At 33.2% G+C, this 72,089-nt stretch overlaps 1 protein-coding gene across 1 annotated transcript; it reads right to left on the bottom strand.

Moving 5' to 3' along the window:
• Window positions 1–25,299: 25,299 nt before the first annotated feature.
• Window positions 25,300–65,992, bottom strand: LOC148791698 (serine/threonine-protein phosphatase PP1-like). The gene is made up of 9 exons (XM_088888294.1): window positions 65,958–65,992; window positions 37,305–37,443; window positions 37,058–37,204; window positions 36,666–36,813; window positions 31,338–31,897; window positions 27,785–27,952; window positions 27,157–27,185; window positions 26,873–26,941; window positions 25,300–26,766 (listed from the first exon to the last, which is right to left on the bottom strand). The coding sequence occupies exons 1-6, from the start codon at window positions 65,990–65,992 to the stop codon at window positions 27,950–27,952; spliced, it is 1,032 nt and encodes a 343-aa protein (XP_088744420.1). The 3' UTR covers window positions 25,300–26,766; window positions 26,873–26,941; window positions 27,157–27,185; window positions 27,785–27,949.
• Window positions 65,993–72,089: the final 6,097 nt, after the last annotated feature.

The following is a 72,089-nucleotide window of genomic DNA, read 5'->3' as shown; positions in this document are numbered from 1 at the left end:
TATATTTGTGGGTTAAATTGATTAAGTCAAGTTTCTTCTTTTGTTTATTTTACATTGTGTTGACGGGACGGTTTGGATCGATGAACGTTTATTTGTTTTACTTTCCTACGAGTTGGTCTATTTATTTTGTTGAGGAGTTGACCTGATTCCCTACTTTATTTAGGTATGTCCGATTCTTTTCTGTTAGTAAGGGGATTTTGTTTTGCTAATATGCTTTGTTAGTGGGTATTGATTTGATTGATGTTTGAATGGTTTTCCACGGCTTGTTTAGTATTGGAAAATCTGTATTTGCTCCTACCTAGGTTTGGTCCAGGATTAGGAAGAATGGGTTTGATTAAGTTTAACTATATTTGATATCTACCAGATGGTTTTCTCTATGTTGAGTTTGATTCATTTGCATCAGGGTTGGTTGGTTAGTAAGGGAATAATCCAAAATTGTCTGCATCTTGTTTCGTGTGGGTTGACTCTAGTTTAGTTTCTCAATTGATAGTTTAGGACGGTTTTGATAGTCTTGGATTGTTTGGATTGATTTCAGCTACGGTTTTCTTTGATGGCTTCATTCTGGGAATCTATCGATTAGCTTTGGTTGGACTTTTTAAATAAAGTGAATTATTCCTTCCTATGCTTCTGTTTTATCGGTTGCGGAATGATAGTTTTGGCCGACATGAAATTGTTGTGTTGGTTCCAATTTGGGATGGTCATGTTGGATTTTTTTAGTGCTCTGTTCTAACAGAATATATTGGGTGGATTGTTTAAATATGCTAGGAGTGGTTGTTGTTTGTAGTTTGGCAATAATAGCTTAACGTGTTATTCGTTTGGGATTTTGAAGATTTTTCTGGTTATTAAATTGTTAGTGTTTTGAAATATATCTCTATGAAATACAAAAACATGTTTTTTGATCCTTAAAATTTTAGGTTAGTTGGTTTGGCACATGCACGTTTGCATCGCCAGAGTGAATTAGCTTGAATCGGTTCCGATTGGCTCTGTTTGACACTTATAAGTCTGAGTGAGTGGATTTAGCATATTTTGAGAGATTTAAGTGGTTCGTCTAAATGTAAATGGAAATTTTAGGGGGGTGATGTGATTTATGTCCAGTTTGGTCTCTATGATTTTCTATGTTGTTTAAATGGGTTTGTTTGGATTGGTCGTTGTTTATTTGTTTTTTTTTTATTTGAGTAGGAAAGGTTTCACTTTTTCATAGAGTTGAGTTGATTTCCCAACTTCTCTAAATATGTTTGTTTTGTTTAACTTAGAATTGGGAGATTATCCGTTCTGTGGTATAAATTATAGCGTGTTTGTTTAATTAAGAATAGTGTGATTAGAGTTGTAATAGGCTCTATTCTTGTGGGATAAATTGATTAAGTCAAGTTTCTTCTTTGTTTTGTTTTAGATTGTTTAGACGGGACTGTTTGGATTGATCAATGTTTATTTGTTTTTTTTTCCTACGGCTAGGTCTAGTTATATTTTCTAGAGGAGTGGACTTGATTTCCTACTTTATTTACGTATGTCGGGTTCGTTTCTTCTGTTAGTGAGGGAGTTTGTTTCGCTAATATGCTTTGTTAGTGGGTATTGATTTGATTGATATTTGATTGGTTTGCCACAATTTGGTTAGTTTTGGATAATCTGTTGTTGCTTCTACCTAGGTTTGGTTAGACTCTGTTTCTCAGGATTTGGAAGAATGGGTTTGATTAATCTCAGCTATATTCGATCTCTACCAAATGACTTTCTCTATGTTGAGTTTGATTCATTTGAATCGGGGTTGGTTGGTAAAAAGGGAATAATCTCAAATTGTCCTCATCTTGGTTCATGTGGATTGACTCTTGTTTTGTTTTTGAATTGATAGATTAGGACGGTTTGGATAGTTTTGGATTGTTTGGATTGATTTCAGCTATAGTCTTCTTTGATGTCATCGTTATGGGAAGCTAATCTATAGCTCTATTTGGATTTTTTAAATAAAGTGGATAATTTTTCCTATGCTTCTGTTTTATTGGTTACGGAATTATGGTTTCGGCCGACATGAAATGGTTGTGTTGATTCCAATTTGGGTTGGCTATGTTGGCTTTTGTTAATGCTCTGTTGTAACAGACTATATTTGGTGGATTGTTTTTAGATGCTGAGAGTGATCGCTGTTTGTATTTTGGCACTAATAGTTTAATGTGTTTTTCGTTAGGATTTTTGATGACTTTTCTCATTATGAAATTGCCAGTGCTTTGAAATATTTCGATATGAAATATGGAAACTTCTTTTTTGATCATTAAAAGGTTAGGTAGTTGGTTTGGCACAAGCACGTTTACATCGCCGGAAATGGATTAGTTGGAATCGGTTCCTATAGATTCTGTTTGGCACTTACAAGTCTGAGTGAGTGGATTTAGATTATTTAGAGAGATTTAAAAGGTTCGATTAAGTGAAAGTGGTGATTTTAGTGGGCTAATATGCTCTGTATTTGTTGGTTGGTGTGATTTATATCAAGTTATGTCTCAATTATTCTGTATGTGTTTTAAATGGGATTGTTTGGATTGGTCATTTTTTATTTGCTTTGTTTTGATTTGAGTAGGAAAGGTTTCACTTTTTGATGGAGTTGAGTTGATTTCCCAAATTCCCTAAGTATGTTGGTTTTGTTTAACTTAGAATTGGGAGAATATTCGGCTAGTGGTATAAGTTATAGGTTTGTTTAATTAACAATAGTGTGATTAGAATTTTAATAAGCTCTATATTTGTTGGTTAAATTGATTAACTTAGGATTGGATCGATGAACGTTTATTTGTTTTATTTTCCTACGAGTTGGTCTATTTTATTTTGTTGAGGAGTTGACCTGATTTCCTACTTTATTTAGGTATGCCGGGTTATTTTCTGTTAGTAAGGGGATTTTGTTTTGCTAATATGCTTTGTTAGTGGGTATTGATTTGATTGATGTTTGAATGGTTTGCCATGGCTTGGTTAGTTTTGGAAAATCTGTATTTGCTCCTACCTAGGTTTGGCCCAGGATTAGGAAGAATGGGCTTGATTAAGTTTAACTATATTCAATATCTACCAGATGGTTTTCTCTATGTTGAGTTTGATTCATTTGCATCAGGGTTGGTTGGTTAGTAAGGGAATAATCCAAAATTGTCTGCATCTTGTTTCGTGTGGGTTGACTCTAGTTTAGTTTCTCAATTGATAGTTTAGGACGGTTTTGATAGTCTTGGATTGTTTGGATTGATTTCAGCTATGGTTTTCTTTGATGGCATCATTCTGGAAATGTATCGATTAGCCTGGTTGGACTTTTTAAATAAAGTGAATTATTCCTTCCTATGCTTTTGTTTTATCGGTTGCGGAATGATAGTTTCGGCCGAAATGAAATGGTTGTGTTGGTTCCAATTTGGGATGGTCATGTTGGATTTTGTTAGTGCTCTGTTCTAACAGAATATATTGGGTGGATTGTTCAAAGATGCTGGGAGTGATCGTTGTTTGTAGTTTGGCAGTAATAGCTTAACGTGTTATTCGGTTGGGTTTTTTAAGACTTTTCTGGTTATCAAATTGTTAGTGCTTTGAAATATTTCTCTGTGAAATACAAAAACATCTTTTTTGATCCTTAAAATTTTAGGTTAGTTGGTTTGGCACATGCACGTTTGCATCGCCAGAGTGGATTAGCTTGAATCGTTTCCTATTGGTTCTGTTTGGCACTTATAAGTCTGAGTGAGTGGATTTAGCATATTTTGAGAGATTTAATTGGTTCGTCTAAATGTAAATGGAGACTTTAGGGAGGTGATGTGATTTATGTCCAGTTTGGTCTCTATGATTTTCTACGTTGTTTAAATGGGTTTGTTTGGATTGGTCGTTGTTTATTTGTTTTATTTTGATTTGACTAGGAAAGGTTCCACTTTTTCATGGAGTTGAGTTGATTTCCCAGTTTCTCTAAATATGTTTGTTTTGTTTAACTTAGAATTAGGAGATTATCCGTCCTGTGGTATAAATTATAGCGGGTTTGTTTAATTAAGATTAGTGTGATTAGAGTTGTAATAGGCTCTATTCTTGTGGGATAAATTGATTAAGTCAAGTTTCTTCTTTGTTTTGTTTTAGATTGTTTAGACGGGACTGTTTGGATTGATCAATGTTTATTTGCTTTTTTCCCTATGAGTAGGTCTATTTATATTTTCTAGCGGAGTGGACTTGATTTCCTACTTTTTTTGCATATGCCGGATTCGTTTCTGTTAGTGAGGGGAGTTTGTTTCACTAATATGCTTTGTTAGTGGGTATTGATTTGATTGATATTTGATTGGTTTGCCACAGTTTGTTTGGTTTTGGATAATTTGTTGTTGCTTCTACCTAGGTTTGGTTAGACACAGTTTCTCAGGATTTGGAAGAATGTGTTTGATTAATCTCAGCTATATTCGATCTATACCAGATGACTTTCTCTAAGTTGAGTTTGACTCATTTGCATCAGGGTTGGTTTGTAAGAAAGGGAATAATCTCAAATTGTCCTCATCTTGGTTCATGTGGATTGACTCTTGTTTTGTTTTTGAATTGATAGATTATGACGGTTAGGATAGTTTTGGATTGTTTGGATTGATTTCAGCTACGGTCTTCTTTGATGGCATCGTTATGGGAAGCTAATCTATAGCTCTGTTTGGATTTTTTAAATAAAGTGGACAATTTTTCCTATGCTTCTGTTTTATCAGTTATGGAATGATGGTTTCGGCCGACATGAAATGGTTGTGTTGATTCCAATTTGGGTTGGTTATGTTGGCTTTTGTTAATGCTCTGTTGTAACAGACTATATTTGGTGGATTGTTTTAAGATGCTGAGGTTGATCGCGGTTTGTATTTTGGCACTAATAGTTTAATGTGTTTTTTGTTAGGATTTTTGATGACTTTTCTCATTATGAAATTGCCAGTGCTTTGAAATATTTCGATATGAAATATGGAAACTTCTTTTTTGATCATTAAAAGTTTAGGTAGTAGGTTTGGCACATGCACGTTTACATCGCTGGAAATGGATTAGTTGGAATCGGTTCCTATAGATTCTGTTTGGCACTTACAAGCCTGAGTGAGTGAATTGATTTCCCAAATTCTCTAAATATGTTGGTTTTGTTTAACTTAGATTTGGGAGAATATCCGGCCCGTGGTATAAGTTATAGTAGGTTTGTTTAATTAACAAAAGTGTGATTAGAATTTTAATAAACTCTATTCTTGTGGGTTAAATTGATTAAGTAAAATTTTTCTTTTGTTTATTTTAGATTGTGTTGTCGGGACGGTTTGGATCGATGAACGTTTATTTGTTTTATTTTCCTTCGAGTTGGTCTTTTTTATTTTGTTGAGGAGTTGACCTGATTACTACTTTATTTAGGTATGCCGGGTTCTTTTCTATTAGTAAGGGGATTTTGTTTTGCTAATATGCTTTGTTAGTGGGTATTGATTTGATTGATGTTTGAATGGTTTGCCATGGCTTGGTTAGTTTTGGAAATTCTTTATTTGCTCCTACCTAGGTTTGGCCCAGGATTAGGTAGAATGGGTTTGATTAAGTTTATCTATATTCGATATCTACCAGATGGTTTTCTCTATGTTGTGTTTGATTCATTTGCATCAGGGTTGGTTGGTTAGAAAGGGAATAATCTCAAATTGTCCTCATCTTGTTTCGTGTGGATTGACTTTTGTTTAGTTTTTGAATTGATAGATTTGGACGGTTTGGATAGCATTGGATTGTTTGGATTGATTTCAGCTACGGTCTTTTTTGATGGCATCGTTATGGGAAGCTAATCTATAGCCCTGGTTGGATTTTTTAAATAAAGTGGATAATTTTTTCCTTTGCTTTTGTTTTATCGGTTACGGATTGATGGCCTGGGCCGGCATGAAATGGTTGTGTTGATTCCAATTTGGGTTGGCCATGTTCGCTTTTGTTAGTGCTCTGTTGTAACAGACTATATTGGGTGGATTGTTTTAAGATGGTGAGAGTGATCGCTGTTTGTAGTTTGGCACTAATAGTTTAATGTGTTTTTCAGTAGGATTTTGATGACTTTTCTCATTATGAAATTGCCAGTGCTTTGAAATAATTCCATATGAAATACGGAAACTTTTTTTTGATCATTAAATGTTTAGGTTAGTTGGTTTGTCACATGCACGTTTACATCGCCGGAAATGCATTAGTTGGAATCGTTTCGTATCGGTTCTGTTTGGCACTTACAAGTCTGAGTGAGTGGATTTAGCTTATTTAGGGAGATTTAAAAAGTTCGACTAAGTGAAAGTGGTGATTTTAGTGGGGTAATATGCTTAGTATTTGTTGGTTGATGTGATTTATATCAAGTTATGTCTCAATTATTCTGTAGGTTGTTTAAATGGGATTGTCTGGATTGGTCATTTTTTATTTGCTTTGTTCTGATTTGAGTAGGAAAGGTTTCACTTTTTGATGGAGTTGAATTGATTTCACAAATTCTCTAAATATGTTGATTTTGTTTAACTTAGATTTGGGAGAATATCCGGCCCGTGGTATAAGTTATAGTGGGTTTGTTTAATTAACAAAAGTGTGATTAGAATTTTAATAAGCTCTATTCTTGAGGGTTAAATTGATTAAGTAAATATTTTCTTTTGTTTATTTTAGATTGTGTTGTCGGGACGGTTTGGATCGATTAACTTTTATTTCTTTTATTTTCCTTCGAGTTGGTCTATTTTATTTTGTTGAGGAGTTGACCTGATTACTACTTTATTTAGGTATGTCGGGTTCTTTTCTGTTAGTAAGGGGATTATGTTTTGCTAATATGCTTTGTTAGTGGGTGTTGATTTGATTGGGAAGCTAATCTATAGCTCTAGTTGGATATTTTAAATAAAGTGGATAATTTTTTCCTATGCTTCTATTTTATCGGTAACAGAATGATGGTTTGGGCAGACATGAAATGGTTGTATTGATTCCAATTTGGGTTGGCCATGTTGGATTTTGTTAGTGTTCTATTGTAACAGACTATATTGGGTGGATTGTTTTAAGATGCTGAGAGTGATCGCTGTTTGTCGTTTGGCACTAATAGTTTAATGTGTTTTTTGTTAGGATTTTTGATTATTTTTCTGATTATTAAATTGCCAGTGCTTTGAAAGGTTAATTGGTTTGGCACATGCACGTTTACATCGCCGGAAATAGATTAGTTGGATTTGGTTCCTATAGGTTCTGTTGGGCACTTATAAGTCTGAGTGAGTGGATTAAGCTTATTTAGAGAGATTTAAAAGGTTCGTCTAAGTGAAAATGGTGATTTTATTGGGGTAATATGCTCAGTATTTGTTGGTTGATGTGATTTATATCTAGTTATGTCTCAATTATTCTGTAGGTTGTTTAAATGGGATTGTCTGGATTGGTCGTTATTTATTTGCTTTGTTTTGATTTGAGTAGGAAAGCTTTCATTTTTTATGGAAAGTTGATTTCCCTAATTCTCTAAATATATTGGTTTTGTTTAACTTAGATTTGAGAGAATATCTGGCCCGTGGTATAAGTTATAGTGGGTTTGTTTAATTAACAAAAGTGTAATTAGAATTTTAATTAGCTCTATTCTTGTGGGTTAAATTGATTAAGTAAAATTTATCTTTTGTTTATTTTAGATTGTGTTGTCGAGACAGTTTGGATCGATGAACGCTTATTTGTTTTATTTTCCTTCGAGTTGGTCTATTTTAATTTGTTGACGAGTTGACCTGATTACTACATTATTTAGGTATGCCGGGTTCTTTTCTGTTAGTAAGGGGATTTTGTATTGATAATATGCTTTGCTAGTGGGTATTGATTTGATTAATGTTTGAATGGTTTGCCATGGCTTGGTAAGTTTTGGAAATTCTTTATTTGCTCCTACCTAAGTTTGGCCCAGGATTAGGAAGAATGGGTTTGATTAAGTTTATCTATATTCGATATCTACCAAATGGTTTTCTCTATGTTGAGTTTGATTCATTTGCATCAGGGTTGGTTGGTTAGAAAGGGAATAATCTCAAATTGTCCTCATCTTGTTTCGTGTGGATTGACTCTTGTTTTGTTTTTGAATTGATAGATTATAACGGTTTGGATAGTTTGGATTTATTTCAGCTACGGTCTTCTTTGATGGCATCGTTATGGGAAGCTAATCTGTAGCTCTGGTTAGATTTTTTAAATAAAGTGGATAATTTTTTCCTATGCTTCTGTATTATCGGTTAATGCAATGATGGTTTAGGCCGGCATGAAATGGTTGTCTTGATTCCAATTTTGGGTTGGCCATGTTTGCTTTTGTTAGTGCTTTGTTGTAACAGACTATATTGGGTGGATTGTTTTAAGATGCTGAGAGTTAATGCTGTTTGTAGTTTGGCACTAATAGTTTAATGTGTTTTTTCTGAGGATTTTTGATGATTTTTCTCATTATGAAATTGCCAGTGCTTTGAATTATTTCGATATGAAATACGGAAATTTCTTTTTTGATCATTAAAAGTTTAGGTTAGTTGGTTTGGCACATGCACGTTTACATCACCAGAAATGGATTAGTTGGAATCGGTTCCTATAAGTTCTGTTTGGCACTTACAAGTCTGAGTGAGTGGATTTAGTTTATTTAGGGTGATTTAAAAGGTTCGTCTAAGTGAAAGTGGTGATTTTAGTGGGGTAATATTCTCAGTATTTGTTGGTTGATGTGATTTATATCAAGTTATGTCTCAATTATTCTGTAGGTTGTTTAAATGGGATTGTCTGGATTGGTCGTTTTTTATTTGCTTTGTTTTGATTTGAGTAGGAAAGGTTTCACTTTTTGATGGAGTTGAATTGATTTCCCAAATTCTCTAAATAGGTTGGTTTTGTTTAACTATGAAATTGCCAGTGCTTTGAAATATTTCGATATGAAATACGGAAACTTCTTTTTTATCATTAAATGTTTAGGTTAGTTGGTTTGGCACATGCACGTTTACATTGCCGGAAATGCATTAGTTGGAATCGGTTCCTATAGATTCTGTTTGGCACTTACTAGTCTGAGTGAGTGGATTTAGCTTATTTTGGGAGATTTAAAAAGTTCATCTAAGTGAAAATGGTGATTTTAGTGGGATAATATGCTCAGTATTTGTTGGTTGATGTGATTTATATCAAATCATGTCTCAATTATTCTGTAGGTTGTTTAAATGGGATTGTCTGGATTGGTCATTTTTTATTTGAGAAGGAATGGTTTGATTAAGTTTAGCTATATTCGATATCTACCGGATGGTTTTCTCTTTATTGAGTTTGATTCATTTGCATGAGAATTGGTAGGTTAAAAACGGAATAATTTCAAATTGTCATCATCTTGTTTTGTGTGGATTGACTCTTGTTTAGTTTTTGAATTGATATATTAGGACGGTTTGGATAGTTTTGGATTGTTTGGATTGATTTCAGGTACGATCTTTTTTTATGGCATCGTTATGGGAAGTTAATCTATAGCCCGGGTTGGATTTTTTAAATAAAGTGGATAATTTTTTCCTATGCTTCTGTTTTATCATTTACGGAATGATGGTTTGGGCCGGCATGAAATGGTTGTGTTGATTCCAATTTGGGTTGGCCATGTTCGCTTTTGTTAGTGCTCTGTTGTAACAGACTATATTTGGTGGATTGTTTTAAGATGCTGAGAGTGATCGCTGTATGTAGTTTGGCACTAATAGTTTAATGTGTTTTTCGTTAGGATTTTGATGACTTTTCTCATTATGAAATTGACAGTGCCTTGAAATATTTCGATATAAAATACGGAAATTTGTTTTTTGATCATTAAATGTTTATGTTAGTACGTTTGACACATGCACGTTTACATCGCCGGAAATGCATTAGTTGGAATCGGTTTTTATAGGTTCAGTTTGGCACTTACAAGTCTGAGTGAGTGGATTTAGCTTATTTAGGGAGATTTAAAAGGTTCGTCTAAGTGAAAGTGGTGATTTTAGTGGGGTAATATGCTCAGTATTTGTTGGTTGATGTGATTTATATCAAGTTATGTCTCAATTATTATGTTGGTTGTTTAAATGAGATTGTCTGGATTGGTCATTTTTCATTTGCTTTGTTTTGATTTGAGTAGGAAAGGTTTCACTTTTTGATGGAGTTGAATGATTTCCCAAATTTTCTAAATATGTTGATTTTGTTTAACTTAGATTTGGGAGAATATCCGGCCCGTGGTATAAGTTATAGTGGATTTGTTTAATTTACACAAGTGTGATTAGAATTTTAATTTTGTTTTGCTAATATGCTTTGTTAGTGGGTATTGATTTGATTGATGTTTGAATGGTTTGCCACAGCTTGGTTAGTTTTGGATAATCTGTATTTCTTCTTATCTAGTTTTGGCCCAGGATTAAGAACAATGGGTTTGATTAAGTTTAGCTATATTCGATATCTACCAGATGGTTTTTCTCTATGTTGAGTTTGATTCATTTGCACCAAGGTTGGTTGGTTAGAAAGGGAATAATCTCAAATTGTCCTCATCTTGTTTCGTGTGGATTGACTCTTGTTTAGTTTTTGAATTGATAGATTAGGACGGTTTGGATAGTTTTGGATTGTTTGTGTTGATTTCAGCTACGGTTTTCTTTGATGGCATCGTTATGGGAAGCTAATCTATAGCTTTGGTTGGATTTTATTTAAATAAACTGGATAATTTCTTACTAAGCTTCTGTATTATTGGTTACGCAATGATGGTTTGGGCCGCCAAGAAATGGTTGTCTTGATTCCAATTTTGGGTTGGCCATATTGTCTTTTGTTTGTGCTCTGTTGTAACAGACTATATTGGGTGGATTGTTTTAATATGCTGTGAGTGATCGCAGTTTGTAGTTTGGCACTAATATTTTAATGTGTTTTTTGTTAGGTTTTGTGATGATTTTTCTCATTATGAAATTGCTAGTGCTTTGAAATATTTCGTTATGAAATACGGAAATTTCTTTTTTGATCATTAAAAGTTTAGGTTAGTTGGTTTGGCACATGCACGTTTACATCACCGGGATTGGATTAGTTGGAATCGGTTCCTATAAGTTCTATTTGGCACTTACAAGTCTAAGTGAGTGGATTTAGTTTATTTAGGGAGATTTAAAAGGTTCGTCTAAGTGAAAGTAGTAATTTTAGTGGGTTAATATGCTTAGTATTTGTTGGTTGATGTGATTTATATCAAGTTATGTCTCAATTATTCTGTAGGTTGTTTAAATGAGATTGTCTGGATTGGTCATTTTTTATTTGCTTTGTTTTGATTTGAGTAGAAAAGGTTTCACTTTTTGATGGAGTTGAATTGATTTCCCAAATTCTCTATATATGTTGGTTTTGTTTAACTTAGATTTGGGAGAATATCCGGCCCGTGGTATAAGTTATAGTGGGTTTGTTTAATTAACAAAAGTGTGATTAAAATTTTAATAAGCTATATTCTTGTGGGTTAAATTGATTTAGTAAAATTTCTTCTTTTGTTTTTCTTTGATTGATGTTTGAATGGTTTGCCACGGCTTGGTTAGTTTTGGATAATCGGTATTTCCTCCTATCTAGGTTTGGCCGAGGAGTAGGAAAAATGGGTTTGATTAAGTTTAGCTATATTCGATATCTACCAGATGGTTTTCTCTATGTTCAGTTTGATTCATTTGCATCAGGGTTGGTTGGTTAGAAAGGGAACAATCTCAAATTGTCCTCATCTTGTTTCGTGTGGATTGACACTTGTTTAGTTTTTGAATTGATATATTAGGATGGTTTTGATAGTTTTGAATTGTTTGGATTGATTTTAGCTATGGTCTTTTTTGAAGGCATCGTTATGGGAAGCTAAAATCTATATCTCTGGTTGGATTTTTTAAACAAAGTGGATAATTTCTTCCTATGCTTTTGTTTTATCGGTTACGGAATGATGGTTTGGGCCGGCATGAAATGGTTGTGTTGATTCCAATTTGGGTTAGCCATGTTCACTTTTGTTAGTGCTCTGTTGTAACAGACTATATTGGGTGGATTGTTTTAAGATGCTGAGAGTGATCGCTGTTTGTAGTTTGGCACTAATAGTTTAATGTGTTTTTTGTTAGGATTTTTGATGATTTTTCTCATTATGAAATTACCAGTGCTTTGAAATATTTCGATATGAAATACGGAAATTTCTTTTTTGATCATTAAAAGTTTAGGTTAGTTGGTTTGGCACATGCACGTTTATATCGCCGGAAATGGATTAGTTGGAATCGGTTCCTATAAGTTCTGTTTGGCACTTACAAGTTTGAGTGAGTGGATTTATTTTATTTGAGGACAATTCGAGATTATTCCATTTCTAACCTACCAATCCTGATGCAAATGAATCAGACTTAACATAGAGAAAACAATCTGGTAGATATCGAATATAGCTAAACTTAATTAAACCCATTCTTCCTAATCTTGGGCCAAACTTATGTAGGAGGAAATACAGATTTTCCAAAACTAACCAAGCCGTGGCAAACCATTCAAACATCAATCAAATCAATACCCACTAACAAAGCATATTAGCAAAACAAAATCCCCATACTAACAGAAAAGAACCCGGCAAACCTAAATAAAGTAGTAATCAGGCCAACTCCTCAACAAAATAAAATAGACCAACTCGAAAGAAAATAAAATAATTAAACGTTCATCGATCCATACCGTCCCATCAACACAATCTAAAATAAACAAAAGAAGAAATTTTACTTAATCAAATTAACCCACAAGAATAGAGCTTATTAAAATTCTAATCACACTTTTGTTAATTAAACAAACCCACTATAACTTATACCACGGGCCGGATATTCTCCCAAATCTAAGTTAAACAAAACCAACATATTTAGAGAATTTGGAAAATCAACTCAACTCCATAAAAAAGTAAAACCTTTCCTACTCAAATCAAAACAAAGCAAAAAAAAAATGACCAATCCAAACAATCCCATTTAAACAACGTACAAAATAATTGAGACATGACCAATCCAAACAATCCCAACAAATTCTGAGCATATTACCCCACTAAAATCACCACTTTCACTTAGACGAACCTTTTAAATCTCTCTAAATAAATTAAATCCACTCACTCAGACTTGTAAGTGCCAAACAGAACTTATAGGAACCGATTCCAACTAATCCATTTTCGGCGATGTAAACGTGCATGTGCCAAACCAACTGACCTAAACTTTTAATGATTAAAAAAGAAATTTCCGTATTTCATATCAAAATATTTCAAAGCACTGACAATTTCATAATGAGAAAAATCATCAAAAATCCTAACAAAAAACGCATTAAACTATTAGTGCCAAACTACAAACAGCGATCACTCTCAGCATAATAAAACAATCCACCCAATATAGTCTGTTACAACAGAGCACTAATTAAAGCGAACATGGCCAACCCAAATTGGAATCAACACAACCATTTCATGCCGGCCCATACCATCATTCCGTAACCGATAAAACAAAAGCATAGGAAAAAATTATCCACTTTATTTAAAAAACCCAACCCGGGCTATAGATTAGCTTCGCATAACAATGCAATCAAATAAGACCGTAACCGAAATCAATCCAAACAATCCAAAACTATCCAAACCGTCCTAATCTATCAATTCAAAAACTAAACAAGAGTCAATCCACACGAAACAAGATGAGGACAATTTGAGATTATTCCCTTTCTAACCAACCAACCTTGATGCAAATGAATCAAACTCAACATAGAGAAAACCATCTGGTAGATATCGAATATCGATAAACTTAATCAAACCCATTCTTACTAATCCTAGGCCACACCTAGGTAGGAGCAAAAAAAGAATTTCCAAAACTAACCAAGTCGTGGCAAACCATTCAAACATCAATCAAATCAACACCCACTAACAAAGCATATTAGCAAAACAAAATCTTCTTACTAATAGAAAAAAACCCGTTATACCTAAATAAAGTAGTAAATCAGGTCAACTCTTCAACAAAATAAAATAGACCAACTAGTAGGAAAACAAAACAAAAAAACGTTCATCGATCCAAACCGTCCCATCAACACAAGCTAAAATAAACAAAAGAAGAAATTTTACTTAATCAATTTAACCCACAAGAATAGAGCTTATTAAAATTCTAATCACACTATTATTAATAAAACAAACCCACTATAACTTGTACCACGGGCCGGATATTCTCCCAAATCTAATTTAAACAAAACCAACATATTTAGAGAATTTGGGAAATCAATACAACTCCATCAAAAAGTGAAAACTTTCCTACTCAAATCAAAACAAAACAAATAAAAAACGACCAATCCAGACAATCCCATTTAAACAACTTACAGAATAATTGAGACATAACTTGATATAAATCACATCAACCAATAAATACTGAGCATATTACCCCACTAAAATCACCACTTTCACTTAGACAAACTTTTTAAATCTCCCTAAATAAGCTAAATCCACTCACTCAGACTTGTAAGTGCCAAACAGAACCTATAGGAACCGATTCCAACTAATGCATTTCCGGCGATGTAAACGTGCATGTGCCAAAGCAACTAACCTAAACATTTAATGATCAAAAAAGAAGTTTTTGTATTTCATATCAAAATATTTCAAAGCACTGGCAATTTCATAATGAGAAAAGTCATCAAAATCTTAACGAAAAACATATTAAACTATTAGTGTCAAACTACAAACAACAATCACTCTCAGCATCTTAAAACAATCCACCCAATATAGTCTGTTACAACAGAGCACTAACAAAAGCGAACATGGCCAACCCAAATTGGAATCAACACAACCATTCCATGCCGGCCCATACCATCATTCCGTAATCGATCAAACAGAAGCATAGGAAAAAATTATCAACTTTATTTAAAAAACCCAACCCGAGCTATAGATTAGCTTCCCATAACAATGCCATCAAAGAAGACCGTACCTGAAATCAATCCAAACAATCCAAAACTATCTAAACCATCTTAATCTATCAATTCAAAAACTAAACAAGAGTCAATCCACACGAAACAAGATGTGGACAATTTGAAATTATTCCCTTTTTAACCAATCAACCTTGATGCAAATGAATCAAACTCAACATAGAGAAAACCATCTGGTAGATATCGAATATAGATAAACTTAATCAAACCCATTATTCCTAATCCTAGGCCAAACCTAGGTAGGAGCAAATAAAGAATTTTCAAAACTAACCAAGCCGTGGCAAACCATTCAAACATCAATCAAATCAACACCCACTAACAAAGCATATTAGCAAAACAAAATCTCCTTACTAATAGAAAAAAAAAAAACCCGTCATACCTAAATAAAGTAGTAAATCAGGTCAACTCCTCAATAAAATAAAATAGACCAACTCGTAGGAAAACAAAACAAATAAACGTTCATTGATCCAAACCGTCCCGTCAACACAATTTAAAATAAACAAAAGAAGAAATTTTACTTAATCAATTTAACCCACAAGAATAGAGCTTATTAAAATTCTAATCACACTATTGTTAATAAAACAAACCCACTATAACTACCACGGGCCAGATATTCCCCCAAATCTAAATTAAACAAAACCAACATATTTAGAGAATTTGGGAAATCAATACAACTCCATCAAAAAGTGAAAATTTTACTGTTCAAATCAAAACAAAGCAAATAAAAAACGACCAATCCAGACAATCCCATTTAAACAACCTACAGAATAATTGAGACAAAACTTGATATAAATCACATCAACCAACAAATGCTGAGTATAGTACCCCACTAAAATCACCACTTTCACTTAGACGAACTTTTTAAATCTCCCTAAATAAGCTAAATCCATTCACTCAGACTTGTAAGTGCCAAACAGAACCTATAGGAACCAATTCCAAATAATGCATTTCCGGCGATGTAAACGTGCATGTGCCAAACCAACTAACCTAAACATTTAATGATCAAAAAAGAAGTTCCGTATTTCATATCGAAATATTTCAAATCACATCACCCCTCTAAATGGAGACTTTAGAGGGGTGATGTGATTTATGTCCTTTTTGGTCTCTATGATTTTCTATGTTGTTTAAATGGATTTGTTTGGATTGGTCATTGTTTATTTGCTTTGTTTTGGTTTGTGTAAAAAATGTTTCACTTTTTCAGGGAGTTGAGTTGATTTCCCAACTTCACTAAATATGTTTGTCTTGTTTAACTTATAATTGGGAGATTATGCGTCCTGTGGTATATAAGTTATAGTGGGTTTGTTTAATTAAGAATAGTGTGATTAGAGTTGTAATAGGCTCTATTCTTGTGGGATAAATTGATTAAGTCAAGTTTTTCTTTGTTTTGTTTTAGATTGTTTAGACGGGACTGTTTGGATTGATCAATGTTTATTTGTTTTATTTTCTTACAAGTGAGTCTAGTTATATTCTCTAGAGGAGTTGACTTGATTTCCTACTTTATTTACATATGTCGGGTTCGTTTCTGTTAGTAAGGGGAGTTTGTTTCGCTAATATTCTTTGTTAGTGGGTATTGATTTGATTGATGTTTGATTGGTTTGCCACAACTTGGTTAGTTTTGGATAATCTGTTGTTGCTTCTACCTAGGTTTTGTTAGACTCAGTTTCTCAGGATTTGGAAGAATGGGTTTAATTAATCTCGGCTATATTCGATCTCTACTAGATGATTTTCTCTATGTTGAGTTTGATTCATTTGCATCGGGGTTGGTTGGTTAGAAAGGGAATAATCTCAAATTGTCCTCATCTTGTTTCGTGGGGATAGACTCTTGTTTAGTTTTTGAATTGATAGATTAGGACGATTTGGATAGTTTTGGATTGTTTGGATTGATTTCAGCTACGGTATTCTTTGGTGGCATCATTATGGGAAACTAATTTGTAATTCTGGTTGGATTTTTAAATACAGTGGATAATTTCTTCCTATGCTTCTGTTTTTTCGGTTACAGAATGATGGTTTGGGCCGACATGAAATGGTTGTGTTGATTCCAATTTGGGTTGGCCATGTTGGCTTTTGTTAGTGCTCTGTTGTAACAGACTATATTGGGTAGATTGTTTTAAAATGCTGAGAGTGATTGCTGTTTGTAGTTTGGCACTAATAGTTTAACGTCTTTTTCGTTAGGATTTTTGATGACTTTTCTCATTATGAAATTGCCAATGCTTTGAAAGATTTCAATATGAAATACGAAAACTTCCTTTTTGATCATTAAAACTTTAGGTTAGTTGGTTTGGCACATGCCCGTTTACATCGTCGGAAATGGATTAGTTGGAATCGGTTCCTATAGGTTCTGTTTGGCATATACAAGTCTGAGTGAGTGGATTTAGCTTATTTAGAGAGATTTAAAAGTTTCGTCTAAGTGAAAGTGGTGATTTTAGTGGGGTAATATGCTCGGTATTTGTTGGTTGATGTGATTTATATCAAGTCAGGTCTCAATTATTCTGTATGTTGTTTAAATGGGATTGTTTGGATTGATTCTTTTTTATTTGCTTTGTTTTGATTTGACTCGAGTTGATTTCCCAAATTCTGTAAGTATGTTGGTTTTGTTTAATTTAGATTTGGGAGAATATCCGGTCTGTGGTATAAGTTATAGTGGGTTTGTTTAATTAACAATAGTGTGATTAGAATTTTAATAAGGTCTATTCTTGTGGGTTAAATTGATTAAGTCAAGTTTCTTCTTTTGTTTATTTTAGATTGTGTTGACGGGACGGTTTGGATCGATGAATGTTTATTTGTTTTATTTTCCTACGAGTTGGTCTATTTTATTTTGTTGAGGAGTTGACCTGATTTCCTACTTTATTTAGGTATGCCGGGTTCTTTTCTGTTAGTAAGGGGATTTTGTTTTGCCAATATGCTTTGTTAGTGGGTATTGATTTGATTGACGTTTGAATGGAAATGTGTTTTTTGTTAGGATTTTTGATGACTTTTCTCATTATGAAATTGCCAATGCTTTGAAATATTTCGATAAGAAATACGAAAACTTCTTTTCTCATCATTAAAAGTTTAGGTTAGTTGGTTTGGCACATACACGTTTACATCGCCGGAAATGGATTAGTTGGAATCGGTTCCTATAGGTTCTGTTTGGCACTTACAAGTCTGAGTTAGTGGATTTATCTTATTTAGAGAGATTTAAAAGGTTCGTCTAAGTGAAAATGGTGATTTTAGTGGGGTAATATACTCGGTATTTGTTGGTTGATGTGATTTATATCAAGTCATGTCTCAATTATTCTTTATATTGTTTAAATGGGATTGTTTGGATTGGTCGTTTTTTATTTGCTTTGTTTTGATTTGAGTAGGAAAGTTTTCACTTTTTGATAGAGTTGAGTTCATTTCCCAAATTCTCAAAATATGTTGGTTTTGTTAAACTTAGCTATGGGAGAATATCCGGCCCGTGGTATAAGTTAAGGGAGAGAGGTTCAAATAACTAAATAGTTAAATAAATTATTAATTACTTGAATAATTTAGTAAATTAAAAAATAGAAATCTATGGATAATATTTTACTTAATTATGTAAAATAAACAAATCAACAATTTAATTTAATACAATAACTAAATACTCATAAATGAATAATTAGTAAAACAAAAGAATAAAATAAAATTCATTAATTATTGGGACGGGACAGGTACATGCTATACCACAATAGACCTAACTCGTAGATAACCCAAAAAATAAGGATCCAGTAAATGAGAAAAATAAATGAATAATTAATTTATTAAACTAAATAATAAAATCTATATATAATGACTCAATTCATTTAGTAAAATAATAAATAAATATCCAATCTATCTAAAACCAAGCTCGGCCCATTGATAACCAAAAATATTAGACTCAGGGAGGGAGAGATATAGTGAAATAATTTTTTGATAAAATTAAATCATTTAGCAAATTAAATAAATAATTTTTTTAACTTACTATATTAAATATATAAATAAATTGGTGAGGAAATAAGAGAGTAATAAACAATAACACTTTCCTAGCTGGGCTCGACTCAAGAGAAAGGTCTAATGGTTGGGTCGGGCTTAAAGTTGGCTTCAAAATATTCTATTGAATAAAGACAAAGTACAACCCAAACTTGGCACTACCTGTGAACAAGTTTAATCCCAACCTCCTTAACTTGTTAATAAATTATTAATTAATGAAGTCAATTAGTTAATTAAATAAATAAAAATCTATGGATAATAATTTTCTTAATTTTGTAAAATATATAATTGAATAATTTAATTTAATAAAATAAATAAATATCCAAACTACCTAGACCAATCCCCACCTGTTGACAACCCTTAAATATTGTACACCGAGCAGTAAGATAGAGAGGGATATAATTAAATAATCTAGTAAATTAAATCAATAAAATCTATTAACTTTTTAAAATAAGTATATAAATAATTAGGCATGAAAAAGAGAGTAGTTAGCTCTTTCTTAATGGCATCATTGTAAATAGTTACATGTTAGCAACAAATATGGAAGAGAGATTTCTAGAAAATGAGAAAGAGACAAGGAACAAAAATTTCCTTATTGCAATCCGAGCTTTATATGATGGTCGGGCATAGTCTCAAAATCTAGGATTGATGGTTGGCCTAGGCTTCGACTTGGGCCTTAATAAGTTCTGTTGATATAAAGGCAAAGCCCAAACCAAACATGGCCCAACCAATGAAAAGGTTTTTTAACACCCAACCGATACCTATCCAATTTATAAACCTAAAATTTAGCTCGGGTTGGGGGGAAATCTATGGATTATTAACTACTTGATTAATTTAATAAATTAAATAAATAGGAGCCTACGGATACCAATTTAGTTAAATAATTAATGATTAATTTGGTTTAGTAAAATAGTAAAATAAAATTACATTTACTATTGGGACGGGACAGGTACATCCTATCCCCCACCTCACTAAACATATTAATTACCCTAGAAATAGTCTCTGGGATAGAGAGAGAAAAACAATTTGTTAGGAAAATAATTAATTAATTAGTTAATTAAAAAATTCAATAAATTAAGTAAATAAAAATCTATGGATAATAATTTACTTAATTTTATAAAATAGATAAATCAATAATTAACTTTAACAATAAAATATAAAGAAATACACTTGTGATTGGTGCAAGACTAGTCCAAGTTGTCCCCAACCAAACTTGCATCATTGACAATCGTTTATTATTGGGTGTCGGGTTGTATCAAATAAATAAAAATTTATACATAATAGTTTATCGAATGTATTTAAATATATAAACGAATAATTTAGTTTAGTAAAACAGAAGAATAAAAAAAATTCATTAATTATTGGGACGGGACAGGTAAATGTATACCACACTAGACCTAACTCGTTGATAAACCAAAAAATAAGGATCCAGAGAAAGAGAAAAATAAATTATTAATTAATTTATTAAACTAAATAAAATCTATATATAATGACTCAATTCATTTAGTAAAATAATAAATAAATATCCAATCTATCTAAAACCAAGCCTGACCCATTGATAACCCAAAATATTAGACTCGGGGAGGGAGAGATATAGTGAAATAATTTTTTGATAAAATTAAATCGTTTAGCAAATTAAATAAATAAAATTTTTTAACTTTTCCTCGCCGGGCTCGACTCAAGAGATAGGTCTAGTTGGGTCGGGCTTAAAGTTGGGCTTAAATATATTCTATTGAATAAAGACAAAGTCCAACCCAAATTGGCACTACCTGTGAACAAGTTTAATCCCAACCTCCTTAACTTGTTAATACATTATTAATTAATGAAGTCAATTAGTTAATTAAATAAATAGAAATCTATGGATAATAATTTTCTTAATTTTGTAAAATATATTATTGAATAATTTAATTTAATAAAATAAATAAATATCCAAGCTACCTAGACCAATCCCCACCTGTTGACAACCCTTAAATATTGGACACCGAGCAGTAAGATAGAGAGGGATATAATTAAATAATCTAGTAAATTAAATCAATAAAATCTTTTAACTTTTTAAAATAAGTATATAAATAATTAGGCAAGAAAAAGAGAGTAGTTAGTTCTTTATTAATGGCATCATTATAAATAATTACATGTTAGCAACAAATATGGAAGAGAGATTTCTAGAAAATGAGAAAGAGAAAAAGAACAAAAGACTTCTATGGATTATTAACTATTTGAATAATTTAATAAATTAAATAAATAGAAACCTATGGATACTAATTTAGTTAATTTTGTAAAATAATTAATGATTAATTTGGTTTGGTAAAATAAATAAATAAAATTACATTTATTATTGGGACGAGACAGGTACATCATATCCCACACCTCACTAAACATATTAATTACCCTAAAAATAGTCTCCAGGAGTGAGAGAGAGAAAAATAATTTGTTAGGAAAATAATTAATTAATTAGTTAATTAAAGAATTCAATAAATTAAGTAAATAGAAATCTATGGATAATAATTTACTTAATTTTATAAAATAGATAAATCAATAATTAACTTTAACAAAAAATAAATAAATATTCACTTGTGATTGGTGCAAGACACCAGAACTTGCATCATTGACAACCGTAAATATTGGTCACAGATCGAATTAAATAAATAAAACTTTATGGAGAATAATTTATTTAATATATTAAAACAAATAAATGAATAATTTAATTTAGTAAAATAAATAAATAAATTTTTAGTTATTATTGGGACAAGACATGTACAGCCTATTCGACACCAGAACTAATCCGTTGTTCATAAATTAAATCATTAATTAGATGAATAATTTAGTTAAGTAAATAAATAAAACCTATGAATAATAATTTACTAACTTTTGGAAAAATAAATAAATATCCAAACTATCTAGATCTAAACCCAATCCATTGACAACCCTAAATATGTAACTCAGGAGGGGGAGAGAGAGAGAGAGAGAGAGAGAGAGAGAGAGAGAAATAATTTGTTTATAAACAAAAATAATTTAGTAAGTTCAGTAATTATTTTTTAACTTAAAAGCATAACTATATAAGTAATTAGGTGAGCAAATGAGTGAAACAAAGACTTTCCTCACCATGATTAGGGCTCTAATATGAACTTCAGGCTCATGCTCAAGATGTAGGCCCGAAGTTCAACCTGGACTCACACTTGCGCATAAATTAAATATATAAAGATTATTAATTTCTTGGCTGGGCTCATTTACAAAATCTAGGCTTGGTGGTTGAGTTGGGCTGAACCTGGAGAGCCTACAAATAGGATTAATCCCAACCTTGACCTTAACCTATTAATAAATAATTGATTAATTGAATAAATTAGTAAATTTTGTTAACAAAACATAAGGAATAAATATATAAATAATTTGGCAAGAAAATGACAGAGAAATGAGGAATAAAAATTTCCTAATTGCAATCTAGGCTTTATATGATGTTCAGACACAATATCAAGATCTAGGCCTGATGGTCGGCCTAGGCTTTGGATTGGGCTTGAATTAGTTCTGTTGATGATCTGAACATGGTCCAACCCGTAAAAAGGTTTAATCCCAACCAAGACCTATTCTATAGATAGTCCTAAATATTAGGCGAGAAAGAGAGAGAGAGAGAGAGAGAGAGAAATAACTTATTAGTTAAATAAATTATTAATTACTTGAATAATTTAGTAAATAAATAAATAAAAAATAATAAATAAATCAACAACATATTTTAATAAAAGAATTAAACATTAATTTATTATTGGGTGTGGGTTGAATTAAATAAATAAATTTTATGGATAATAAATTATTTAATTTTTTAAAATAAATAAGTCATTATTTTGGTTTAGTAAATAAGTACTCAGCGCTTTCTTACTTTGTCCCTCCCATTATAAAACACCCCAGGTTGGCTCGAACTCAAACTTGGGCTTAATATATGTTCTATTGATGTAAAGGCAAATCCCAATCCAAACCTAGCCCAACCCGTTAATAGTTTTAATCCCAACTGAGACCTAACCTACTGATAGCCCTAAATATTGGCTCAGGGAGAGTGATTGAAATAACTCAATTGTTAAATAAATTATTAATTATTGAATAATTTAATAATATAACTATTGAGTTATTTCAATCACTCTCCCTGAGCCAATATTTAGGGCTATCAGTAGGTTAGGTCTCAGTTAGGAGGTTGAATCAAATAAATAAAAATTTATACATAATATTTTATATAATGTATTAAAATATATAAATGAATAATTTACTTTGGAAAATAAATAAATAAATTTTCATTTATTATTGGGATGGGATAGGTACATGCTATCCCACACTAGACCTATTGATAACCCAAAAATAAGGATCTAAAGAGAGAAAAATAATTTGTTACTAAAATAAATTATTAATTAATTGAATAATTTATTAAACTAAATAATAAAATCAATCCCAACTCGTTGACAACCCAAAATATTGGACTTGGGGAGTGAGAGATAGAGGGAAATAATTTGTTAATAAAAGTAAATAGCATTGTAAATTAAATATATAAATAAATTGGTGAGAAAATGAAAGAGTAATATAGAATGATAATTTCCTTGACAAGCTTGACTCAAGAGATAAGCCTAATGGTTGGGTCAAGATATAAAGACAGCTCAACCCAAACTTGGCGGTTTAATCCCAACCTAGACCTTAACTTGCAATAAATTAATAATTAATTGAATAAACCAGTAAATAAAATAAATAGAAGTTTATGGATAAAAAATTACTTAATTTTGAAAAAGATATAAATGAATAATTTAATTTAACAAGATAAACAAATATCCAAGATTCCTAGAACCAAACTCAACCCATTGACAACCATAAATATTGGACTCGGGACTATAAGGGAGAGAGGGAAATAATTTGTAAATAAAAATAAATAATTTAGTAAATTAGATAAATATAATCTTTTAACTTAATAAAACAAATATATAAATAATTAAGCAAGGAAATGAGAGAGAAGCAACAAATAAAAATTTCTTGATCGCGCTTTGGGCTTTATATGAGGGTCGGGTTCAGGCCCAATATCATGGCCTAATGTTCAGTCGAGGCCTGGACTTGTGCTTGAATATGCTCTATTGATGTAAAGGTAAAGCCCGACCCGAACTTGGCTCGGCCCGTGAACAGGGTTAACCCCAACTAAGGCCCTAACCTATTGATAGCCATTAATATTAGCATGGGGGGGAGGAGAGAAAGAGAAATAACTTATTAGTTACATAAATTATTAATTACTTGAATAATTTAGTAAATTAAATAAATAGAAATCTATAGATAATAACTTACTTAAGTTTGTAAAATAAATAAATCAACAAGTTAATTAAATAAAAATAAATACTCATTTATTATTGGGTGCGGGTTGAATCAAATAAATATATAATTGCTTAATTTATTAAAATAAATAAATGAATAATTTGGTTTAATAAAATAAATAAATAAAATTTTAGTTGTTATTGGGACGGGCAGTTACAGCTATCCCTCACCTGACCTAACCCGTTCATAGCCCTAAAACTTGGGCTCCGGAAAAATCTCCAATTAATAAGTAATTGCAATTTCTTTTTTTTTCGTGGGGTGAATAGAAATGAAATTGAAATAGAGAAGGCTCATGTAAGAAAAAGAGTTAGGATATAGGCCGTTATTCTTTCATCTGATTTAGAAAATCAGAACCGGAAGAAATATGAGCTTTCTGTATCCATCAGATCGACCGAACAATTGTCACTGGAAGTAGTTGCAGATATTTTTCTTTTTTAAGGGATATACAGGTCTATATAACATAGAAAAGTAGGATGTCCATGACGTGTACGTGTGGGATGAACCAAATCCTCATTGAATTTTATTTTTCCATTAGAAGGGGCTCGTACCGGTTCTGCAATACCTCCTATGAATACTCCGCCGGTATGAAAAGTTCTTAATGTTAGTTAAGTCCCTGGTTCTCCAATAGTACCTACGGCTTCCCCCAATTCGACCCGCAATAATACCTACGGCTTCCCCCAATTCGACCAAGTCGCCACAAACCTTTTCCTTCTAAACAATTAAATGTTTGGTTACCACCAATCAACATCAAGAAAAACCGATGAGAAAATTCAACATACTGATTTGAACTCAAAAGGGAGCTAGAATGCTAAAAAGATGCCCAGAGAGAGAGAGAGAGAGAAATCCAAGATTAAATCCAAGCATCTAACAAATCTCAAACCTCTATAATTATGTGACAAGTTATCACACAACACAAGACCTACTTGTCCTATTTAACTTATTAAAATAAATAAATGAATCATTTAATTTAGTAAAATAAATTTCTTAAGATGCAAATAAGTAAAAGCATGTGGTTTACTTTCAAATTTTAAATAACTCATTGCTAGTGTTAGTATGGATTAAAATTCTAGTACTTCGACAACACCAACATGTGGGCACAAATTCATGACGGATTGCATTTTCTTGGTCTTTACAGGCTAACAACCAAGCTGAGCATATCTCCAATTAATAAGTAATTGCATTCAACCTCATCCAAAAATTCAATAGAAAAGTGTCTTTATAGCTAAAAATTCACGACTATTGGCAAACCTTTTCCTTCTAAACATTTAAATGAACAATGAAAATAAGAAGAACCGATGAGAAAAAAATCCAAGCATCTAACAAGTCCTTAAACTATCTCAAACTCTATTAATTATTGCAAAATACAAGCAACAACTGTTCTTTGTCTAACTAGGACAAAAAAAGACTTGGGAAAAGCACATCAATGTGAACCAGCACAGACTAAAATCACTAATCTCTAAAACAATTGAAGCATTACCTGGTTACCTGATTCCATCATCACCAACAATATAGGTTGTCATTCCCGCAGAAAGCCCAGCATTGTAAGATTAAAACTGTACATAATCATCAAAAAGGTATGGACCCAATACTGGCTCACTGTTGTTATATACACATTTGGGGTATTTTGGGGAATTTGGAGTATCAGTAGAGGATGTGGGGCACCACCATTAGCCAAGCATAATTAGCCAATGCAGAGTGTCTTCCATAAAGTGATGGTGCCCTTGTATGATGAGATGAAGCTAGGCATTGCAACCTTCAGTGAAACATTGGCAGGGATTGGGCATAGGGGAAATGTACCCTTTTCACAAGTGGATTAAGTTCTGGTACTCAAAAAGGAAAAATAACAAGCACTTCACTCGGGGAGAGAGAGGAGAGAGATTGCACGATTGAACCACAACTCTAAAGGAAAATAGAATAAAAACCACAAAATCCAAGCATTTAACAAGTCCCTAAAACTATCTTAAACCTCTATAATTTATTGCAAACTACCACAAACAATTGTTCTTAGTGTAACTAGGAAAAAACACTAAAAATTGTATTATAACTAAGTTAGAAAACTTAGGCAAAGCACATCATTCTGAACCAACTCAGACTAAAATCACTAATCTCTAGAACAACCGAAAAACAAAGAAAGAGAGTACTTGCCTATCAAAATAAAATTGAAACCAAAATCGTTAACTAGTTACCTGATTCCATCATCACCAACAATATAGGTTGCCATTCTGGCAAAAAGCCAAGCATTATAAGATTAAAGGTGCACATAATCATCAAAAAGGTGTGGACCCATTATTGGGTCATTGCTGTTATACACAATGAAACATTCAGCCTGGTTTCTGGTTTTTGGGATTCAAGCACCAAGTGGGATGAAATAAAATTGAGTTATAAAGCATCTTTTAGTTCTAACTACCAAATATAACTAAATGGGATTTCAAGTTTCGATGAACCACTTGTTTCAGATATCTCATATCCACTTTGAGATAGTACACTACCATATTAAGTTTTCAAGCTACTAAGAAAGTCAAAGGTAGGTTATAGTGATTATGAACACAAACGAAATAAAGAAAAGAGGAATCTATTAACCCAATTTTAACTTGCCTTCACATCTGCTGAAAAAGTCAGTTGAAAGTTCATCCATCTCAATAAGATCTTCTCAGGTGGTTGATTCATCAGCTCCTCCACATCCTAACGATTTATGAACAAAATACAACATATGAACTAAAAAGTAGCAAATAACATTTCATAAAAAATCACAAATAAGCAAAAAACTTCTATAAAAAGGCTATTTCACCTTACTATCATCAACTAACTCCACCAATTGAGGTGTTTTCCTCAAATTGAGGTCCGCCCATAGTTGTATCTAAGGTTAAAACATCAAAGTAATTGTTTCAATTATAGAAAATATTACTTATATAATATTCAGTTTGTATCATTCACCATGTGCTCAAAAGTCAAAATAGAAAAATGGCTTTCAAACAATTACAGTCCAGAATCAAGACTTGACACTCTAAAGTCTAAAGAAAGCTCAAACTTCATTCATATAATAGTGATTTTTAGATGACAACCAGAGCATACCTTAATGATTTGAGATATCAACCGAAGCACTAGATGACAGAGAAAATGAAAAACAAAGAGAATATTAATATTCGTACTGACCAGAAACTGCTAACACTTAGAAGCACCCTACCAACTTCCATAACTTAGTAGAGGGAAAAATAAATTTAATCAAAATCAACATGATGCAACAAAAATCCATCTCAAAATATACATTTGTTCATAGATTGCAATATGCCAACGTAATTATAGAGGAAGAAAATAACAAAAATCCAACCAAAGTCGTCAGAAGGACCAAATAAAGAAAAAAGAATGTGTAGTGCAACAGCACAAAACATGTGACTTAGCATTGTACTTACCGAGCATATGGTATCGACTATTGTACAAGCAAGGGCAGAATAATGAAATAAACATAGATAGCAAACTCCAATCTTGTTTGAAGTTTACAGGCTTTCTATCATGCACTTTTTAGATAATCTTCAGGGTTCATATGAAAAGAACCTAATAGAATATTAGGTTAATAAGTTTTACTTCTTTGTACTTTGGCATGGAATAGAATATTCAGAAAACTATCAAAAAACTAGTGACAGGACCAAAATATTCTTGAAAATAGAAAAGAACTAACGACTGAAACAGCATGTATACTTACCCTTCAATGAAGTCCTGCGTGCCAATATTAACTATTGTACATCCAATAGCCTTTAGCAGAATCGAGGCATAGTGTAAGATTTTCATTCCTTTCCCAAGGGTTCAGCAACCTCTTTGTATTGATTGCTCGTTCATCAGTGTCCCAGGGACTGCCACATTGATAAGTTTACTACATCAAAGAATATGACTTCAGATTACAAAGCCCCAAAACCAAGAAAGAAAACCATCTCCAAACTCAAATTAAAGCAAAGGGCTTAACAGGGAAATCACCATAGAAGAAGGCCATCTTTTACAATCTCGAAGAGATCATTAGTGGAAGGATCTAGCGAATGATCTTTCTATGATATGTGTAAAGGTGTACTATGTGTAACTCTATTTTATGTTGGCCAGTAGATGCTTTGATTCCAAGACAGAGCGAGTAATGGGCATATAATCGTATTAGTATGTAATGCAGCAACTATCACCAATTATCACCCATAAATGATAGAATGTAATATAAAGTGGTGGTCTTTAGGATGTTTAGGATGTAGGACTGAATTGAAGGAAAATATTTCTGTTATGGGGGAGGGGGGAGGGCTATATAGTGCGGTCAGAAGAGGTAAAAGGCCCTGTTTCTTTCACTGTTCAAAGTAACATGATAAACAATTTTTTTTTTTTTTTGTTTTTTTTATCAGCAACAGAAAAATTGAAATATTAATTTAGAATAGAAAGATACAACTAGAGGTTGTAAAAAAAACAGCAAACCCAAAAAGCCAGCCCAAATTTTCACATGAGCCCAAAACATGGGTTGTCTCTGAATTCCTTGTTTAGCTAGGCCATCTGCCATGCTGTTTGCAGATCTTCTAATCCATCTTATTTGGATGAGCATATCTCTAGAAAGCTGTTTGAAGTGCCTGAATTCATTCCTTAGCTGCCAAATTACCCCTTCCTCAGTTTTGATCAGCAACATGTCCAGTTCAGATTTGCCGCACCACTGCGGCTAACCCTACTTCCTGCAGCGTTGGTTGTGAATTGCTCGAGGGAGACGATGATAGACCATCGTTTTGGTACATCATCTCCCCATCTCCTTTGGTCACGTGCCTACTTAAAAGGGCACGTGGATTTTTAAGGTCTGGGTCCACCCGATTTAAAAAAGTCGGCCCATTCACTTGCCTAGACCCATTAGATCTTGATGGGCCTTGGACCAACCCTCTATCCCTTTGCCAGTCACGTGTTTACTTAAAACATGTGACTGGTTGACTAGCCTCGGTTCATTGGACCAAACTGAACCAGCTCACAGGACTGGCTTGAACCCTGAAACCTTGCTGACCTTTGTTCATTTTGTTTTGAAATTTGAACTTGAACAAGCCCGTCTCCATTTAATTCCCCTGTCACTGACTGAACATAGGACCTGCCATCCCTCAGCCCACCTTGCCATGCAGACTTTCCCCAAGTGTTTAAATCATCCTCTTTTTTCTCTTTTTTTCTTGGGAACCTCAGTTGCCTTAACTTCTCTTGTAGAGACTACACTGCCTTGCAAACCACACAACCAAGCCTGTTTTGTCTCTTCATCTTCCTCTCTTCTTCCCTCCTTCCATAGTTGGGCTTCAATGGAGGTAGCAAGCCAAACGGGGTAAACTAAACCATCTGAAACAACCTCTATCTTCTTTGGAATATCACTGGGTTTAATACCACCTAACATCACTACAACTGAATGGAGATTACAATCAAACACACAATCTAATATTGCATCACAGACTACAACTATTGACTGTAATACTTCCTCCTTCCAGAGGTTGAAAAGTAACCCAACCAATCTGACTATTACATTGTCCTCAATCACAAAACTTTTGGTATTGAAGAGAGGACACCATTTCGAGACTGTGGCAAAACCAGCCTCTGAGTGAATAATTAAAGCTGAAATCTCTACTTCATCTTCACCCAGATCTAACAAAGCTTTACAAGAGGCATAAGGAGTAATCACCATCGGCTTTTGCAGGTTTAATTCTCTGAGTATCACCTACGCAATACCTCCTTTGGTGAACTTGAGGTTTCCACCACAAATTTCTTCCCCCAGTTCTCCTTTTCTACTGATGCTACTAGTTTAGAACTTCTTTTTCCTTTTTCTGCAATCAACTAGTTTCTGTCACTGGGTTCTTCCATTCTCTTTTGTATACCCCCTTTCTTTCCTTTGCTACAGCCTCTACTTGTTTTGTTTTCAGCTGCTGAATAAAGTCACTCAGTACCTGTGCCACTACCTTCCAACCATTACCCCTTCTACTTTCTGGGAAGCAGACCACCTGCTTCTTTCTTCCTCCAAAGAATTCCTGCAGAGTTATGTAACACCTTTTGCATTCTTTTTGCATTCCAACTGATACCTCTTTCTTCCATCAAGGTTGAGCTTCGTAAAGTTCATTTGTTTACCTTTAGAACTTGCTTCTAAACAAACTTCTGCATCCATTCGATCACTTCAAGACCTTCCTCCCTAATCTTCAAGCTCTGCTGGCCTCTGATCCTTACCTCTTCAAGAATGAAAACTAATCTTTATCTCTTTCCTCCATTTTGCAACTTCTACAAACCTGTTCTCCATCTATCTTCTCTCACTCATTGGAATCGGCTGATTGAGAATATGGATACTATGTTGGCGGATTGAAAGTCAGAACAATAACTTCCTTGACTCCACCCCTTCTTTTCTTCTTCATACTCTTCTTTTATATTAGTATTTTTTCACCAGCTTTTCTGGGTCTAGAACAGGGCTTCACCCCTTCTTTTCTTCTTCATATTTCTTCTATTATTTTAATATTTTTTCACCAGTTTTTTTGAGTCTAGAACAGGGGCTCTGCCACCTACTTTTCACATTCATTTTCTTTTATTTTAGTATTTGTTCCCTATGTTTTGTTGATCTCAAATAGGGGCTCCACCACCTTCAGTTCTTTTAAGTTCCAACTCCTAAGTTATAAGTTGTAACTCTAATAAATTGTTTTGCCTACTTGAAGCAGCACACACAAGCACAAAAGTGCAGAATACATAAATCCAAAGAAATTAGTTCAGAATGGGTAGAAATCCATCAACTTATTATTTTTAAATTCCATCGCCTAGGTGAGGGCTAGGTGCCTAGGTGCCCGGGCGCCCCGCCATGGTCACATAGCCTTGCCTTGGCACCTTGAAAACTATGAGCAATAGTTCTTTTTCTTTACTTCTGTAAGTGCTTCCATGATGAAATCTAGTTCCTACTCAAACTTTGGTGGACAGCAAGCTGTATCTTTGTTTATTCATATCTATTTTTCATCATTAGTCACCCAAATTACTTTCTGTCACACTGGAAAGTCCACTACTAGATATGGAAGTTGTAGCACCCCTACTTGCCTGCCATAACTTTTAGTGAGGATTATGAATTATGCCATTCTGATGGGACCCTATGATTTCATGAAACATGCACTAATCTAGACCATGATTTGATGTAACTGAAATCTATAGGCCTAGACATAAGCCGATAGATGCATATGTTAATGAAGTAACAAAAGTTGATTAAGCAAGCCAAAAGAGCCAGGCTATGGCATTTGAATCATATCTACCTGATGAGCACGGCAAATGATATCTAGATCATGTTTTTGAAGGAATTCAGTGACCTTGTCAGCTCCAAATGTATATGATACACCTCTGTCATTTTCTCCCGATCCTTGTATATCTTTATCAGGATCAGCCCATAGCAAATCACAGAGAAGTCCCTGATCGGGCACATCAACAGGGCGAGCAATATTCCGTATCTGATCCAAGTTCTTCAAGTCAGGGGACAATCCTCCATGCATGCAAAGGATCTTGTCATCAATAAGAGCAGCCACTGGCAGGCAATTGAAGCAATCTGTAAATGTCTTCCAAAGGCGGACATTAAACCTTCTCTTGCACTCGTCATAAAACCCATATATTCGGTTGATGGAAGCACACTCATGGTTGCCCCGAAGAAGGAAAAAGTTCTTCGGGTATTTAATTTTGTATGCAAGGAGAAGGCAAATGGTCTCTATGCTCTGCTTATCACAGTCCACATAATCCCCAAGGAAGAGATAATTTGCTGCAGGTGGGAGTCCACCATATTCAAAAAGCCGAAGAAGATCAGAATACTGACCATGGATATCTCCTGCCAAAGAGTCAAGTAGTTCAGCAATGGAGATTTCATTATTAAAGCAAATGAATGGAGCTACACTTTTACTCCACACACAATATTTGCAGTTTAACAGAAAATGTGGTAATTGAATTAGAGAACTTGGTAAATATGATAATTATCTTTATGCATTTGCATTAGCTGTGTAGACACATGGGTAGATGCCCAACAAAACAAACAACTTGCTCCTTCCGGTACTTAATAAAATTCAAAATATGGCTGCCTTTGCTCTGAGATACTCATTACTCAATCGAAATCCACAATCATTTTTCTCAAATATCAATCAAAACAATCATAAAAGCATGTAGATAATGGGAGTTGTCATTTTTGTATCTAAGATAACAGGCTTTGGAAAGGCAAACATATGCTGTTACCATGTGTTAGACAATGTCTGTTATAAAATCTGATTAATCTTAACACCTATGATGTGACACATAGGATGAAGTCAACAAAAAGATAAATGCTTAGATATGAATATTTGTCCTCTATTAGTTCTTTATTGGGTAAAAACCAACCTGGTGGAGTCTGTGGATGAGACACTGATCCTGAACATTACAGGAGTTGGTCCATGAGGGTCCCCATGTTTCATTGATCTCGACTTGTTCAACACTTGATTGTTCTAAACATGTTCACCACATAGTTTGGCTAAGGAAAACAACATCAAGGAAAGAAAGTTGGATGCGAGCGTGAATTCACATCCAGTTAGTCTTCTTGGCTCTATGTTCCCTGCTCTCCCAGGCCATTTGAACGACCATCACCAATCTTGTAGTTCTTTCCATTGGCCCTTTACTCCCAATCTTTTCTTCTCTCTTTTGCCCTTCCATCTCCCTTTATTCTCCTTTACTTTCTTCTAAAGTTCATCATGGATCTTTCCATGCTACAAAATGGAGAAAATCTCATTTCAATTGAAACTAAAACCTTTCCCTCCATCATATCTCTGACCCTAGTGACTCAATCTTTCAATGAGGGAGAGTAGTAGAGAAAAGTGTGAAAAAGACGTAATTACATGACATTCAGATTTTCTGCTCACAGACATCTGATCTAATACATCTCCAAAACTATGGGATAAGTTCCTTGGAATCTTGGACAAAATAAGCATTTTTTATGGTAAAGAAAAATTCATTAAATCAAAATGAAGACACAAAAATAGGTTGTAAGGAATTACCCACAAAGGACAAGATAACCAACAAGCATCCTAAACTCCCCATCATGACCAATCAAATAAGAACTTACATAGACTAATGGCGGTATGGCAAACATAACGGGTATGGCACACTTTGAAAACTATGACCCAAATATAAGAATCATTTCAAACAAGAAAAAACAAGGATTCTCTCAGACCTCTATCCAAAAATCATACTCCAACCATCAGAATCGCCCTCATCAGGTATCAAAAATGTCTCCAAATATGGTTACCGGTGCCAACTAAACTCCTACCCCATTCTTTTTTTTTTTTTTTTTGATAATTAACTCCCACCCCATTCTTTTCAATTGTCCCTCACATAGTGTTCTGTTTCTAAAACTTCCCCCGATTTCTGCTCTCTTATTTCCCCATCTTCCAACTGTTCAGAAAACTCCCCTCCTAAATATAACACTCCCAACACTTCCCTCATTTCAACTTGAGTTTCTTTACCAATGACTTTCTTCAGAATAAGCATTTTTTTAAGTGGTATATTTATATTGCTGTAAAGCAGGGAAACTCCTACTTCATTTATAATGGAGTATTGAGATATATACTCAGATGAACAAAACAAAGAACAGAATGTACACAAGACAGCTTGCATCAAAGAGAGAGAGAGAGATGGAATCCCAGTAACACTGGATTGCTTAGCTGTAACCCCAGGAATTGCTGAGTCCCTCTTTGCCAGCAGATCAGGTATCACTCAGTCCTATGCATAACAACCTCTATGATGGAAGCTTTTGAGTCAAAGATCTGGCTGTAGCACTCTTTCCAGATAGCTTAAAAAAGAGCAAATGGTGTTACTTTATTTTAATTTTTGAGAAAGGATAACAAAAATGTGATTAAATAAAAGAGGTAGTATATTCCGATAGGTAGAAGGTTAGAAGGGTGGGATGTTCTCTGAAAATCTTGATGAGCTTCCCAACTCTGCTAGGTAAGATATAAGGGCTAAGGAGAGTTCCTATGGCGTCTAGGAGTCAGCATGGATTATCTCTTACATAGAAAGTATTGAAATGGGCTATAGTGGCCACTGCCATTAAGATAGTTGATGCTCACTGCAGAGATCATCTGAGACCATTTGAAGCAAACAAAACTTTTTTCTTTCCAAATCCTGGTTTTAGCCTTCTAGAAGGGAAGTGCTAGTCATGGAGCTGAGAAATGCATTCTTTACCAAATAAATGCCTGGAAGTAACACGATTTTAAAGCCTTTCTTTCCAGATGCAATCGAGATGTAAATTGTTTGCTTCCCTTTCGACCAGAGGTTGCTAGAGATTTTCACTTGAATCAGGGAACTATATATAGGTATTGTAGGTGTTGGATAGAGCACATTGATGCTCTGTGACCTCAAGATGGATATGATCAGGGTGTCTGGCAACAAAGCTATATCAATTCCTCAGTCAACTAGCTCAGTTCTGTTAAAAATTGTTATCACAAAATGCAATGCCCAATCATCTCTACTGAGACCAAAATTTTTTTTTATACGACTGCTTAGAAATGATCAAATTTAATCATGCCTCAACATATAATATATAAGCAAATGAGTCTAATCTCTTTGGTAAGATTATGCATGTTATAGATGACATAGTAAGACAGAAGGCATTTATACTAATGAGTTCTATTTGCAAATTTCAGGTGCAAATATAATTATCATTTCCATTTTCAGGATTTGACATTGGAGAAAGTAATTTTGCTTTGTTATGGAGAACAGAAAAAGGAACCTCCTTCTAAAACCATTTCCAATAAGTTTCAGATTTATCTTGACACGATGCATTGCAATGTTTTGAAAAATTGGTGCAAAACTGCATCAAATTACTTGCAGAAAATAATGGATTTTTAGCTCCTCTAAAGTGCTACAAGAAATGGTAAAGTGCAAAAGGCATCATCAGGCTGGCATAGAGATACAAATGTGGACAACCAGAAGCAACACCAAAAAAACTTTAAAATTATTTTCATTTGAGTCATAAATCACAGCCATAAAATCTAATAGACCATTCAGGTATTGAATGGTCTTTATATTTATTTATTTTAAAAGCCAATAGACCATTACTACTAATATAAACAGCAATAAAAGTACTTGAGAAGTTGACAAACCATTACAAAGGCATATAACACAAAAGAATCTACCAAACAAAATATAAACAAAGGAAGGCATTTTTAAAATAGGTGCATGCCTTTTGAAAAGGGCAATGCCATGTACCCTATGATTCAAATCCAGAACAATCATCCAACAAGCCAAATTCTCTGAAAACTGGACTCAACTTGATTCAGTTCAACAGAGACATATACCAATTATACTGGGTCAGCTACATTTATCATATCATAATTCCAGCCCATCCTAGGTCCCTCTGCCAAACCACGAGTCATCAGGTCATTTCTCAGTTTTCACAACCTCAACCCATAGCTTTTGGCATTCTCCTAGTACCTAGATGACCATCAGCTCGCATCAAATAACTCCTTATTGGTGCTCTAGATGGTTTTCGAGAACATCTCCAAGCCACTTAGTCCACTTCTCATATTTTTTGTAGAAGATGCTTTAGTTCAAGTTATTTTTATTAGCACTTGAATGTACAATGCCCTCATCTGAAATGGAATCATTTATGGTCATTAGGGAAAAAAGTTCATTGCTTGATATCTTGAAGCGATCACATCCCCATCTTGACTTAGAATCCAAAACAATAAAGAATGCAATGAAATCATTTTATTGCAGATGCCAAGCACACCAAGGTTCAAAGTGGTTTTCAGGGTCACTGATACTTTAAATAATAAGGGTTATGTGATTTTAATTGTTTTAAATATTAATAACTGATTAGACATGTCCACTGTCAAATTGTCAAACCAACAGACTTAAAAAAAAAAAAAAGAGTATTAATAGAAATAAACTCTCTAGAAAATTTAAGTAGCATGTTGCTGATCAAACTGAGGAAGGGGTAATTTGGCAGCTAAGGAATGAATTCAGGCACTTCAAACAGCTTTCTAGAGATATGCTCATCCAAATAAGATGAATTAGAAGATCTGCATACAGCATGGCAGATGGCCTAGCTAAACAAGGAATTCAGAGACAACCCATGTTTTGGGCTCATGTGAAAATTTGGGCTGGCTTTTTGGGTTTGCTGTTTTTTTTACAACCTCTAGTTGTATCTTTCTATTCTAAATTAATATTTCAATTTTTCTATTACTGATCAAAACAAACAAAAAAAAAATTGCTTATCAAGTTACTTTGAATAGTGAAAGAAACAGGGCCTTTTACCTCTTCTGACCGCACTATATAACCCTCCCCTTCCCCCATAACAGAAATATTTTCTTTCAATTCAGTTCTACATCCTAAAGACCACCACCCATTACTCGCTGTCTCGGAATCAAAGCATTTACTGGCCAACATAAAATAGAGTTACACATAGTACACCTTTACACATATCATAGAAAGATCATTCGCTATGATCTTTTACAATCTCAACCCAAAACCATAAACTGCATAAAAAAATGAATTCAAATTCAACGTTTACGCATTCAAGCTGCAGATCCTATAATAGTACTCACCCGAAGGAAGACTTCAAAATCCTATACCCTCCTCGTCCATGTCCCGATATGGTTCGATCAAACACGCAGCCCTCTCTTCCTCAGTCAAAGACTCTCCAACGGTTTTCAGCTCCGACGTCCTGGAAAGCAAGTTTCTGATTGTCACTCGCCCGATCTCCCTCCTCATTGAGAGGAACTGCAGAAACCAGCCGCCAAATCAAGAAAATAGACAAAACATCGAAGTAACCCACAAACAAGAAAGCTACTTGGGTTTTAGGGTTTTGAGGATTACTCACATAGGAATTCAAGCTGCGAAAATCCACCTGAGTGAACTGGCTCTGGAGCCATGGATCGCCATTCGCAGGTAAGTCTGAGGAAATCGAGTGGTTTTGTTCTCTGTTTTCTATTTTCACCCGAAGGAAGACTTCAAAATCCTATACCTCCTCGTCCGTGTCCCGATACGATTCGATCAAACACGCAGCCCTCTCTTCCTCAGTCAAAGACTCTCCAACGGTTTTCAGCTCCGACGTCCTGGAAAGCAAGTTTCTGATTGTCACTCGCCCGATCTCCCTCCTCATTGAGAGGAACTGCAGAAACCAGCCGCCAAATCAAGAAAATAGACAAAACATCGAAGTAACCCACAAACAAGAAAGCTACTTGGGTTTTAGGGTTTTGAGGATTACTCACATAGGAATTCAAGCTGCGAAGCTCCACCTGAGTGAACTGGCTCTGGAGCCATGGATCGCCATTCACAGGTAAGTCTGAGGAAATCGAGTGGTTTTGTTCTCTGTTCTCTTTTCTAAGAAGCACGATATCGAACTCTTGTCTGAATGGACCAACTCTTATATAGAAATTAATCGATGATCTCTTGCTCTCAGGTCGATTGATAAGGATTTAGACCGTTACAAAATCAATTTAAATGACAGGGTAAAGCGTATCAAAGATTGCAGAATAAATACCACGATTCTTACAACGGTATATTTAAAATTCTAACAGAATTAGTCATCGAGCGGTGGTGGCCTTCGGGAATTACCGTGTCCTTCACCTCCATCCAAAGTAGCCAGACAGAAATACTTATCAAAAAGGGAATAAGCAGCCAGACAGAAAAAGAGAACGGAGTGGGGAGAGGGAATTTTCAGAACGTCCGAAGCCCGTTCATTGGCCGGGCTCGGGCTTGCGTTTTGTCAAAATTCTAATGGGCCTAGACAGAAGCCCGAGTCCGAGATAGTGTAAAGTTGGGACCGAAGTCCGGATTGTGAGAGTCTACGTTTTATGCACTCGTGGGTTTATTGGATACGTGATCCCACCATTCCGAAGTGACCACATTGGCATTTCGACAAAAACACTAATATTAACGAGTGTTCAGCCGTTAGCTGAACAAACCCGATTTAACCACCCGCAAAAGGACAAAATTCAAAAACAGGGCTTCTTTCAAAAGTGTCCCTTACATAACTGTTTAATTTCTATGACAAGTAGGGGTGTACATTCGGTTTGGTTCGGTTCAAACCGATGACCTAACCCACTACTTAGTTTGGTCATATCCCTCAATTGAACCGAATGAAACAGGGTTTAAACTGAACCAATCCATACCGTATTTAAAAAATAAAAGGACTGAGTTAGTAGAAAAAGGGAAAAATCAAACAAGAGTTAGTAATTAGTAAATACTAATTAGCAATTACTCTTTGATAGTTTGACTCCTAACCCAACTCGGGCACTCCAATGTGGTTGTCTTTTGTGTTTCCCACTTACTAGTTACTAGTAATTACTAAATACTAATTAGTAAAGTAGTAATTAATTTAAATTTGTGTTCTTATTTAGTATTGATACTAACAAAAATTCCGATTGGGCTCAATGCCTAAAGGGAGATTTAAGGAAAAGAGTAATATATAAAACAATAATTAAATTAAGGGAAATTTTCTAATTAGTACCGTATACTTTGGGCCTAGTGTCACTTTGGTCCCCAAACTTTAAAATATGACAAATCAATACTTGAACTTTCAAAATGTGCCAATCCAATACCTGTCGTTAACCAGCCCATTAAACAGTCATTAAGTGGCATTTAAAAAGACATAAACACCATTTGAGTGTCATCTAATTGTCTTTAGCAACCATCCAAACGTTGACCAAAAATGAATAGTCTCAAATCATTGTCTCTTCTATTCATGAAAGTTGGGGTCATGTCTTAGTGGGCATTATAGTGACTCCAACTTTCTTGAATAGAAGAGGCAAGGATTTGACACTGTTCATTATTTTATCAACATTTGGATGGTTGATAAAGAGAATTAGATGACACACGAAAGGCATTTGTGTCTTTTTAAATGCCACTTAACGCATGGTTAATGGTAGCTACTGGATTGGCACGTTTTGAAAGTTCGGGTACCGAATTATCATGTTTTAATGTTTGGGGAGTAAAATGACACTAGGACTAAAGTACAAGGTAGTAATCGAGAATTTTTTCCTTAAATTAGTGAAACATAATACAATTAATATAAATAATTAATTATATAATATACAATTTTATATAGTATAGTAGTTTGGTTTTCTATTCGATTTTATTAAATTTATAACACATCAAAAACCAAACCAAACCAATACCTGAATTAGCTTATTCAGCTTGGTTCAGTTCATTTTTCGGTTTTTTATCCAAATTTGAACAACCCACTTTCCAAGGGAGAGGATTAGAAGTGTAAATCGAGCTGTTCTGGGCCGTAACAAGATTTTGGACCAGACCTGCACACGGGTCGTGCTGGGCACAACACAATCATGTGGATCATGCTGGGTTGGGGGTTTCAAGTCCATAGGCCTGCACGACACAGCCCAACAAGTAGCACAACCTACAAGCCCGCAATGGATCGAGAGTAGCCCATTCGAGAAACTAGCCCTTGGGGCCCTTAGGGGACCCCCCCCCCAAACATCTAGTTTCAACTTTTTTTCAAGGGGCTTTTACAGACATACCACCTCGATCAACAACTATAAGCCTATAAATAGCTAGTTTGGGACAATAATGCCCCTTCAATAACTATATCCTATAATTATATATCAACTAGTTTGAGACATTTGGGGCATTTGGGTAAAGTGATAGATACTTTACAATAACCAAAATACCCCTTTCAACAACTAAAAAACTGCTAGTATTTAGGGTATTTTAGGCAATTGAATTATTTTCAATTCCTATAAATAACCCTATCCTCCACTATTCTCACCACACCAATTTAGCAATTCTTTTCTCAATTCTCATACTCTCAGTCTCATCTCATACAATCGCATACTGTCATACACTTAGCAATTTAGGAGGTTTTGAGGCTTCAACCATTAAAATCAAGTTGAGATTCTAAATTGGTAATCCGATCATGCAAAAATTGCAAGGGTAGCGTTAGGCACTTGGATAGACATTTGCTCTTCAATGAGAAACAAGAAAAATACATCTACTTCAAAGATTATTTGTTAGATGTTAAGGATAAATTACAAGACAAAGGAGGTCATGACACTACTACACTTCATGAAGCGATGATTAAAGTCATGGAGATGGAGTAATTTTTTTCAATTTTATTTAAATTATTTGCTATTTTTTTCAACAATGTAATTTTTTATTTTCAATTTATAATTTTTATATTTTAAATGAAATAGAATTCCTATTTTTTTACAATTTGTTATCCATTTTGTATTTTGGTAATTTTTTTTTTCATTTCTTTGTTAGATTTCTTGTTTTTTCAAAATAAAATGCCAAAATGACAACAAAAAAAAATCAGTATGGGCCTTTCTGGCCCGATTCGGCCCAGGCGCAAAGCCCGACCCATATTCCCAATCGGTACGACTTGTAGCTCGCTTGTCCCAAACTTGCACGGGCTCGAGTTGTGGGTCGTGTCTGGCTAACCCCACAAATTATCCCACGGGAGGGAAGAACGGTCCGGCTCGGCCCACAGGCCAACATGACACAATCTGCTCTTTGTACGGTCTACATGTGGGTAGTGCCATGCTGGCCTAACATGACCCGATTTACACCTCTAGTTAGAAATTAGTGTTGACGTGGCACTGTTTGACCCGTTGGACCTAGACGCTCGAAACCAGTGACCTATGACCCAAAGGCAAAAATGTTTTAGCCTTTGGGTCGGTTTTTAAAACATTACCTTTTTTCCTATTTTGAAACACTGGTAGATTTTTTTTCTCCGGTCCTCAATCATGACGAATCCACATTTGAGGTTGATGGAACAAAAAAATCAAGGTATAGTGTCACACTCTCAACTCAGATGGATTCTGAGATTAAAACCTTTTGCAAACCTTTTCCATAAAATAATATATACTACTTTAAAATAATAAAATTACATTTATTATTGGGACGGGATAGGTACATCCTATCCCACACCTCACTAAACATATTAGTTACCCTAAAAATAGTCTCCGATAGAGAGAGAGAGAGAGAGAAATAATTTGTTAGGAAAATAATTAATTAATTAATTAGTTAATTAAAGAATTCAATAAATTAAGTAAATAGAAATCTATGGATAATAATTTACTTAATTTTATAAAATAGATAAATCAATAATTAACTTTAACAAAAAAATATAAATAAATATTCACTTGTGATTGGTGCAAGACTAGTCCAAGCTATCCCCAACCAAACTTGCATCATTGACAACCGTAAATATTGGTCACAGGTTGAATTAAATAAATAAAACTTTGTGGAGAATAATTTATTTAATATATTAAAACAAATAAATGAATAAATTAATTTAGTAAAATAAATAAATAATTTTTCAGTTATTATTGGGACAAGACATGTACAGCCCATTCCACACCAGAACTAATCCGTTGTTCATAAATTAAATCATTAATTAGATGAACAATTAAGTTACGTAAATAAATAAAACCTATGGATAATAATTTACTAACTTTTGGAAAAATAAATAAATATCCAAACTATCTAGATCTAAACCCAATCCATTGACAACCCTAAATATGTAACTCAGGAGGGAGGGAGAGAGAGAGAGAGAGAAATAGTTTGTTTATAAACTAAAATAATTTAGTAAGTTCAGTAAATATTTTTTAACTTAATAGCATAACTATATTAGTAATTAGGTGAGAAAATGAGAGGAACAATGAATTTCCTCACCATGATTCGGGCTCTATATGAACTTCAGGCTCATGCTCAAGATGTAGGCCCGAAGTTCAACCTGGACTCAGACTTGCGTATAAATATGTTCTATTGATCCCGTTAATAATTTTAAACTAAGTTGAGACCTAACCTACTAATAGCCCTAAATATTAGGCTTAGGGAGAGAGATTGAAATAACTAAATAGTTAAATAAATTATTAATTACTTGAATACTTTAGTAAATTAAAAAATAGAAATCTATGGATAATATTTTACTTAATTTTGTAAAATAAACAAATCAACAATTTACTTTAATAAAATAACTAAATACGCATTTATTATTATGTGTCGGGTTGAATCAAATAAATAAAAATTTATACATAATAGTTTATCTAATGTATTTAAATATATAAATGAATAATTTAGTTTAATAAAATAAATAAATAAATAAGTTTTCATTTATTATTGGGACGGGATAGGTACATGCCATCCCACTCTAGACCTAACTTGTTGATAGCCCAAAATAATTTGTTAGTAAACTAAATTATTAATTAATTGAATAATTTATTAAACTAAATGAATAAAATTTGTAGATAGTAATTTAGTTAATTTAGTAAAATAAAAAATAAAGAAATATCCATGGTATCTATGACGTCCATATAATTGGTTATTACAAATCTATTCATTAGTAAAATCATCTAGTGAGTACAGACAACCATAAGTTGTTGAATCAAATTTTTATAATAAAGATACACCACATTCTTGCAATCTGGAAATATGCTTGCAGATCATATGGTTAAAGTATATGAACTGCTTTCAAAATTCACACTTGCAGCAGATTGGGCACCCATATTGACAAGAAAAGCAATACATACCCCTACCCCTAATGTTTCATTATAAAGATGAGTCTTAAACGAAATAAATCCATTTAAAGTAATCAAATAATAACAGCATTAGAAGATATTTACACTTGCAACAACAGATTGAGTGCCCATATTGACAAGAAAAGCAACCCATATTGACAAGAAGATATTCACACAACATTAAACAAGAATAAATCCATTTCAAAGCATGTGGTTAACTTTCAAATGTTTCTTTGCTAGTGTTGGTATGGATTAAAATTCTAGTACTTCGTCAACACCAGCATGTGGGCACAAATTCATGATAGATTGCATTTTCTTGGTCTTTTACAAGCCAACAACCAAGCTGAGCTTATCTCCAATTAATAACTAATTGCATTCAATCTCATCCAAAAACCCAATGGAAAAGATTTTTGTTTCAATTGGTAATTTTTTGAGGAGTTAGAGTAATGTGTCCAACATTGATTTGTCAGAAAGATGTGAATAAAGTTTTGGATAGGGTCATTATTGCTAAAAATTCATGACTATTAGCAATCCGCAAACCTTTTCCTTCTGAACAATTAAATGACCAATGAAAATTAAGAAGCACCGGTGAGAAAATTGGACATACTGATTTGTACTCAAAAGGGAGCTAGAAAGTTAAAAATCTGCCCAGGGAGAGGAAGAGAGAGAGATTTTAGATTGTGTTGACGGGATGGTTTGGATCGATGAACGTTTATTTGTTTTATTTTCCTTCGAATTGGTCTATTTTATTTTGTTGAGGAGTTGACCTGATTTTCCTACTTTATTTAGGTATGCCGGGTTCTTTTCTGTTTGTAAGGGGATTTTGTTTTGCTAATATGTTTTGTTAGTGGGTATTGATTTGATTGATGTTTGTATGGTTTGCCACGGCTTGGTTAGTTTTGGAAAATCGGTATTTCCTCCTATCTAGGCTTGGCCCAGGATTAGGAAAAATGGATTTGATTAAGTTTAGCTATATTTGATATCTACCAAATGGTTTTCTCTATGTTGAGTTTGATTCATTTGCATCAGGGTTTGTTGGTTAGAAAGGGAATAATCTCAAATTGTCCTCATCTTGTTTCGTGTGGATTGATTATTGTTTAATTTTTGAATTGATAGATTAGGATGGTTTGGATAGTTTTGGATTGTTTGGATTGATTTAAGGTATGGTCTTTTTTGATGGCATCGTTATGGGAAGCTAATCTATAGCCCAGGTTGGATTTTTTAAATAATGTGGATAATTTTTTCCTATGCTTCTGTTTTATCGGTTACGGAATGATGGTTTGGACCAGCATGAAATGGTTGTGTTGATTCCAATTTGGGTTGGCCATGTTTGCTTTTGTTAGTGCTCTATTGTAACAAACTATCTTGGGTGGATTGTTTTAAGATGCTGAGAGTGATCGCTGTTTGTAGTTTGGCACAAATAGTTTAATGTGTTTTTCGTTAGGATTTTGATGACTTTTCTCATTATGAAATTGCCAATGCTTTGAAATATTTCGATATTAAATATGGAAACTTCTTTTTTGATCATTAAATGTTTATGTTAGTTGGTTTGACACATGCACGTTTACATCGCCGGAAATGCATTAGTTGGAATCGGTTCTTATAGGTTCTGTTTGGCACTTACAAGTCTGAGTGAGTGGATTTAGCTTATTTAGGGAGATTTAAAAGGTTCGTTTAAGTTAAAGTGGTGATTTTAGTGGGGTAATATGCTCAGTATTTGTTGATTGATGTGATTTATATCAAGTTATGTCTCAATTACTATAGGTTGTTTAAATGAGATTGTCTAGATTGGTCATTTTTTATTTGCTTTGTTTTGATTTGAGTAGGAAAGGTTTCACTTTTTGATGGAATTGAATTGATTTCCCAAATTCTCTAAATATGTTGGTTTTATTTAACTTAGATTTTGGAGAATATCTGGCCCGTGGTATATGTTATATTGGATTTGCTTAATTAACACAAGTGTGATTAGAATTTTAATAAGCTCTATTCTTGTGGGTTAATTTGATTAAGTAAAATTTGTTCTTTTGTTTATTTTAGATTTTGTTGATGGGACGGTTTGGATCGATGAACGTTTATTTGTTTTATTTTCCTTCTAATTGGTCTATTTTAATTTGTTGAGGAGTTAACCTGATTTCCTAATTTATTTAGGTATGCTGGGTTCTTTTCTGTTAGTAAGGGGATTTCGTTTTGCTAATATGTTTTGTTAGTGGGTATTGATTTGATTGATGTTTGAATGGTATCCCATGGCTTGGCTAGTTTTGGAAAATCTGTATTTCCTCCTATCTAGTTTTGGCCTAAGATTAGGAAGAATGGGTTTGGGTTTGATTAAGTTTAGCTATATTCGATATCTACCAGATGGTTTTTCTCAATGTTGAGTTTGATTCATTTGCATCAGGGTTGGTTGGTTAGAAAGGGAATAATCTCAAATTGTCCTCATCTTGTTTCGTGTGGATTGACTCTTGTTTAGTTTTTGAATTGATAGATTAGGACGGTTTGGATAATATTGGATTGATTTCAGCTACGGTCTTCTTTGAAGGCATCGTTATGGGAAGCTAATCTATAGCCCTGGTTGGAATTTTTAAATAAAGTGGATAATTTCTTCCAATGCTTCTGTGTTTTCGGTTACGGAATGTGGTTTGGGCTGGCATGAAATGGTTGTCTTGATTCCAATTTGGGTTTGCCATGTTCGCTTTTGTTAGTGCTCTGTTGTAATAGACTATATTGGGTGGATTGTTTTAATATGCTGAGAGTGATCACTGTTTGTAGTTTGGCACTAATAGTTTAATGTGTTTTTCGTTAGGATTTTTGATGATTTTTCTCATTATGAAATTGCTAGTGCTTTGAAATATTTCGATATGAAATACGAAAATTTCTTTTTTGATCATTAAAAGTTTAGGTTAGTTGGTTTGGCACATGCACATTCACATCGCCGAAAATGGATTAGTTGGAATCAGTTCCTATAAGTTCTGTTTGGCACTTACAAGTCTGAGTGAGTGGATTTAGTTTATTTAGGGAGATTTAAAAGGTTCGTCTAAGTGAAAGTGGTGATTTTAGTGGGATAATATGCTCAATATTTGTTGGTTGATGTGATTTATATCAAGTTATGTCTCAATTATTCTGTAGGTTGTTTAAATGGGATTGTCTGGATTAGACATTTTTTATTTGCTTTGTTTTGATTTGAGTAGGAAAGGTTTCACTTTTTGATGGAGTTGAATTGATTTCCCAAATTCTCTAAATATGTTGGTTTTGTTTAACTTAGATTTGGGAGAATATCAGACCCGTGGTACATGTTACAGTGGGTTTGTTTAATTAACAATAGTGTGATTAGAATTTTAACAAGCTCTATTCTTGTGGGTTAAATTGATTAAGTAAAATTTTCTTCTTTTGTTTATTTTAGATTGTGTTGACAGGACGGTTTGGATTGATGAACATTTATTTGTTTTATTTTCCTTCGAGTTGGTCTATTTTATTTTGTTGAGGAGTTGACCTGATTACTACTATTTAGGTATGCCGGGTTCTTTTCTGTTAGTAAGGGGATTTTGTTTTGCTAATATACTTTGTTAGTGGGTATTGATTTGATTGATGTTTGAATGGTTTGCCACGGCTTGGTTTAGTTTTGGAAATTCTTTATTTGCTCCTACTTAAGTTTAGCTATATTTGATATCTACCAGATTGTTTTCTCTATGTTGAGTTTGATTCATTTGCATCAGGGTTGGTTGGTTAGAAAGGGAATAATCTCAAATTGTCCTCATCTTGTTTCGTGTGGATTGACTCTTGTTTAGTTTTTGAATTGATAGATTATGATGGTTTGGATAGTTTTGGATTGTTTGAATTGTTACAACAAAGCACTAACAAAAGCGAACATGGCCAACCCAAATTGGAATCAACACAACCATTTCACGCCGGCTCAAACCATCATTCTGTAACCGATAAAAAAGAAGCATAGGAAACTTAATCAAATGAATCAAACTCAACATAGAGAAAACCATCTGGTAGATATCGAATATAGATAAACTTAATCAAACCCATTCGTCCTAATCCTGGGCCAAACCTAGGTAGGAGCAAATAAAGAATTTCCAAAACTAACCAAACCGTGGCAAACCATTCAAACATCAATCAAATCAACACCCACTAACAAAGCATATTAGCAAAATAAAATCTCCTTACTAAGAAAAAAAACCCGTCATACCTAAATAAAGTAGTAAATCAGGTCAACTCCTCAACAAAATAAAATAGACCAACTCGTAGGAAAATAAAACAAATAAACGTTCATCGATCCAAACCGTCCCATCAACACAATCTAAAATAAACAAAAGAAGAAATTTTACTTAATCAATTTAACCCACAAGAATAGAGCTTATTAAAATTCTAATAACACTATCGTTAATAAAACAAACCCACTATAACATATACCACGGGCCGGATATTTTCCCAAATCTAAGTTAAACAAAACAAACATACTTACTGAATTTGAGAAATCAATTCAACTCCATCAAAAAGTGAGACCTTTCCTACTCAAATCAACACAAAGCAAATAAAAAACAACCAATCCATACAATCCCATTTAAACAACCTACAGAAAAATTGAGACAACTTGATATAAATCACATCAACCAACAAATACTGAGCATATTACCCCACTAAAATCACCACTTTCACTTAGATGAACTTTTTAAATCTCCCTAAATAAGCTAAATCCACTCACTCAGACTTGTAAGTGCCAAACAGAACTTATAGGAACCGATTCCAACTAATGCATTTCCGGCGATGTAAATGTGCATGTGCCAAACCAACTAACCTAAACTTTTAATGATCGAAAAAGAAATTTTCATATTTCATATCGAAATATTTCAAAGCACTGGCAATTTCATAATCAGAAAAATCATCAAAAATCCTGACAAAAAACACATTAAACTATTAGTGCCAAACTACAAACTACGATCACTCTCAGCATCTTAAAACAATCCACCCAAAATAGTCTGTTACAATAGAGTACTAACAAAACCCAACATGGCCAACCCAAATTGGAATCAATACAACCATTTCATGAATGCCCAAACCATCGTTCTGTTACCGATAAAATAAAAGCATAGGAAGAAATTATCCACTTTATGTAAAAAATCCAACCAAAACTATAGATTAGCTTCCCATAAGGATGCCATTAAATAAAACCATTGCTGAAAACAATCCAAACAATTCAAAACCATCCAAACCGTCCTAATCTATCAATTCAAAAACTAAACAAGAGTCAATCCACACGAAACAAGATGAGGACAATTTGAGATTATTCCCTTTCTAACCAACCAATCCGGATGCAAATGAATCAAACTCAACATAGAGAAAACCATCTGGTAGATATCGAATATAGATAAACTTAATCAAACCCATTTTTCCTAATTCTAGGCCAAACCTATGTCGGAGCAAATAAAGAATTTCCAAAACTAACCAAGCCGTGGAAAACCATTCCAACATCAATCAAATCAATACCCACTAACAAAGCATATTAGCAAAACAAAATCCCCTTACTAACAGAGAAAAAACCCATCATGCCTAAATAAAATAGGAAATAAGGTCAACTTCTCAACAAAATAAAATAAACCAACTCATAGGAAAATAAAACAAATAAACGTTCATCGATCCAAACCGTCCCGTCAACACAATCTAAAATAAACAAAAGAAGAAAATTTACTTAATCAATTTAACCCACAAGAATAGAGCTTATCAAAATTCTAATCACACTATTGTTAATTAAACAAACCCACTATAACTTGTACCACGGGCCGGATATTCTCCCAAATCTAAGTTAAACAAAACCAACATATTTAGAGAATTTGGGAAATCAATACAACTCCATAAAAAAGTGAAACCTTTCCTATTCAAATCAAAACATAGCAAATAAAAAATGACCAATCTAGACAATCCCATTTAAACAACCTATAGAAAAGTGACATAACTTGATATAAATCACATCAACCAACAAATACTGAGCATATTACCCCACTAAAATCACCACTTTCACTTAGACGAACCTTTTAAATCTCCCTAAATAAACTAAATCCACTCACTCAGACTTGTAAGTGGCAAACAGAACTTATAGGAACCGATTCCAACTAATGCATTTCCGGCGATGTAAACGTGCATGTGCCAAACCAACTAACCTGAACATTTAATGATCAAAAAAGAAATTACCGTATTTCATATCGAAATTTTTCAAAGCACTGGCAATTTCATAATGAAAAAATCATCAAAAAACACATTAAACTATTAGTGCCAAACTACAAACAGCGATCACTCTCAGCATCTTTAAACAATCCACCCAATATAGTCTGTTACAACAGAGCACTAATAAAAGCCAACATGGCCAACCCAAAATTGGAATCAAGACAACCATTTCATTGCGGCCCAAACCATCATTGTGTAACCCATAATACAGAAGCATAGGAAGAAATTATCCACTTTATTTAAAAAATCCAACCAGAGCTACAGATTAGCTTCCCATAACGATGTCATCAAAGAAAACCGTAGCTGAAATCAATCCAAACAGTCCAAAACAATCCAAACCGTCCTAATCAATCAATTAAAAAACTAAACAAAAGTCAATCCACACGAAACAAGATGAGGACAATTGGAGATTATTCCCTTTCTAACCAACCAATCCTGATGCAAATGAATCAAACTCAACATAGAGAAAACCATCTGGTAGATATCGAATATAGATAAACTTTATCAAACCCATTTTTCCTAATCCTGGGCCAAACCTAGGTAGGAGCAAATAAAGAATTTCCAAAAATAACCAATCCGTGGCAAACCATTCAAACATCAATCAAATCAACACCCACTAACAAAGCATATTAGCAAAAGAAAATGCCCTTACTAATAGAAAAAAACCCGACATACCTAAATAAAATAGAAAATAAGGTCAACTTCTCAACAAAATAAAATAGACCAACTCGTAGGAAAATAAACCAAATAAATGTTCATCGATCCAAACTGTCCCGTCAACACAATCTAAAATAAATAAACAAAAGAATAAATTTTACTTAATTAATTTAACCCACAAGAATAGGGCTTATTAAAATTTTAATCACACTATTGTTAATTAAACAAACCCACTATAACTTGTACCATGGGCCGGATATTCTCCCAAATCTAAGTTAAACAAAACCAACATATTTAGAGAATTTGGGAAATCAATTCAACTCCATCAAAAAGTGAAACCTTTCCTACTCAAATCAAAACAAAACAAATAAAAAACGACCAATCTAGACAATCCCATTTAAATAACCTATAGAATAATTGAGACATAACTTGATATAAATCACATCAACCAACAAATACTGAGCATATTACCCCACTAAAATCACCACTTTCACTTAGACGAACCTTTTAAATCTCCCTAAATAAACTAAATCCACTCACTCAGACTTGTAAGTGCCAAACAAAACTTATAGGAACCGATTCCAACTAATGCATTTCCGGCGATGTAAACATGCATGTGCCAAACCAACTAACCTAAACTTTTAATGATAAAAAAAGAAATTTCCGTATTTCATATCGAAATTTTTCAAAGCACTGGCAATTTCATAATGAAAAAATCATAAAAAAGCACATTAAACTATTAGTGCCAAACTACAAACAGCGATCACTCTCAGCATCTTAAAACAATCCACCCAATATAGTCTGTTACAATAGAGCACTAAAAAAACCCAACATGGCCAACCCAAAATTGGAATCAAGACAACCATTTCATTGCGGCCCAAACCATCATTGTGTAACCGATAATACAGAAGCATAGGAAGAAATTATCCACTTTATTTACAAAATCCAACCAGAGCTATAGATTAGCTTCCCATAACGATGTCATCAAAGAAAACCGTAGCTAAAATCAATCCAAACAGTCCAAAACTATCCAAACCGTCCTAATCAATCAATTAAAAAACTAAACAAAACTCAATCCACAAGAAACAAGATGAGGACAATTTCAGATTATTCCCTTTCTAACCAACCAATCCTGATGCAAATGAATCAAACTCAACATAGAGAAAACCATCTGGTAGATATCGAATATAGATAAACTTAATCAAACCCATTTTTCCTAATCCTGGGCCAAACCTAGGTAGGAGCAAATAAAGAATTTCCAAAACTAACTAAGCCGTGGCAAACCATTCAACATCAATCAAATCAACACCCACTAACAAAGCATATTAGCAAAACAAAATGCCCTTACTAACAGAAAAATACCCAACATACCTAAATAAAATAGGAAATATGGTCAACTTCTCAACAAAATAAAATAGACCAACTCGTAGCAAAATAAACCAAATAAACGTTCATCGATCCAAACCGTCCCGTCAACAGAATCTAAAATAAACAAAAGAATAAATTTTACTTAATTAATTTAACCCACAAGAATAGGGCTTATTAAAATTTTAATCACACTATTGTTAATTAAACAAACCCACTATAACTTGTACCATGGGCCGGATATTCTCCCAAATCTAAGTTAAACAAAACCAACATATTTAGAGAATTTGGGAAATCAATTCAACTCCATCAAAAAGTGAAACCTTTCCTACTCAAATCAAAACAAAACAAATAAAAAACGACCAATCTAGACAATCCCATTTAAATAACCTATAGAATAATTGAGACATAACTTGATATAAATCACATCAACCAACAAATACTGAGCATATTACCCCACTAAAATCACCACTTTCACTTAGACGAACCTTTTAAATCTCCCTAAATAAACTAAATCCACTCACTCAGACTTGTAAGTGCCAAACAGAACTTATAGGAACCGATTCCAACTAATGCATTTCCGGCGATGTAAACGTGCATGTGCCAAACCAACTAACCTAAACATTTAATGATCAAAAAAGAAATTTCCGTATTTCATATCGAATTTTTTCAAAGCACTGGCAATTTCATAATGAAAAAATCATCAAAAATCTTATCAAAAAACACATTAAACTATTAGTGCCAAAATACAAACACCGATCACTCTCAGCCTCTTAAAAAAATCCACCCAATATAGTTTGTTACAACAGAGCACTAACAAAATCCACCATGGCCAACCCAAAATTGAAATCAAGACAACCATTTCATGCCGGCCCAAACCATCATTGCGTAACCGATAATACAGAAGCATAGGAAAAAATTATCCACTTTATTTAAAAAATCCAACCAGAGCTATAGATTAGCTTCCCATAACGATGCCATCAAAGAAGACCTTAGCTAAAATCAATCCAAAATTATCCAAACCGTCCTAATCTATTAATTCAAAAAATAAACAAGACTCAATCCACACAAAACAAGATGAGGACAATTTGAGATTATTCCCTTTCTAACCAACCAACCCTGATGCAAATGAATCAAACTCAACATAGAGAAAACCATCTGGTAGATATCGAATATAGATAAACTTAAGAAACCCATTTTTCCTAATCCTGGGTGAAACCTAGGTAGGAGCAAATAAAGAATTTCTAAAATTAACCAAGCCATGGCAAACCATTCAAACATCAATCAAATCAACACCCACTAACAAATCATATTAGCAAAACAAAATCCCTTTACTAACAAAAAAAAAAAACCCGTCATACCTAGATAAAGTAGTAATCAGGTCAACTCCTCAACAAAATAAAATAGACCAACTCGCAAGAAAATAAAACAATTAAACATTCATCGATCCAAATCGTCCCATCAACACAATCTAAAATAAACAAAAGAAGAAATTTTACTTAATCAATTTAACTCACAAGAATAGAACTTATTAAAATTCTAATCACACTATTGTTAATTAAACAAATCCACTATAACTTGTACCATGGGCCGGATATTCTTCCAAATCTAAGTTAAACAAAACCAACGTATTTAGAGAATTTGGGAAATGAATACGACCAATCCAGACAATCCCATTTAAACAACCTACAGAATAGTTGAGACATAACTTGATATATATCACATCAACCAATAAATACTGAGCATATTACCCCATTAAAATCACCAATTTCACTTAGATGAACCTTTTAAATCTCCCCAAATAAACTAAATCCACTCACTCAAACTTGTAAGCGCCAAACAGAACTTATAAGAACTGATTCCAACTAATGCATTTCCGGCGATGTAAACGTGCATGTGCCAAACCAACTAACCTAAACTTTAAATGAAAAATAAATAAATTTCCGTATTTCATATCGAAATTTTTAAAAGCACTGGCAATTTCATAATGAGAAAAATCATCAAAAATCCTAACAAAAATCACATTAAACTATTAGTGCCAAAATACAAACAGCGATCACTCTCAGCATCTTAAAACAATCCACCCAATATAGTCTGTTACAACAGAGCACTAACAAAATCCAACATGTCCAACCCAAAATTGGAATCAAAACAACCATTTCATTGTGGCCCAAACCATCATTGTGTAACCGATAATACAGAAAAATAGGAAGAAATTATCCACTTTATTTAAAAAATCCAACAAAAGCTATAGATTATCTTCCCATAACGATGTCATCAAAGAAGACCGTAGCTGAAATCAATCCAAACAGTCCAAAACTATCCAAACCATCCTAATCAATCAATTAAAAAACTAAACAAAAGTCAATCCACACGAAACAAGATGAGGACAATTTGAAATTATTCCCTTTTAACCAACCAATCCTGATGCAAATGAATCAAACTCAACATAGAGAAAACCATATGGTAGATATCGAATATAATTAAACTTAATCAAACCCATTTTTCCTAATTATGGGCAAAACTTAGGTAGGAGAAAAAACAGATTTTCCAAAACTAACCAAGCCATGGCAAACCATTCAAACATCAATCAAATCAACACCCACTAACAAAGCATACTAGCAAAACAAAATCCCCTTACTAACGGAAAAAAACCCGACATACCTAAATAAAATAGGAAATAAGGTCAACATCTCAACAAAATAAAATAGACCAACTCGTAGGAAAATAAAACAAATTAACGTTCATCGATCCAAATCATCCCGTCAACATAATCTAAAATAAACAAAGGAAGAAATTTTACTTAATTAATTTAACCCACAAGAATAGAGTTTATTAAAGTTCTAATCACACTGTTGTTAAATAAACAAACCCACTATAACTTGTACCACGGGCCGGATATTCTCCTAAATCTAAGTTAAACAAAACCAACATATTTAGAGAATTTGGGAAATCAATACGACCAATCCAGACAATCCCATTTAAACAACCTACAGAATAATTCAGAGATAACTTGATATGAATCACATCAACCAACAAATACTGAGCATATTAACCCACTAAAATAATCCACTTTATTTAAAAAATCCAACCAGGGCTATAGATTTGCTTCCCATAACGATGCCATCAAAGAAGACCGTAGCTGAAATCAATCAAAACAATCCAAAACTATCCAAACCGTCCTAATCTATCAATTCAAAAACTAAACAAGAGTCAATCCACACGAAACAAGATGAGGACAATTTGAGATTATTCCGTATCTAACCTACCAATCCTGATGCAAATGAATCAAACTCAACATAGAGAAAACCATCTGATAGATATCGAATATAGCTAAACTTAATCAAACCCAGTCTTCCTAATCCTGGGCCAAACCTATGTAGGAGGAAATACAGATTTTCCAAAACTAACCAAGCCGTGGCAAACCATTCAAACATCAATCAAATCAATACCCACTAACAAAGCATATTAGCAAAACAAAATCCCCTTACTAATAGAAAAAAACCCGGCATACCTAAATAAAGTAGTAAATCAGGTCAACTCCTCAACAAAATAAAATAGACCAACTCGAAGGAAAATAAAACAAATAAATGTTCATCGATCCAAACCGTCCCGTCAACACAATCTAAAATAAACAAAAGAAGAAATTTTGCTTAATCAATTTAAGCCACAAGAATAGAGCTTATTAAAATTTTAATCACACTTTTGTTAATTAAACAAACCCACAATAACTTATACCACGGGCCGGATATTCTCCCAAATCTAAATTAAACAAAACCTACATATTTAGAGATTTTGGGAAATTAACTCAACTTCATAAAATGTGAAACCTTTCGTACTCAAATCAAAACAAAAGAAAAAATTTTACTTAATCAATTTAACCCACAAGAATAGAGCTTATTAAAATTCTAAGCACACTTTTGTTAATTAAACAAACCCACTATAACATATACCACGGGCTGGATATTCTCCCAAATCTATCTTAAACAAAACCAACATATTTAGCGAATTTGGGAAATCAACACAACTTCAAAAAAAAGTGAAACATTTCCTACTCAAATCAAAACAAAGCAAATAAAAAACAAACAATCCAAACAATCCCATTTAAACAACATACAAAATAATTGAGACATGGCTTGATATAAATCACATCAACCAACAAATACCGAGCATATTACCCCACTAAAATCACCACTTTCACTTAGACAAACCTTTTAAATCTCTCTAAATAAGCTAAATCCACTCACTCAAACTTGTAAGTGCCAAATATAACTTATAGGAACCGATTCCAACTAATCCATTTCCAGCGATGTAAACGTGCATGTGCCAAACCAACTAACCTAAACTTTTAATGATAAAAAACATTTTCCGTATTTCATATACAAATATTTCAAAACACTGACAATTTCATAATGAGAAAAATCATAAAAAATCCTAACAAAAAATGCATTAAACTATTAGTGCCAAACTACAAACAACGATCACTCTCAGTATCTTAAAACAATCCAGCCAATATAGTTTGTTACAACAGAGCACTAAAAAAATCCAACATGGCCATCCCAAATTGGAATCAATACAACAATTTCATGTCTGCCCAAACCATCATTCTGTTACCGATAAAATAGAAGCATAGGAAAAAATTATCCACTTTATTTAAAAAATCCAACCAGGGCTATAGATTAGCTTCCCATAACGATGCCATCAAAGAAGACCGTAGCTGAAATCAATTCAAACAATCCAAAACTATCCAAACCGTCCTAATCTATCAATTCAAAAACTAAACAAGAGTCAATCCACACGAAACAAGATGAGGACAATTTGAGATTATTCCGTTTCTAACCTACCAATCCTGATGCAAATGAATCAAACTCAACATAGAGAAAACCATCTGATAGATATCGAATATAGCTAAACTTAATCAAACCCAGTCTTCCAAATCCTGGGCCAAACCTATGTAGGAGGAAATACAGATTTTCCAAAACTAACCAAGCCGCGGCAAACCATTCAAACATCAATGAAATCAATACCCACTAACAAAGCATATTAGCAAAACAAAATCCCCTTACTAATAGAAAAAAACCCGGCATACCTAAATAAAGTAGTAAATCAGGTCAACTCCTCAACAAAATAAAATAGACCAACTCGAAGGAAAATAAAACAAATAAACGCTCATCAATCCAAACCGTCCCGTCAACACAATCTAAAATAAACAAAAGAAGAAATTTTACTTAATCAATTTAACCCACAAGAATAGAGCTTATTAAAATTTTAATCACACTTTTGTTAATTAAACAAACCCACAATAACTTATACCATGGGCTGGATATTCTCCCAAATCTAAATTATATAAAACCTACATATTTAGAGATTTTGGGAAATCAACTCAACTTCATAAAATGTGAAACCTTTCGTACTCAAATCAAAACAAAGCAAATAAACAAAAGAAAAAATTTTACTTAATCAATTTAACCCACAAGAATAGAGCTTATTAAAATTCTAAGCACACTTTTGTTAATTAAACAAACCCACTATAACATATACCACGGGCCAGATATTCTCCCAAATCTAAGTTAAACAAAACCAACATATTTAGCGAATTTGGGAAATCAACTCAACTTCAAAAAAAAGTGAAACCTTTCCTACTCAAATCAAAACAAAGCAAATAAAAAACAAACAATCCTATTTAAACAACATACAAAATAATTGAGACATGACTTGATATAAATCACATCAACCAACAAATACCAAGCTTATTACCCCACTAAAATCACCATTTTCACATAGACGAACCTTTTAAATCTCTCTAAATAAACTAAATCCACTCACTCAGACTTGTAAGTGCTAAACAGAACCTATAGGATTCGAATCCAACTAATCTATTTCTGGCGATGTAAACGTGCATGTGCAAAACCAACTAACCTAAACTTTTAATTTTCAAAAAAGAAATTTCCGTATTTCATACCGAAATATTTCAAAACACTAGCAAATTCATAATGAGAAAAATCATCAAAAATCCTATCAAAAAACACATTAAACCATTAGTGCCAAACTACAAACAGCGATCACTCTCAGTATCTTAAAACAATCCAGCCAATATAGTTTGTTACAATAGAGCACTAACAAAATCCAACTTGGCCAACCCAAATTGGAATCAATACAACAATTTCATGTCTGCCCAAACCATCATTCTGTTACTGATAAAATAGAAGCATAGGAAAAAATTATCCACTTTATTTAAAAAATCCAACCAGGGCTATAGATTAGCTTCCCATAACGATGCCATCAAAGAAGACCGTAGCTGAAATCAATTCAAACAATCCAAAACTATCCAAACCGTCCTAATCTATCAATTCAAAAACTAAACAAGAGTCAATCCACATGAAACAAGATGAGGACAATTTGAGATTATTCCGTTTCTAACCTACCAATCCTGATGCAAATGAATCAAACTCAACATAGAGAAACCATCTGGTAGATATCGAATATAGTTAAACTTAATCAAACCCATTCTTCCTAATCCTAGGCCAAACCTATGTAGGAGGAAATACAGATTTTCCAAAACTAACCAAGCCGTGGAAAACTATTCAAACATAAATCAAATCAATACCCACTAACAAAGCATATTAGCAAAACAAAATCCCCTTACTAACAGAAAAGAACCCATAATACCTAAATAAAGTAGTAATTAGGTCAACTCCTCAACAAAATAAAATAGACCAACACGAAGGAAAATAAAACAAATAAACTTTCATCGATCCAAACCGTCCCGTCAACACAATCTAAATTAAACAAAAGAAGAAATTTTACTTAATCAATTTAAGCCACAAGAATAGAGCTTATTAAAATTTTAATCACACTTTTGTTAATTAAACAAACCCACAATAACTTATACCACGGGTCGGATATTCTCCCAAATCTAAATTAAACAAAACCTACATATTTAGAGATTTTGGGAAATTAACTCAACTTCATAAAATGTGAAACCTTTCGTACTCAAATCAAAACAAAGCAAATAAACTTAAAAGCATAACTATATAAGTAATTAGGTGAGAAAATGAGAGAAACAAAGAATTTCCTCACCATGATTAGGGCTCTATATGAACTTTAAGCTCATGCTCAAGATGTAGGCCCGAAGTTCAACTTGGACTCAGATTTGCACATAAATATGTTCTATTGATCTCGTTAATCATTTTAATCCAAGCTGAGACCTAACCTACTAAATAGCCCTAAATATTAGGCTTAGGGAGAGAGGTTCAAATAACTAAATAGTTAAATAAATTATTAATTACTTGAATAATTTAGTAAATTAAAAAATTGAAATCTATGGATAATATTTTACTTAATTCTGTAAAATAAACAAATCAACAATTTAATTTAATAAAATAACTAAATATTCATTTATTGTTGGGTGTCGGGTTGTATCAAATAAATAAAAAATTATACATAATAGTTTATATAATGTATTTAAATATATAAATGAATAATTTAGTTTAGTAAAATAGAAGAATAAAAAAAAATTCATTAATTATTGGGATGGGATAGGTACATGCTATACCACACTAGACCTAACTCATTGATAACCCAAAAAATAAGGATCTAGAGAAAGAGAAAAATAAATTATTAATTAATTTATTAAACTAAATAATAAAATCTATATATAATGACTCAATTCATTTAGTAAAATAATAAATAAATATCCAATCTATCTAAAACCAAGCCCGACCCATTGATAACCCAAAATATATGACTCGGGGAGGGAGAGCTATAGTGAAATAATTTTTTGATAAAATTAAATCGTTTAGCAAATTAAATAAATAAAATTTTTTAACTTACTAAACTAAATATATAAATAAATTGGTGAGGAAATAAGAGAGTAATAAACAATAACACTTTCCTTGCCGAGCTCGACTCAAGAGATAGGTCTAATGGTTGGGTCGGGCTTAAAGTTGGGCTTCAATATATTCTATTGAATAAAGACAAAGTCCAACCCAAACTTGGCACTACCTGTGAACAAGTTTAATCCCAACCTCCTTAACTTGTTAATAAATTATTAATTAATGAAGTCAATTAGTTAAATAAATAAATAGAAATCTATGGATAATAATTTTCTTAATTTTGTTAAATATATTATTGAATAATTTAATTTAATAAAATAAATAAATATCCAAGCTACCTAGACCAATCCCCCACCTGTTGACAACCCTTAAATATTGGACACCGAGTAGTAAGATAGAGAGGGATATAATTAAATAATCTAGTAAATTAAATCAAAAAAATCTTTTCACTTTTTAAAATAAGTATATAAATAGTTAGGCAAGAAAAAAAGAGAAAAGTTAGCTCCTTTATTAATGGCATCATTGTAAATAGTTACATGTTAGCAACAAATATGGAAGAGAGACTTCTAGAAAATGAGAAAGAGAAAATGAACAAAAATTTCCTTATCGCAATCCGAGCTTTATATGATGGTCGGGCATACGCTCAAAATCTAGGATTGATGGTTGGCCTAGGCTTAGACTTGGGCCTTAATAAGTTGTATTGATATAAAGGCAAAGGCCAAACCAGACAGAGCCCAACCAATGAAAAGGTTTAACCCCAACCGATACCTATCCAATTTATAAACCTAAAAATTTTGCTCGGGTTGGGGGGGAATCTATGGATTATTAACTATTTGAATAATTTAATAAATTAAATAAATAGGAACCTATGGATACTAAGTTAGTTAATTTTGTAAAATAATTAATTATTAATTTGGATTAGTAAAATAAATAAATAAAATTATATTTATTTTTGGGACGGGACAGCTACATCATATCCCACACCTCACTAAACATATTAATTACCCTAAAAATAGTCTCCGGGAGAGAGAGAAAAATAATTTGTTAGGAAAATAATTAATTAATTAGTTAATTAAAGAATTCAATAAATTAAGTAAATAGAAATCTATGGATAATAATTTACTTCATTTTATAAAATAGATAAATCAATAATTAACTTTAACAAAAATAAATAAATAAATATTCACTTGTGATTGGTGCAAGACTAGTCCAAGCTATCCCCAACCAAACTTGCATCATTGACAACCGTAAATATTGGTCACAGGTCGAATTAAATAAATAAAACTTTATGGAGAATAATTTATTTAATATATTAAAACAAATAAATGGATAATTTAATTTAGTAAAATAAATAAATAAATTTTCAGTTATTATTGGGACAAGACATGTATAGCCTATTCGACACCAGAACTAATCCGTTGTTCATAAATTAAATCATTAATTAGATTAATAATTTAGTTACATAAATAAATAAAACCTATGGATAATAATTTTAATCCAAGTTGAGACCTAACCTACTAATAGCCCTAAATATCCGGCTTAGGGAGAGAGGTTCAAATAACTAAATAGTTAAATAAATTATTAATTACTTGAATAATTTAGTAAATTAAAAAATAGAAATCTATGGGTAATATTTTACTTATTTTTGTAAAATAAACAAATCAATAATTTAATTTAATAAAATAACTAAATACTCATTTATTATTGGGTGTCGGGTTGAATCAAATAAATAAAAATTTATACATAATAGTTTATCTAATGTATTTAAATATATAAATGAATAATTTAGTTTAGTAAAATAAATAAATAAATTACTTTTCATTAATTATTGGAACTATCTAATAAATAAATAAATAAGTAAATATCCAAACTATCTAAAACCAACCCAAAATATTGGACTCACGGAGAGGGAGGGGGAGATAGAGGGAAATAATATGTTGATAAAATTAAATAAATAAAATTTTTGACTTACTAAATTAAATATATAAATTAATTGGTGAGGAAATGAGAGAGTACTAAAGAATAACAATTTCCTCGTTGGGCTTGACTCAAGAGATAGACCTGATGGTTGGGTTGGGCTTGAAGTTGGGCTTGAATATATTCTATTGATATAAAGACAAAGCCCTTCCTGAATATGGCACTACCTGTGAATAGGTTTAATCCCAACTCAGACCCTAAACTGTTCATAAATTATTAATTAATGAAATAAATTAGTAAATTAAATAAATAGAAATCTATGGATAATAATTTACATATATTTGTAAAATATATAAATGCATAATTTAATTTAATAAAATAAATAAAATATCCAACCTACGTATAACAAACCCCACCCATTGACAATCTTTAAATGTTGGACACAGAGTAGTAATAAAGAGAGGGAAATAATTAAATAATCTAGTAAATTAAATCAACAAAGTCTTTTAACTTTTTAAAATAATTAGGCAAGAAAATAAGAGAGAATAGTTAGCTCTTCGTTAATGACATCATTGTAAATAGTTACATGTTAGCAAAAAATATGGAAGAGAGATTTCTAGAAAATGAGAGAGAAACAAAAAATAAAAATTTCCTTATCGCAATCCGAGCTTTATATGATCAGGCACACTCAAAATCTTAGCTTGATGGTTGGCCTAGGCTTAGACTTGGGCTTTAATAAGTTATGTTGATATAAAGGCAGAGACCAACCTAAACGTGGCCCGACCAACCTAATCTATGGATAACAATTTACTTAATTTTGTACAAAAATTAATGATTAATTTGTTTTAGTAAAAATAAATTAATAAAATTTCATTTATTATTGGGACAGGACATGTACAGCCTATCACATACTTGACCAAACATATTGGTTGCCCTAAAAATAGGCTCCGGGATGAGAGAAAAATTAAATAGTTTTGGTAAAATAAATAAATATCCAAGCTATCCAGATTGAAAACCAACCCATTGACAACTATAAATATTGAACTCAGGTAGGGAGAGAGGGGGAATTAACTTGTTAATAAAATTAAATAGTTTAGTAAATTACATAAATCAAATTTTTAATTTGCTAAATTAAATATATAAATAAATTGGTGAGAAATTGAGAGAGTAATAAAGAATATTAATTTCTTGGCTGGGCTCAATTACAAAATCTAGGCTTGGTGGTTGGGTTGGGCTGAACCTAGCAGAGCCTGCAAATAGGATTAATCCCAACCCTGACCTTAACCTATTAATAAATAATTGATTAATTGAATAAATTAGTAAAACAAAACATAAGGAATAAATATATAAATAATTTGGCAAGAAAATGACAGAGAAATGAGGAATAAAAATTTCCTAATTGCAATTCAGGCTTTATATGATGTTCGGACACAAGATCAAGATCTAGGCCTGATGGTCGGCCTAGGCTTAGGATTGGGCTTGAATTAGTTCTGTTGATGATCTAAACATGGTCCAACCCGTAAAAAGGTTTAATCCCAACCAAGACCTATCCTATAGATAGTCCTAAATATTAGGCGAGAAAGAGAGAGAGAGAGAGAGAGAGAGAAAGAGAAAGAGAAATAACTTATTAGTTAAATAAATTATTAATTACTTGAATAATTTAGTAAATAAATAAGTAGAAAACTATGGATGATAATTTCCTTAATTTTTTATAATAAATAAATCAACAACATATTTTAATAAAAGAATTAAACATTAATTTATTATTGGGTGTGGGTTGAATTAAATAAATAAAATTTATGGATAATAAATTATTTAATTTTTTAAAATAAATAAGTCATTAATTTGGTTTAGTAAATAAGTACACCAACTCAGCGCTTTCTTACTTTGTCCCTCCCATTATAAAATACCCCAGGTTGGCTCGAACTCAAACTTGGGCTTAATATATGTTCTATTGATGTAAAGGCAAATCCCAATCCAAACCTAGCCCAACCCATTAATAATCCCAACTGAGACCTAACCTACTGATAGCCCTATATTGGCTCAAGGAGAGTGATTGAAATAACTCAATATAAATTATTAATTACTTGAATAATTTAATAAAATAACTAAATATTTATTTATTATTGGGTGTCAGGTTGAATCAAATAAATAAAAATTTATACATAATATTTTATATAATGTATTAAAATATATAAATGAATAATTTACTTTGGAAAATAAATAAATAAAATTTCATTTATTATTGGGATGGGACAGGTACATCCACACTAGACCTATTGATAGCCCAAAAATAAGGATCCAAAGAGAGAAAAAATAATTTGTTAGTAAAATAAATTATTAATTAATTGAATAATTTATTAAACTAAATAATAAAATTAATCCCAACTCGTTGACAACCCAAAATATTGGACTTGGGGAGTGAGAGATAGAGGGAAATAATTTGTTAATAAAAGTAAATAGCATTGTAAATTAAATATATAAATAAATTGGTGAGAAAATGAAAGTGTAATAAAGAATGATAATTTCCTTGTCAAGCTTGACTCAAGAGATAAGCCTGATGGTTGGGTCAAGATATAAAGACAGCCCAACCCAAACTTGGCGGTTTAATCCCAACCTAGACCTTAACTTGCAATAAATTAATAATTAATTGAATAAATCAGTAAATAAAATAAATAGAAATTTATGGATAAAAAATTACTTAATTTTGAAAAATATATAAATGAATAATTTAATTTAACAAGATAAACAAATATCCAAGATTCCTAGAACCAAACTCAATCCATTGACAACCATAAATATTGGACTCGGGACTATAAGGGAGAGAGGGAAATAATTTGTAAATAAAAATAAATAATTTAGTAAATTAGATAAATATAATCTTTTAACTTAATAAAACAAATATATAAATAATTAAGCAAGGAAATGAGAGAGAAGCAACAAATAAAAATTTCTTGATCGCGCTTTGGACTTTATATGAGGGTCGGGTTCAGGCCCAATATCGTGGCCTAGTGTTCAGTCGAGGCCTGGCTCGGCCCGTGAACAGGGTTAACCCCAACTATGGCCTAACCTATTGATAGCCATTAATATTAGCATGGGGGGAGGAGAGAAAGAGAAATAACTTATTAGTTACATAAATTATTAATTACTTGAATAATTTAGTAAATTAAATAAATAGAAATCTATAGATAATAACTTACTTAAGTTTGTAAAATAAATAAATCAATAAGTTAATTAAATAAAAATAAATACTCATTTATTTTTGGGTGCGGGTTGAATCAAATAAATATATAATTGTTTAATTTATTAAAATAAATAAATGAATAATTTGGTTTAATAAAATAAATAAATAAAATTTTAGTTGTTATTGGGACGGGCAGTTACAGCTATCCCTCACTTGACCTAACCCGTTCATAGCCCTAAAACTTAGGCTCCGGAAAAATCTCCAATTAATAAGTAATTGCATTTTCTTTTTTTTCGTGGGGTGAATAGAAATGAAATTGAAATAGAGAAGGCTCATGTAAGAGAAAAAGTTAGGATTTAGGTCGTTATTCTTTCATCTGATTGAGAAAATCCGAACCGGAAGAATATGAGCTTTCTGTATCCATCAGATCGACCGAACAATTGTCACTGGAAGTAGTTGCAGATATTTTTCTTTTTTAAGGGATATACAGGTCTATATAACATAGAAAAGCAGGATGTCCATGACGTGTATGTGTGGAATGAACCAAATCCTCATTGAATTTTATTTTTCCATTAGAAGGGGCTCGTACCTGTTCTGCAGTACCTCTTGTGAATACTCCACCGGTATGAAAAGTTCTTAATGTTAGTTGAGTCCCTGGTTCTCCAATAGATTGACCTGCAATAATACCTATAGCTTCCCCCAATTCGACCAAGTCGCCACAAACCTTTTCCTTCTAAACAATTAAATGTTTGGTTACCACCAATCAACATCAAGAAGCACTGGTGAGAAAATTCAACATACTGATTTGAACTCAAAAGGGAGCTAGAATGCTAAAAAGATGCCCAAAGAGAGAGAGAGAGAGAGAGAAATCCAAGATTAAATCCAAGCATCTAACAAATCTCAAACCTCTATTAATTATGTGACAAGCTATCACACAACACAAGACCTACTTGTCCTATTTAACTTATTAAAATAAATAAATGAATCATTTAATTTAGTAAAATAAATTTCTTAAGATGCAAATAAGTAAAAGCATTTGGTTTACTTTCAAATTTTAAATAACTCTTTGCTAGTGTTAGTATGGATTAAAATTCTAGTACTTCGACAATACCAACATGTGGGCACAAATTCATGACGGATTGCATTTTCTTGGTCTTTACAGGCTAACAACCAAGCTGAGCATATCTCCAATTAATAAGTAATTGCATTCAACCTCATCCAAAAATTCAATAGAAAAGTGTCTTTATAGCTAAAAATTCATGACTATTGAAAAACCTTTTCCTTCTAAACATTTAAATGAACAATGAAAATAAGAAGAACCGATGAGACAAAAATCCAAGCATCTAACAAGTCCTTAAACTATCTCAAACTCTATTAATTATTGCAAAATACAAGCAACAACTGTTCTTTGTCTAACTAGAACAAAAAAAGACTTGGGAAAAGCACATCAATGTGAACCAACACAGACTAAAATCACTAATCTCTAAAACAATTGAAGCATTACCTGGTTACCTGATTCCATCATCACCAACAATATAGGTTGCTATTCCTGCAGAAAGCCCAGCATTGTAAGATTAAAGCTGTACATAATCATCAAAAAGGTATGGACCCAATACTGGCTCACTGTTGTTATATACACATTTGGGGTATTTTGGGGAGTTTGGGGTATCAGCAGAGGATGTGGGGCACCATTAGCCAAGCATAATTAGCCAATGCAGAGTGTCTTCCATAAAGCGATGGTGCCCTTGTATAGATGAAGGTAGGCATTGCAACCTTCAGTGAAACATTGGCAGGGACTGGGCATAGGGGAAATGTACCCCTTCACAAGTGGATTAAGTTCTGGTACTCAAAAAGGAAAAATAACAAGCACTTCACCCGGGGAGAGAGAGGAGAGATATTGCACGATTGAACCCAACTCTAAAGGAAAATAGAATAAAAATCACAAAATCCAAGCATTTAACAAGTCCCTAAAACTATCTTAAACCTCTATAATTTATTGCAAACTATCCACAAACAATTGTTCTTAGTGTAACTAGGAAAAATGACTAAAAATTGTATTATAACTAAGTTAGAAAACTTAGGCAAAGCACATCATTCTGAACCAACTCAGACTAAAATCACTAATCTCTAGAACAACCGAAAAACAAAGAAAGAGAGTACTTGCCTATCAAAATAAAATTGAAACCAAAATCGTTAACTGGTTACCTGATTCCATCATCACCAACAATATAGGTTGCCATTCTGGCAGAAAGCCAAGCATTATAAGATTAAAGGTGCACATAATCATCAAAAAGGTATGGACCCATTATTGGGTCATTGCTGTTATACACATTTTTTGAGCCCTTTGGGGAGTTTTGGATATCAGCAGAGGATGTGTCCTCTCTGTTTTCAATGCACATGAGGGGCACCATCACCCAAGAATAGTTAGCCAATGTAGAGTTTCCATAGAGTGATAATACCTTTGTATGATGAGATGAAGGTAGGCATTGCACCCTTCAGGGAAACATTGGCAAGGACTGGGCATAGGGGAAAGGTACCCCTTCACAAGTGGGTTAAGCTTTTGCTTGTCCTCAAGCAAAGACCTCAGCCATAAACTGATCATCCCCTCTTATTATTACCATTTACCAGATGAATTCTAGGATGAGAATACATTGAGTAGTTGGGAAACCTGTGTAGGTATTCTGATTCATTCCTCTGAATTGTCATTCTTATCACATACATAAGAGTCAAGGAAAGGGAGAACATGAAATTCTCATGCCCCAACATTCACTTCCATTCAATATGTAAATCAGCTCCTTGACCGCCAAATTTAACCCTTACTTTGAGCTTGGTCTCAAATCTGTCACAGCACCTCATTGAGTGTTCAACCACATTTTGTCCCTTTGAACCTCAGCCGTCACCATGTTTTTTTTCTTTCCCCTTTTTTTTTGGTGTGAGTGCATTTTATGCTCCATCTCACACGGGGTATTTGCTTCTTTCTTCTTTTTCTTTTCTTTTTTTTTTTTGGTGTGAGTGCATTTTATGCTCCATCTCACACGGGGTATTTGCTTCTTTCTTCTTTTTCTTTTCTTGTTTTTTTTTTGTGTGAGTGCATTTTATGCTCCATCTCACACTAGTCACAGGCTTGAGGCAGATAACAATACTCATATTCCAAGTTGCTAGTTTTACTATTCAGCTCAGAATAGCGGAGTTAGGACTGACTCATGTCATAAACCACTAGTTTTACTATTCAGTTCATGCCAGCAGAGTCATTTGAACTTTGTCCCTTTCTTTTTCTCTTTTTCAATTGTTGAACCTCATGCATTAGCAGTTCAGATGTGAACTAGCTCAAATGATTATCAATTATTCAATCAAGTGCATTGTACACATGAAGGTAGTTAGGGCTAGTCATGGTGGAAGTCATATTCAGCTTCCTTAACCTCATGAATTGTGATAAGTTTGGATAATTCACAAGAATAAAGTCTCACACTTACAAAGATTTCCCTCACTCTTTGTATTCCCTCTTGGAATTCACCTAATAAACAACAATAAATTGGAGGGAATTTTCAGTTTATTCAGCCTATCAATGCATGTATGTATGTGTCAGGATAAAGGTTGTTTTGAAGATGGTTTGCATTTTGAGGAAGTAAAGGTGGAGGTTGAGTGTGAACTTGGGTCGAAAGAGCAAACACAATTAGGAGGAGAAGGAACAGAAGAATGGGATGAGGTGGGCAATAGCTATTAAAAACTCCAAATACCAAGAACTCCTATACATTAACTGTACAAAAAAAAAAAACAAAAGAGAAAGTATTTAAAAAAATGGAAGAAACACAAGTAAGGTGGGACAAGGGCACTACAAAACTACCCCCACAGATTATATACAGAAAGAACACTTTGAAACAATAGTCTTTGAACTCATTTAACACTATATGAGGAGCTTAGAGAACAAAAGATTTTTTTTCAAGAGTAAATTTCATTAAAAAAGAAAACAAGGGATTACAATTAAAAGGTGATAAAACATCATCCGAAAGCAAAAACAATACTCCCACAACAGCAAACAGCAAAAGGTAAAAAAAAAAAATTACAGCACAAATCCAGGGTCAACACACAAAACCAAACTAAAACCATATTCCAAGAACTAAAGAAAGCAACACTAGCCCTGATCAAGATGAGAAAATCTCCAACCAACCCTCTTGAACACTTCAAACAACAGCATCCGCCTCTTGTAAAAACCAGCAGATCAAACTTCCACAACTCCTCCCATCAATCGCACTTAGTCCTCCACGTCTGAAATCCTAACCCTCTCCCTCATCCCATGCCTGTCCACCTTCCTCTTGAATGTTGCTCTTTCACTTCGCCTTTTCTTTTTCTCAAACTCTTTCAAAAGCCCTTCTAGCAAAAGCCTCACCACCCAAAAAGAATAGGCCTAAAGATTTACCAACTTCAATATTAGCTCTCCACTAGTTTCTTTAAGTCCACTCGACTCTTCCTTTTCCCATTATCTAAGTTCAAAACTTCATTACTTATCAAAGTTTTACCCACACTTGCTTATTAAAGTTAATTAGAGCAATGACTTATTAGCAATGATTTCAGACTTTTTAAAGTTAATTAGAGCAATGACTTATTAGCATAAACTAAACTTTGATGCATTTGATGCTATTACTACAAAGAGCTTGTCCTAATGTTGAGATTTAAACAAGTTGCAATTGCATATGCTCACTAATTGCACACTTGCTTTTGTTATATTTGTGCAAGGAGGAGGAAGAGGGCCTTCCAATTACTGATCAGAAAAGGAGGCATGTTCTAGCGTTCAAAGTATGAAAACTGGAAAGTGCTTACTACAGTCTAGAATCAAGACTTGACACTCTAAAGTCTAAAGAAAGCTCAAACTTCATTCATATAATAGTGATATTTAGATGACAACCAGAGCATACCTTAATGATTTGAGATATCAACCGAAGCACTAGATGACAGAGAAAATAAAAAACACAGAATATTAATATTCGTACTGACCAGAAACTGCTAGCACTTAGGAGCACCCTACCAACTTCCATAACTTAGTAGAGAGAAAAATAAATTTAATCAAAATCAACATGATGCAACAAAAATCCATCTCAAAATATACATTTGCTCATACATTGCAATATGCCAACATAATTTTAGAGGAAGAAAATAACAAAAATCCAACCAAAGTCGTCGTCAGAAGGACCAAATAAAGAAAAAAGAATGTGCAGTGCAACAGCACAAAACATGTAACTTAGCATTGTACTTACCGAGCATATGGTATCGACTATTGTACATGCAAGGGCAGAATAATGAAATAAACATAGATAGCAAACTCCAATCTTGTTTGAAGTTTACAGGCTTTCTATCATGCACTTTTTAGATAATCTTCAGGGTTCATATGAAAAGAACCTAATAGAATATTAGGTTAATAAGTTTTACTTTGTACTTTGGCATGGAACAGAATATTCAGAAAACTATCAAAAAACTAGTGACAGGACCAAAATATTCTTGAAAATAGAAAAGAACTAACGACTGAAACAACATGTATACTTAGCCTTCAATGAAGTCCTGCGTGCCAATATTAACTACTGTACATCCAATAGCCTTAGCAGAATCGAGGCATAGTGTAAGATTTTCATTCCTTTCCCAAGGGTTCAGCACCCTCTTTTTCGAGACTGTGGCAGCACCAGCCTCTGAGTGAATAATTAAAGCTGAAATCTCTACTTCATCTTCACCCAGATCTAACAAAGCTTTACAAGAGGCATAAGGAATAATCACCATCGGCTTTTTCAGGTTTAATTCTCTGAGTATCGCCTGCGCAATACCTCTCCAATCCTTTGATGAACTTGAGGTTTCCACCACAAATTTCTTCCCCCAGTTCTCCTTTTCTACTGATGCTACTAGTTTTGAACTTCTTTTTCCTTTTTCTGCAATCAACCAGTTTCTGTCACTGGGTTCTTCCATTCTCTTTTGTATACCCCCTTTCTTTTCCTTTGCTACAGCCTCTACTTGTTTTGTTTTCAGCTGCTGAATAAAGTCACTTAGTACCTGTGCCACTGCCTTCCAACCATTACCCCTTCTACTTTCTGGGAAGCAGGCCACCTGCTTCTTTCTTCCTCCAAAGAATTCCTGCAGAGTTATGTAACAACCTTTTGCATTCTTTTTGCATTCCAACTCATACCTCTTTCTTCCATCAAGGTTGAACTTCGTAAAGTTCATTTGTTTACCTTTAGAACATGCTTCTAAACAAACTTCTACATCCATTCGATCACCTCAAAACCTTCCAGCAATATTGTAGTTCTCTTTGCCTCCTTAATCTTCAAGCTCTACTGGCCTCTGATCCTTACCTCTTCAAGAATGACAACTTTTGCTTCACTCTTTATTTCTTTCCTCCATTTTGCAACTTCTACAAACCTGTTCTCCATCTCTCTTCTCTCACTCATTGGAACCGGCTGATTGAGAATATGGATACTATGTTGGCGGATTGAAAGTCAGAACAATAACTTGCTTGACTCCACCCCTTCTTTTCTTCTTCATACTCTTCTTTTATATTAGTATTTTTTCACCAGCTTTTCTGGGTCTAGAACAGGGCTTCACCCCTTCTTTTCTTCTTCATATTTCTTCTATTATTTTAATATTTTTTCACCAGTTTTTCTGAGTCTAGAACAGGGGCTCTGCCACCTACTTTTCACATTCATTTTCTTTTATTTTAGTATTTGTTCCCTATGTTTTGTTGATCTCAAATAGGGGCTCCACCACCATCAGTTCTTTTAAGTTCCAACTCCTAAGTTATAAGTTGTAACTCTAATAAATTGTTTTGCCTATTTGAAGCAACACTGCAAAAAACACAAGCACAAAAGTGCAGAATACATAAATCCAAAGAAACCTAGCCCTCACCTAGGCGATGGAATTTAAAAATAATAAGTTGATGGATTTCTAGTTCCTACTCAAACTTTGGTGGACAGCAAGCTGTATCTTTGTTTATTCATATCTATTTATCATCATTAGTCACCCAAATTACCTTCTGTCACACTGGAAAGTCCACTACTAGATATGGAAGTTCTAGCACCCCTACTTGTCTGCCATAACTTTTAGTGAGGATTATGAATTATGCCATTCTGATGGGACCCTATGATTTCATGAAACATGCACTAATCTAGACCATGATTTGATGTTAGATGCATAACTGAAATCTATAGGCCTAGACATAAGCCGATAGATGCATATGTTAATGAAGTAACAAAATTTGATTAAGCAAGCCAAAAGAGCCAGGCTATGGCATTTGAATCGCATCTACCTGATGAGCACGGTAAATGAGATCTAGATCATGTTTTTGAAGGAATTCAGTGACCTTGTCAGCTCCAAATGTATAAGATACACCTCTGTCATTTTCTCCCCATCCTTGTATATCTTTATCAGGATCAGCCCATAGCAAATCACAGAGAAGTCCCTGATCGGGCACATCAACAGGGTGAGCAATATTCCGTATCTGATCCAAGTTCTTCAAGTCAGGGGACAATCCTCCATGCATGCAAAGGATCTTGTCATCAATAAGAGCAGCCACTGGCAGGCAGCTGAAGCAATGTGTAAATGTCTTCCAAAGGCGGACATTAAACCTTCTCTTGCACTCGTCATAAAACCCATATATTCGGTTGATGGAAGCACACTCATGGTTGCCCCGAAGAAGGAAAAAGTTCTTCGGGTATTTAATTTTGTATGCAAGGAGAAGGCAAATGGTCTCTATGCTCTGCTTATCACAGTCCACATAATCCCCAAGGAAGAGATAATTTGCTGCAGGTGGGAGTCCACCATATTCAAAAAGCCGAAGAAGATCAGAATACTGACCATGGATATCTCCTGCCAAAGAGTCAAGTAGTTCAGCAATGGAGATTTCATTATTAAAGCAAATGAATGGAGCTACACTTTTACTCCACACACGATATTTGCAGTTTAACAGAAAATGTGGTAATTGAATTAGAGAACTTGGTAAATATGATAATTATCTTTATGCATTTGCATTAGCTGTGTAGACACATGGGTAGATGCCCAACAAAACAAACAACTTGCTCCTTCCAGTACTTAATAAAATTCAAAATATGGCTGCCTTTGCTCTGAGATACTCATTACTCAATCGAAATCCACAATCATTTTTCTCAAATATCAATCAAAACAATCATAAAAGCATGTAGATAATGGGAGTTGTCATTTTTGTATCTAAGATAACAGGCTTTGGAAAGGCAAACATATGCTGTTACCATGTGTTAGACAATGTCTGTTATAAAATCTGATTAATCTTAACACCTATGATGTGACACATAGGATGAAGTCAACAAAAAAGATAAATACTTAGAT

Source organism: Nelumbo nucifera, chromosome 5 (genome assembly GCF_055504915.1).
Source record: "Nelumbo nucifera cultivar China Antique chromosome 5, China Antique-T2T, whole genome shotgun sequence".
Taxonomy (NCBI): Eukaryota; Viridiplantae; Streptophyta; class Magnoliopsida; order Proteales; family Nelumbonaceae; genus Nelumbo; species Nelumbo nucifera.
This window is presented reverse-complemented; position numbering and strand designations above follow the sequence as displayed.

Excerpts from the sequence above, each read along its gene's own strand:
- LOC148791698 (XM_088888294.1), bottom strand. The coding sequence starts at position 65,992 with ATGGCAACCTATATTGTTGGTGATGATGGAATCAG. Across the intron at positions 37,444-65,957 it reads GTTGGTGATGATGGAATCAG|ACAAGAGTTCGATATCGTGC; the intron begins GTAACCAGTTAA and ends TGGTCCATTCAG. Across the intron at positions 37,205-37,304 it reads TTCGCAGCTTGAATTCCTAT|TTCCTCTCAATGAGGAGGGA; the intron begins GTGAGTAATCCT and ends TGGTTTCTGCAG.